Raw genomic sequence first — 72,089 nt, forward strand, 5'->3', positions numbered from 1 at the left:
CATTATTTACTGGTTAAGACAGATAAACTAAATAACAATAGAGAATCTTGTACACGCACAGGGACATATCTGTGTACATTGTCGTAATTGCAATAACATTGTCAAAAGCAATATCATATTTCTTCCAATGACAATTGAGAAGATACAGCGTAGGCAGTTTGCAACATGTGACACAGGCAATATTGATTATTCCAGACGTTGCCCTTGTGGCATTTTCTGCATAAGACATACTACAATGAAAGCCAGAGTTAGATGGAATGAGCACTAATCTTGTGTTAGAACTAATGATCTCAAATCCTCAGTTGCAAGACATTTTAATGAGCATTGAAATACTGTCACTCAGTTATGTTTTCAGATGTTGGGGTGATCAACAGACGTAGTTACTCATGAAAAATCATAGATTTGGATTCATAAATTGAATTCTCTAATTGCTGATGGCATTAAAGATGAGATGAATTTACACTGTTCTATGCAAATTTATTGTCCCATTAATGTGAATTAATGACAGTGATTTGGTTCACTTTGTCCACACAAACTGCAACTAGAATGTATATCTTAAAATATAGACTTCTGTTCAAATGAACAATCTAGGTGATACCTATAAAGTTGTGTCTGTATGTTATTCATTAACATTGTGAAACAATAAGGACAATGTGTTTGATACTTCTTTGACTTCATATTGTGATTGTGTTCAAAACAATGTTCATTTGTTTATATTTATATTATTTGCATTGTGTTTAATATGTTATGTTATGTTAAGATTTCTTATGAAGCGCATATCGCTCCAAAGCATCATGGCGCTGGAGAGGAAAAATCAGAAAAACCTGGGAACTTAGCCATCAACCATCAACCACTAAAGTTAAAAGAGATGGGTTTTAAGGTCCTTCCAAAAGGACAAGTGGTTGGATGTTTTTTTCAATGTTTTGGGCAGCTTGTTCCATACCTGTGCCGCAGCAATAGAGAAGGCCAGGCCCCCAATCCGGGAACTGCAAAAAGGTGGCACACATAGCAGGCTAGCCGACTCAGACCTCAAAGAGTGCTTCGGGAGATAGCGTGAAAATTTAACACAGAGATACTCCGCCCCCTGATCGTGAAGAGCACAATGCACAATACAGAGTGCCTTGAATTCGATACGTTGGGCAACCGGCAGACAATGCAAATATCGCAAATCCGGAGAAATATGCACTGCAAAATTCTAAAGGTGTTGTAGTCGGAGGACCAGGCCCTTAGGCTGTGCAAGATAAAGAGATATGAGCTACCATCACAGCCATGACCAGTGGGTGCAGGGGAGGTGGTATCATATGGAGTACTTTTTTCAGGATTTTCAGGTGGAAGAACCCAGTATGACAGACAGATGATACCTGAGCATCAAGGGACAGGGTGGCTGTCATGATCCCAGATTCTTAACCTTTGCTGTGAGAACTGGAAGAGAGCCCAAAGAAGAAGGCCACAAAGATGCAATCCAAAGTGAGGGATCAGGCGGAGTACCCGCCACCAACACCTCTGTTTTGTCCCCATTCAACTTCAGCGAATTTAGGCCCATCCACTCCCCGACGGCCGTCAGGCACTGATGAAGGCTCAACGACACCTTGTCCCGATCAAGATCTAAACGGATCAGGATCTGGGTGTCATCGGCATACGAATAGCATCTGACGCCGAAGTAGCGGAGGAGGCACACTAAATCCCAGATGTAAATGTTGAAGAGAATAGGGGACAAACCGGAGCCTTGAGGGACACTGCAACTAAGGTGACAAGAATTTGAAGAAAAAGGAGAAAGCCAAAGAGATTGAGATCTATCAACCAGAAAAGAGGAGAACCAGGCTAATAATTGACCAGATAAACCAACTTGGGCCAGGCGGGATAGCAGGGTAGGATGATCCACTGTGTCGAAAGCCTCTGATATGTCCAATATTATCAGGGCTCCGGCACCTGGACGAAAACCAGACTGGGCTGGATGAAGACAATCAGATAGTTTAAGAAAAGAGTACAAGAAAGGAGAAACAAGTGATTCCAAAAGTTTCATAAGAGCAGGAAGAAGTGAAATAGGCCAAAAATGAGATGGTAGGGAAGAGACCAGCAAAGGTTTTTTTTGAAGAGGGATTTAACTGCAGCGGTATGAATCCCAATTGACAGGAGGCATTGCCAGCACCCGTGATCACCCCTAGGAGGTCAGATGAAATCTCCTTCAGGACTCTTAAACGCACCACATCGGCGGGGGAACTAGATTGCTGAATGGCCTTAAAAACCGACTCTTCAGAGAAGAGAGGGAAGGAAGACCAGCCAGTCTGTGTGGTGTACATAGCAGGGTCAGGGGGGCTGCTGCCGGAAATAGATGTAATGGCAGCTGGCACAGTATTCACTTAAATATTTGTACGAATAATCTCAATCCTTCTAGTGAAAAATTGAGATAACAAATCACACAACTCCTGGGTCCGTTTGACAGTGGGTGTATTATTTGCTGTGGAAGATAAGGATTTAAATACTGCAAACAGGTCTTTAGTCTGACACAGAGATGTTTCGATTTTCTGGGCAAAGTAGAATGTATTTGCCTGTGAAATAGCAGCCGGATAGGCCGAAGAACTGGCCTTATACAGGATCTTACAATGCGGGTCGTAATCAGTACAGCATTTGCGTTCCGCTTGTCTGAGTTTCAATCTCGCACACCTCAATTGCTCTGAGAACCACAGCTCTGAGGGAAGCCTGCGAGTTTGAATAAGTCAAAGCAGAGCTACTTCATCAGGGCTTCCAGGAACGAGGCCGATAGAAACGATAAAGAGGGAACTGTAGCATCCGCACATTTGGTTTTCATAGAAGATACCAGGGTTTGTGAGGCAAGCCAAGCCCGTTGCCAAACTTAAGCTGGCCGGATCTTAGGCTGTCTTTGCACAGACAGGAGTGAGCAGGTCACCAAATAGTGATCTGTCCACAGAATAGGCTCTGCCAGTTGGATGGTCAGCAATGTTTTTTTGGCCAGTACTACATCAAGAGTGTTGTCCATATTATGGGCGGGCCCTACGACATGTTGATGGAGGTCCAGATCAGAAAGGCTAGTAAAGAAGGCATCAAGGGCAGAATAGAATTTTAAAATTTCAGTGGCATGTGGTTAACATACTTTGTACTACTATTTTCTGTACATTGTCATGAGTTTTACGATATACACACCATTGATGACTTCCGACCAATATCACATTCTATATCAAAATTGTATATCGATTTGTTTGACTATATCTTCCCTCATGTTCTTATTAGTTTAATCTGATTTTGCATTTTTCCTAATTTCCTTTTTTGATTACCACTTGTAACTTTTTATTTGCAGTCAACCTCCTTTTTTGATTAACACTCGTTTTGTTTTGTGTAACATTGGACACAGTGGCGAGTCCCGTGATGATGTTACTGCATTCTCTCAAATATGTCATGCAGTGATGTCATTTGATGATGTTACCAAACAGCAGCATAGCAAACGCTAGTTTTTGGTGCCTTATACAACTTGATGCAAATAGGTGGGATGTTTCTTACCATTTTCCCACATCATTTCTCACCCCCTAAGCACCAAAGATACTAGGATGGTCCCTTGATGTGAGTGACTACGGCCTCATTTTGTTTCAGACAACGCTGAATTCACTAGTATTTGTATTTGTATTATTAGAATTGTCAGCTACGCCCTCATGTGTATGTGTTTCACTATGCATATACAGACAAGTCACTTTCACAAAGTACGCCCTCTTTTATTTCTATTTTTGTTTTTCCATGATCGTAAAAAAATGTTGGGCTACTTGATTATATTTCATGATTTCTTTACAGGCTTTTGGTTTTCTATGGATTTTTAATTGGCATGACTCTTCTGGCCGTTCTCCAACGCAGGTATGAGGTGCAAACCATTTGTCGTACTGTTATACTTACTAAATTCTTGAAAAATCTTTTTTTTACCATGTTCTAGATTTTTTTTCTTGCACATCACATCTTAGGCTATCATTTTATTAAGTGGTGTACTTGGCTAATCTTCCAGCCCGGCATGATCTAAATATGTTTTTATCTTCCCTTCTGTTCTTTTTCTTACTCACATTCCTTATTATTTCACACTACCTATTGCTGGTGTTGCTGGTGTTTTTTCACTATGCATATAATGCCCTGGTGAAGGACCAGTTTGGTCCGAAATGCATTGTTGGAACACTATCTGCCTGATTTCAAAATTAAAACCTTGAACCGTGTTTTTTCATATTAAATTGTTTGATTATTAGATTATGTGACATTTAACTAGCAATATTTTTGACTGAGCAAATTTGTAGTAGCACCATCACCGTGGATTGTCCTCAGTCAGACTTTCTATGTATCTGTGACCATCCAAGTGCACAGATGGTATGACGGTTTGCACCAAATACCTACATATTATAAATGACATAGCGGTGCCCACTCCTCTCCTCATTCATGCATTTTTCCACACTTTTCCCCTATGCGAGCAGATTTGTTGAGCGAGGCTGATTCTGAGATCTACAGCAGTTAATTGTAATGCATTACAATTTTCTGGTACTTACTATGTCAGAATCAGCACAAATGCAGCATCATATATTTCTGTTGAGCTAGCTAGCCACAGCACCAACCTTTGCGTTGGCAATGTACCGCTGATGATCACTGCCGACATACACCACAGCACCATTTTCAGAGCAAAACAGCCTCTACCATTGTTCACTCTTTGCATAATCTATCCCTACATATCAAATGCTGCTCGGAATGGCATTTAATCCAGGTCCTGAGCCTAAAGTGAGGACGATTTGCATTTACTAAAATGTAATGGTCTTTTGTCTAACTAATTAGACGTCTTTTGTGCTGTCGTGAAGATGCCTGCTTCCACCTTTCTTCCCAAAGGATTAAGTTTGATCTGATGTGACCATAATTAGAACTAAAATAAAAAATAAATATGCATGAGTCTGGCCACGGGCAAATCAATAGATTGTCCTTTCTGATAACAGTCAGTGAGCCACATGGCGCCAGTATTGGAAGGGAATGTTCTTTTTAATGTCCATCACTGAGCTCCCTTCACATGCAGAGGCTAGATGAATGATGCAGAAGCTGATGGTGATGCTCCCGGTGTCAGACCTGATGGCAGTGGATCTTTCACGGATGGTGGAACGCCTTGCATTTCTAGATCAAATTAAACACATGGCTCCACTCTAATCATCTCCCTCACTTTTCTCATTATTTACGGGCGACTCTCTTACTAATAACTGTTTATTTGAATAGCCTGTCATAAAAAAATAAAAAAATCTTATAACATATTATTACATGCATATGCATAGCATGTCCGCAGAAATGGGTGAGACACATGCATTCACAGTGAGAATCCACCTTGCGAGACTAACATATAAAGATGTTATTACTGTATTGCAATTGAAAGTGAGCGTCCCCCAAAAAGGCATTTAAAACTCCACAATGAGAGTCAGCAGGGAATGCGACCAAGACCAAGTGCGGGTGAAGTTATTAAAAATGTATCCAAACCAATCTAGGGCAAGCAGAGAACTCTGCAAACTCTGAGAGCGCTCTGCCAGGCAATTGCAAACATTCACATTTTGTTACAAATCCACATCATGTATGACGTGGGAGTTAGGGATTACATGAATCAATGAGATTGGGCAAAGTAGTATGGCCAGTATGGAATCTGTAGGGTTGGCACTTCTGATTGGTTAGACTCTGCATGGTGTCGTAATGATGCTTCTAGGTCAGCTGGGCTCATCGGGGTGGAGTGTCAGGTCAGGAGCTGTCCGAGTTGATAAATCTTGGCTGTACTAACATTTGCCCTTGTGGCCACACATACCCACACAATAGACACTCTAGTTTATTCTGTCCTGTACAAAATATGGGTTGTTAATCTAACATCTCACAAGAAATATCACATAATTCTAAGTGCTCTCAATTTACTATTATAGAGACGTTATTCTAAAAAGACAATTTTATGAGTTCAGGTGCCTTATCAGGAGGCACGTGTCAGGATACCTTTTTCTTTCTGATGTGTTATATTTAGTAAGAGACCTCATTATAGTATGTTAGTACAAGAGAAAATAAACTGCCACTATGGCCGGTTAAGGTTGCAGTGAACTAGAATACCATTGGGTCAGGGGGGGCACATAGCTGGTACATCAAAAGGCGGCGGGATGTGGGTCCTTGTTGCCCATAATTCTTTTAACCAGAGCATGGAGGTACACAGTGGTTTTATGGTGCCATCGTGTGTCAGGGGGCATGAGTGGGGGCAAATACCTTGTGTGGGTTCAGCAGGAAAGCAAGGAGGTGTATCTGTGTTATTTTAACATCAATAAACCAAGGGCCTTCAATCACCAGCCGAGCCTTGGCGGGAGGAAGGTGGGGACTGAGTACACGGCTTTGTAGGGGAAGGGGGAGATGACCTTGTAGCTTCTTGCGCGTCTACGTTACAGGGTTGCATGCACATCATCATAAATGAGAAACGGAATGATGCCAGTATAATTGCACGCATACATATATATATCTCAATGAGTGTGCGAGCTAATGAATACTACATTTATTACACCTTTTCGTATTTCATGGGTACCATGTTTACAGATTCAATAAAGGTTTTGTTAGCATCACATCATTCACTGGGCTACGGTTTTACATCTGGGTGCGGGGACACATGAAAAAAGCTAACATAAAAACAAGGGGTAGAACCAGGTTGGTGTATACATTAGCATAGACAAGAGTCTGCAACATTCTACTTATAATCAGAAAGGTTAAACAATTACTTAAAACAACATTTCATTAATACGGACAGTACTTATTACTTTAAAAGACCTGTACGTATTGCAACACCTAATTGTCTACTTGTGAACTTGGGTGTTTATGGGAAATCATATTGTGCATAGGGATCTCAAACATTGCTTTTTAAATATTGTGCAGCAATGATAACCCTTGATTAGTAATGGCAAGTTAGAATATACATATATTTGATAACTTTACATGTGGGTGTTCTGGGATGGGCAGAGGTCATCCCATTTTATTATGAGCAATCAGCCTTATGGACTTGAGGCTATTTCATCGTCCTTACAAATGCCTTAGCAGCGTGGGTAAAGCTGGGTGGCATGGCCTTCAGCTGAGCCGCCATGGGGAGGAGGGTGAGGAGGGTGCTGGCTCGCTGTGCGCGGTCGGGTTGGGGAGAGCCACAGCCCTGCAGGCCGCTTGTGCCACTGAGGCCTAGACTGTTGTGCTCAAAATGGAGTCTAGGTGTATCACAAAATGGAGTATGTATCATGCTACAGGGTGAGCTGTGCGGTCCCATGTGTCATCCTGCAGCCATCCCGCATCCCGGGCGCAGGCGCACAGATGGCTGCCGGCGAGTCATAAGCCCACATTGGTGAGAAATGTAGGGGGAGAGGGGTCGTAAAGACCTTTTCTCCCATGTACTATCTTGTCTTGTTGATGTTTAAAAATGCTTCACATGTTTAAATATGGGACACTAAATGGAAAAAAACACACATGTGAAAAAAGCCAACACGTGTTTCGAACAAAGTCTTCATCAAGGCTGTGCATGTGTGGTGATGTGCAAGTGTCTGGTGACATGGTGAGTATACCACACAACAGGTTTGTAACACATTGATGAATCATACAAGCATTGTGATTGGTGAGGTGGGTGGTGGCATGATAAGTAGCAATAACAAGTATACATGCTCATTGATAGAGGATGAAGAGTTCACATGTAGAACCACATAGGTTTATTGCATACAGACATCAATTGTATGCACCAATGAGGAAGAGAGAAAGATGAAAGGGTGGGTTAGCTCAGATCAACTATACTGGATGTTTGTAGTTGCTGATTGCAAATGGTCCTTAACAGGGTACATGGAATGTAGTCGTCCTACCGCCGACCTCGTAATGACCCCCATAGTCTTTTTGATCATATTTCTATACATATGAATCTTCACTTCCATGCATTGTCAATTGTGGCTGAGTTGAAGGCAAAGTTAGTCAAAATGTTAATATAAAGTGTGACTGATAACATTTCACAACGGGGTACATATTGCCACTGCAACTAAAAAGCCTGGCTACCTCTAGCATGAAGCACAATACCATAGCAAAAATTGCATATCAGCAGCAGCATAAAACTTCTGGTTAAAGGTCAACATATGGGTATTATAGCTCAGTGGCAATGCACTTGTCTTTAAAACAAAACATGCAGAGCAACAAAGGTTCGAATCCTGGGTCCACGCTTAGAAACCGCTTCGGTATTAGGCACATTATAAATAATCAATTATACAACATTTGGATTATGTTCACCTTTAGTTGTTATTTTCATGGGATCCAGTTGTGTGATCTTGATATGGATCACAACAACTTTCTGTAGCACACAGGAAGGCCAAGTCAAACACACGATTTCCCTTCCTTCATTTGCAAAAGGTCCATGCAATGTTGTTCTGCACATCCACTCATTCACACACGTAAATTGGCGGAAACACAAGGCTCTACATGCACAGGTTCATCAATTTAAATCAGGGTGCAGGCAGAGTGCCGGAAGGATGCTGAGTGAGGCACTGTGCCGAGCACATTGCTTATTACAAAGGGATTCTCTTACATCTGTAGCAGTCTCTGCACTCACCCCCCTGTGCCAAGTCTTTCCTAGTAGGAATGGGGTGCAGGTGAATACGCAATGCTGCCAGAGACCGTTCAATACACCTGGTTGAATTTTCATGCCCTAAATACAGATGCTTGTACCTGCCAGATGAATAAAAATCCTTCTAGCCATAAACCAATAATTTTGCGCTACTGTATAAAATGCCAAGCTCAATGCTGGCACTTTGCTCTTGTTGTCAATTTCCCACTGCCCTTGAGATAGGCTCCCGACATAAGCACAACATAAGCAATACAGGAAATAAGCTATTCAGTTTCAACTCAAAATTTCACTTTAGGGCCTCCTGTGCCACAATGATTGACATGGAGTGTAGTGATGGAGTATAGCATTTGATACACTCTCACCAAATTCCTGACATTTCCATTTGTTGCTGGCTGTGTGTGATAGATTTACTATTTATTTGTTTATTTATTTATTTACTTATTGCTTAAGTGCCAAACTGGTGTACAGGGTTACACAAAAGGGGTACCAATAAACACATCAACAAGAAAGGGGCAGTCAATATGGTAGTACATTCTTACCAATGGCGACAGAAAGAAAGTGAGATTTGAGGGATCATCGGAATGAAGCAAAAGTAGAGACTGGGCACAAAAAGTAAAGAAGAACAATCCAAAGCCTGGGGTTAAGAAAGCAGAATTAGCTTTAGCACAAGGAAGACATGAGATCGAATTTTCGGCAGCCTGCAGCGGATTACCTAATAATATCCGTGCTTTACTCGATGCAGTTTACTGCCCCCGCTTTAGCAGGATTTGCCCTCTTCCACCAATCTCCCACCATTAGACCCCACGAGGTTTTTACCCCTTCAAAATGGCCGACCACCATTTCTATGACCTCCCATCCGGCCCACAACATCACAATTGATCTGATTGGATACTCGTCTCTATTTGTCAGCCAACCGCAAGCCGGCAGGCTTGGAGCCGGCCCACGAACGAAGGCACTCAACAAAGGCACCTTTCCCCTGTCATGAACCTGTCAGTAGCCGGAGGTGCAGAGTGCCAGGACCCCTGCACCTCTGCTGCGCCGACCGGATAATTCTGAACAAACAACTCCTCCCAGCTGGGTAAGCAGCCCTCCTTACTGCCACTACCTATCGCCATCAACAAGAGCCTTAATTGCAATCTTGGTGCGTTGCCTGACTGTGTCTATCCCATAAGATCTCCATTCACACAGTGGCCCCCGAGTACTCTATAGACATTATCTACCACCTTTGTTTGAAATACTGATTACAAATCTATGTTATTTGCCTGTTCACTTCTATTTTCTGTTCCCCTACCTTTTGATGCGCAAACCACGAAGTGTAACATTTGCATTATATTCAGTGGACCATCCACGACCTCGCACTGTTGCATCACCTGTACTTCACATCGTTTCTGAACACACTGCCAATTGTAATCCTTTGCAATCCTGTATGTACTCACGACCAGCACCGCTATACTCGGCCTGCACAGTGACACCTCTGACCAACCATCTCATACACTTCATTTTACCTGTTCCACCACCTCGAAAGGAAGCTCATTCCTCCTCCTGCGCAGTGTCATGGGTTTTGACCCATGTTGAATCAATAGACTGGGTGGATGTGGGGATGAGCTATCGCCGCCCACATTCACGCCAGAATAGGAGAACTGCGCAGTTGGCACGAGACCACTCCAAAGATACAACCTTCTTGTGGGGGGTTCCACATCACCAGTCTACTGTGAGGATGCCATCAAAACAATGTTAAGCAAGGGTCCTATACTATCAAGCAAAAGACCACTCTATTGAAATGCAGTAGTTCAAGACAACTCAAAAAAATTGCGTGCAGTACCCGCTTTGGACTCAAGGCGGCGCTAGCGGTCTAAACTCTGACAGGAGAACTGCTACTTCAGAAGCTAATCAGCCTTCTGTGACAATTGGGACTTCAAAAGACTGTGGGTTAATTAGAAATCTAACCACCTGCTGTTCCCAGAGACAATCTGATTTGATTAACAGGCCAAAAGGCTGGGAAACCTTCTCACCTCAGAAAGCCCAGGATATCACATGGTCATGCTAACCAAATGCAAAGTGGCCCCCTGGTCTGTTGACCTCAGCTTGCTGGAGCCCACACAAAAGACCTTTTCCCTTGAATAGGATATGGTGATTTTGACTGTTTCCTGTCAACAAAGATCTGCCAGCCAGGAGAGACATGTGATCACTGTCATCCCCAAACTTTGGGGGCGGACTCAAACACTGCAGTACTTTGAAATGAAAGCAAATATATATTTTACAGAAATACTGATAACTCTTGGTAACCAGATGACAGAAATGTGAAATTTGGGGATCCTTAAAATGAAAACTTTGCCCACAATTCAAGCCCAAACTCCAATTTGTGTGATGTTCTGGGGCAAACCCCCGCTATTTATTGATACTACAGACTCTGTGTGTAAGCTAGAGACATGGGAATTTACTGGAGTATGTATGGACAGGCCGTGTATATGTGTATAATTTTTAATGAAAAACCAATGTTGCATATCCCACTAAAATCGAAAATAAGTTGCCATTTCTTTACCCAAGCTCCTAGAAACGCCAGAGTCGGAACAGTGCCTACCTCATTTGATATATGATGTGTGTAGGTGATGTGAAAGCATCTGTGTAGTTGGGAAATATGTATTTGGATCAAATATAGATTTGTGTGTAAAGATGACAGGGGAGGGCCCTCTGGCCATAAAATCTACCTCATCACCCTGACTCACAACTCAGTTCCCCCAATCAAGGGAGAAAGGAAAGCTTGGCCAATGATAAATTGAGAGAGGGGCTGGCTTAGTGATGCTGCGCACACACCCACTTTCTAAACACATAAAAGCAGACAGTGCAGGACAAGTGGAGATCCCTTTTTCACTTTCCGCGGGACGCTCTGCCGGAGACTTCAGACTTCAATCCATCAATCTTCAGAGACCAAGACTTTACTTCAGAATTTGTAAAGAACAGGCCTAACCCACAAGCTGAGTTCTCTTCAGCAGGCCTCAAAATCATTTGCAGACTATTCACAGCCGGGCTGAGCTGTTGATTCTGGCCTGAAACCCTGCGCAGAGCGGAGCTGACCCAGGCGCTGCGCGCAGAGACCGTCCGTGGCGAGGGAACCACAGCCAATCCTGACCCGATCCGTGGCGAGGTCCAGTCCTTTCAAAGCTAGGAGTGAGTACTTAGATCAGATTGTGACAGAAATAAGCTCTTAGTTAAAATAATTTAATCCAACTATTTTAATCTGATTAGAACTGTCTCCTAGAAATCGTGTCACCTGTCATTTTCTAAGATGTCACCTGTCAATTTGAGTTACTTTAAATCCGAAAAACGACCTTTACAAAACCGCTTGTCCTAGGAACTTGGTTTAACTTTCCTCTGAAAGCTTAGAATCTCAGCTTTCCAACGAACCTAGAACCAACTTGCTCCTTATACTTTTGCCATAATCGCGATTCACGCACTCGCAAATTTTGCCGCGATTTGCGATTTGCCCTGATTTCTTTACCTGTAAAAAGATAGCAGCTTTTTGCTTTCCTTTGCTAAACATTTGTTTGCCTATTAATAACCATTCCTGAATCATTGCTAAAGTGAGCCTGAGCTCATCCCAAGTATCTCTCACTCACCCAGAACCTCCTAAAGGGAATTAAAAGCATTTTCAGCATATTTCTCACTTCATTGCCACCCCATTCAAAGCATTTGGGCCTGTGTTTTAACACTCATACCTGTTTTCTCTAAGCTTGCTGGGGTGGGAATTGAATTTCGTATTGTATTTGATTGCATTCCTGAGAACTGAGTGTGTTACTTCCATCTCCTTGCATTGCATATAGGGGGGGGGGGGTGAATTGCCACCAGGGGAAAAGTGAACATATGATATCTTGTGAAACCATATTAGTTAGTTTCTGTACTGCATTTTCATTCAACATTGCATCCATTTGAAACCATAAAAGTATTTTCGCTGCCTTATCCATCCTACACCAACTCCTCATTGATTATAAAGAAGTGTGCTAGTGTCAGATTACCCATTGTTGATTAACATTATATTTATAAGGGCGATATCGATTATTAATTTATTATAAAAGTATGGTATCTATATTTTGTTTTATTTCTCAAATAAACCTTTTAAACTTGCAAAACAGAACTACTTCTTGGCTCAGTGGAGTCAGGGGGATTCTAAGAGAGGGGTGTTATATAGGGGTAGTCATCCAGAACTCATGAACTGGACATAAAGATATATCAATAAGGGTTTCCATTCAGTATCCCAGACTAGGCATTGACTTAGCCGTAGTGTTTAATTGAATCCTCTTACAGCAGTACCTGCCAGCTATTTACCCATCTAACTGCTCCTATGCTGTAAGCCACAAAACAGTCCCTACTATATGCACTGCTGCCCCCACTGCCTGCTATTGGGATTCTGAGTTACTCCCAACATTACAGCTGCTCCCAGTATACAAAACTCACTCTAGGAACACTCCCCTGCAAACCCATACCAGCTTCAGCAACAGAGCCACACTCAGTTTCATGAGCAACTGCCTGTAACCTGCCTACTCCCATCTGCCCCGGCCCACAATAGCAAAACCACATCCAGATTGTGTGCAAAACTGTCTTTGCAACCTGCCTGACTGCCTATCATATTGCCTGTACCAATCCATTCGTGCACACAATAGCAAAGTTGCATTTAGACTACCTCTGATTCTGCCTTATTTATTAGCCTCTGCCATCCGATTTGTGCTTTCAGTACTAAAATTGCATCTAGATTGTGTGAAAATATGTATTAGTGCGAAAACTTGTCTCAGTAACTAGCCACTGCCAATCTTTTTTGCCTACATCAGCAAAGTTGTATTCAGACTGCCTCTGATTCCGCCTTAGTAACTAGCCATTGCCATCTTATTTTTGCTTATAGTGCTAAAACTGCATCTAGATTGTGTGCAAATATGTATTAGTGTGAAAACTTGTCTCAGTAACTAGCCACTGACAATCCTTGCCCGCCTACATCAGGAAAGTTGCATTTAGACTGCCTCTGACTTTGCCTTAGTAACTAGCCATGCCTTAGTACTAGCAACTATGCCCATTGTTGCCTATAGCACTAAAACTGCATCTAGACTGTATGAGAATTTGCTTGAGCAAACCAGCCACTGACAACCTATTCTTGGCCACAGTAGCTAAATTGCACCTAGATTGTGCAAGAACTTGCTCTAGCAACTAGCCACCTCTAACTCTTTCCCGCCCAAGCTGTAAAGTTACACTCAGATTGTGCAAAATAGTACACCTGGTATCTGCCCGGTACCCGCATTCATAGCAACTTTGCCTACCCTTAACTTCCTAGCAGTCCAGCCACCCATACAAACCTACTATGTACCTGCCATCACTTTATACTGTTCTACTCAGAACCATCCTCAACTTGATCACCCTACAAAACATTAACATGTCCCAGTCTCAGAACCAATTAACACATGTAAATGTACCCCTCGAGTCTGCCAGCATGGTCACTAAACTCTGCAGCCTCCAATAGAGAAACCTCAAACTCTGTGCCAGACTCCCAAGAATCTACAATCCCCTAACCAATGCCCACCTCACCTCTAATTGCCCTAGGGACATCCCATCTATCACCAAAGACAACAACGGCCAACACCCACTTCAGCTTAACCATCGACACTTTAGAGATTCTCCTTCCTCCTCGAGCTGCCAACACAAAGAACAGAAGCTATCTGCTCTATCCACTCAAACTGGCATAAAAGGTGCATTAATAAATGCCTGTTACATAGTAGCCCATGCCACAAATATAGCAGACATAATCCTAAATGAAAACATAGACCTCCTAGCCATTACCGAATACTGGCTTCACCCTGCAGCAGGCCCAGCAATTATGTTAGCCACTCCAGACAACTATACTCTTATAAGACTGGATCGCTCCACCTACAGGGGTGGAGGCCTTGCTATAATTATTAAGAATAACCTAACACTAAGACTGTCCACACCCTACAACACAAAGTCCTGTGAATCTCTCACGGCTAAACTTACCATCGCTAATAACCAAACCATCACCATTCATTTGATTTACCGACCACCAGGCCCCCTATGTTCCTTTGAGGAAGAGCTTATGAACGAACTATCTGACAACTTAAAAAAATCTTCACATTGCCTTATCCGAGGTGACCTTGGATTTAGTGACCCACTAGACCCCAATGCCTCACAGATCAATAACTCCCTCGAGGAACTCGGATTCACCAAAAAAATAACGGAACCCATGCATATTAAAGGAAGGACCCTCGACTGGTTTGCTGAACACAGCTGCCCTACCACTATCACTTCTATAATGCCTCAGTCTTGGTCCGATCACCACCTGATATCCTTCACCCTAGAAGCCACACCACCCATGAATACTAGCAATATTGCTCCTGCCACTCCCACCAGAAATAAAAGAAATATTGCTCCTGAAAGTCTCATCCCCCTCATCCTTCCCACACTAAATTCTATCTCAGACCAGACTGACTCAGACACCATGGTAGAAATGTACAACCAAGTAATGCTCGCATCTTTAGACGCCATTGCATCATTGAAGATCAGAAAGAGCAAACCCCGCCAACACCTACACACCTGGTTTACGTCTCAACTGAAAGCTACCAGACAAGAGAAACGCCTAAGCAAAAAAATCTGGAGATCAGACCCCTCAGAACTTAACAAAATTAACTTGAATAATTTAGCCACCTTCTACAAGGAATATCCTACAACTCCCGAATTTCCCAAGCCAAATCAAATTCGAAACAATTGTTCACCATCCTTAAAGAGGTAGAATCCCCCATTCAAGCTCCTGACTCCTGTCTTAAAGATAAGAACTGGTGCACGAGTATACAAAATGCCTTGGCCAATAAGATAACAACGCTCCAGGCAAAGATTAATAATAAAAAAGATACCATCAGTGCCTCCAAGACTGAGATCAATGGTACCACCCTTAAGACTGACACAAACAGCCTAACACCACCGCAATCTACCATAACTCCTCCCATATCACTAACCCCCAACTTCCACTTTCACAAAGTATCCACCAAAGAAGTTGAGAAAGTTATCCTCACCCTCAAACCTTCCAACTGTCAAGGCGACCCATGTCCAGCCCAAATTATAAAAGACGCTGCCTGCAAACTTTCACCTTTCATCACTAAACTTATACACACTTCATTCGCCTCAGGTACCTTTCTTAGTAACCTGAAACATTCCTGGGTCCTCCCCCTTCTCAAAAAACAAACCCTCAACCCCTCTATCCCAACCAATTAACTCCCTATAACCACAGTGCCATTCCTACCTAATATCTTGGATAAAGTAGCATACTTGCAAATTCAGCACCATCTGGAACAAAACCACCTCCTAGGTGCTCGTCAGTCTGGCTTCAGACCTCAGCCTGGTACCAGGACTGCACTCCTAGACCTTAAGGCACAAATAGACACTCTAAGCATCAAAGGTAAGACGGCACTCCTACTACTCCTCGACCTTTCAGCCGCGTTCGATGTGGTCGACCACTCAATAATTTGCAACCACCTGGTCTCCGCGGCCTGCTTCTCTCAGGTGGCAGTCACCTGGATCCAGTCCTTCCTTAACAACAGGACAATGCGAGTATTCTCTCCTCTAGCAGCTGCAGACCCCGTGCCCACATCATGCGGTGTACCCCAAGGCTACTGCGTATCGCCCACCTTGTACATCTTCACAAAGCCCCTATTTGATGATCTAGAGGGTCTAGGTATCACCTACACTAATTATGCCGATGATACACAGATCCTCATCTCATTGACGGGAGATTATGAAAAGGATTTGGCCTTTGTGAATAGAGTTTACCTCATCATTCAGGCATGGATGGCCTCTCACGGTCCATGCCTGAATGATGACAAAACAGAACTCCTCATTCTAGGTACACCATCCAACATTAAAAAAACTAGGTCCTAACTACGCCACACTAATTGATAACAATAACATCACCGTGGCCAAGGTAGTTAAAACTCTTGGCTTTCACAAAGACTGCACGTTCACATTTGGTAAACAAGTTAACGCTATGGCCTAAGCCACATCCTACACTTGCAAGCTAATAAGAGCAGCCAAGCCCTTCCTTTCACCCAATAACTGCATCACTTTAGCGAGAGCCTTAATCTTATCCAAACTGGATTATTGTAATGCCTTATATATAGGCAGCAACAAATACATTACCTCTAAAATTCAGACTCTTCAAAATAATGCCTTGAGAGCAGACTTGAGTCTCCCCAAAAATGCCCATATATCTGATCTTAGAAGATCTGTCAACTGGCTCTCCACAAAAGATAAAATCATCCTCAAAACTGCTTCTTTGACGTGTAAATGCCTTAACCATGCAGCCCCACAATACCTTACAGACAGATTCATTAGACAAACAGCCTCTCGCCCCCTAAGAAAAGCTAACTCAAACCTCCTACTAGTACCTAGATTCAAGCTCTGGCGGGAGTAGCTTCCATGTTAAAGCAGCACAATATTGGAACTCTCTTCCTCCTGCTTTAAGGGAAGATCTACCCTACCTACAATTTAGAACTAGTCTCATTCACTGGCTAAAGGAACATGATGTCTGACCCTACCTGATCTGCATCCTTCTCAGGATCTATTGTTTATACGAGACCTCACTGTTTTGCTATATTTATGTGCCTCACACTTATTCTTGCTACTTACTGTACTTATCTAATCGTTCTATCTGTTGTTTCACGCATACAACATTGTAACCTCAGCTGTATTTTTCCTGTCCAAATGTGTAACTTAAGCTTAATAATCCTCTTTATGCTTTCGCGCCGGAATACCTTTGGGTCTGGTGCGCAATATAAATAATGAAACAAACAAACAAACAATAGAGGCAAACATCCTACAGTGTCATAGACTAAATGTACTTCCCACCATGTTGCATGGTTAGAAATTCCGTCTGAGAAGCGGATTTGCTGCTTATGTTGAAAATAAATAGAGACCCTGCGTTATGTTCTGATCTCTTGTTCAGAGCTAAAATCTCTCTATTTGAGAGGCTATTCACACTTGGTCACAAATATTGAATCTATTGAAACGGATCAATTTTGGTCAAACATTAATGGGGCGAGATCTATGGTCTTAGTCGCTGCAATTCACCATTGGCTGCTCTGTTGTTTTAATTTTCTCAATATAAGATTATGAAAGTACTGATTGACTTTTACTTGCTCTGTACTGCTTTATTCAATTGTTGTTATATAATGTATTGCGCGCACCAAGCCAAGTACCATTCAAGTACCGCTTTGCCGCTGGACTCTGTGGACTACCATACCCAGGATGCTTTGTTACAAAGTTCTCCTAGTGAGGACCTCCCCCTGTGAATGCGTTACTATATATTGGGAGCGCGTGCGCACCTGCGCATTGGCACCAAGCCAAGTACCATTCAAGTACCGTTTTGCTGCTTCACCAAATTCCTCGAGGCGGCTAGGTGATACAATATTCATCTGTCTAAATTACCAGCCCTATAGCTAGCTCAATTATAGAGTGGAATATCAATCTTCTTTCCTCTATTTTCTTCCTTTAAATCTCCCTCAATATGCAACGAGGCATACTCTCACTCAAAACAGGCATGCCTCCTCAGGTACCATTGGATGCTAATGTCGACGTAATCCGCGTAAATGTAATGGATCAAAACAAACAATGGACTTGCTCCACACCGTTAATCAGGAACAAACGCAATGGTGGACAGTTGAACTGTGTCTGCGCATGGGGATATTCAGACATTTTGCAAAGGAATTAACAACGCAGGCTCACCAGTGGCAGGGGTTAGAACGCCCATAGTGTATATGCACCTGCAAAAATCCACATGTAGATTCTGCTGTACAAGGCATTCCTTCGGTGAACGAAGACACAAGTAAAAATCTGTCATCATTAGTAGCTGGTAAGATGGATGTAAATGTGAATGTCGAGAAACCAATTGTAATTGTAAATAACATTTCTTTATCTGACAGTGTTTTGTTGTGTAATGCCCTAACAGCCTCAACAGCTCCTGATCATCTCAAGTCTGATGTTAATAGATCGTTAGAAGCTGTAGTCATTGATTTAAATCTAAATGATTTATATTTTTGTACACATGATTTGTCAGAAAATCTATCACGTTACCCGGACCTTTTTCTAAACTATAGTTGTGCAATATCGGAGTTAAATGTCTCTTATGTTGCACCAATCCCGCGAAAGCAGCTGTCTTCAAACCAAGAAGTTAACATTTCCAATGATATAGAACCAGCTAAAAAGTTATTGGAAATTTCTCTAAGCTCGATGAATCTTATTATACAAACTATGGCTAGGCTTTTTGGGACATGGATGAAAAACTGAATGCACAAACATACCACATTGACCAAATACTAAAATGGCAAAATAGTTTCATTGAAACTTTCTGCTAAAAGAAAAGGGAACCGGGCAGACAATTAATTTTAAATAATTGTAAACTGCCGGAGATACACATAACAAATATGACCTTGTGTGCAACTCAAACAGTGCCTGAAACAATCAATGTGATGAGTGTGGGGGAGCGTAGAACTTCTGATCAAACTAATCCACCTAAAGATGTAGTTAACCCAATATATACTATCTTTGCCAATGCTGTGGTCGATAATCACAAAAATAAAAACAAAAGCAGGTCAAAGCGATCACAAATGAAAAAATAAAAAAATAAAAATGTGAAAAATGCTAAAAGTGTTCCCTCGTCACAAACAAAGCAATTTATCAAAACCTTGCAACGAACTAGCACAACAACAATACAGGCCTCCAGGGCAATTTCCAAAAAATATCTTCAACAGACATTGAATAAAAAAAAAACATAGTCTTGAAACCGAGCCCTATGGTTCTGACCTATAAGCCCCTGGATGATCTTGTGGAAGTGGTAACCATAGCAGGAAACCAAGAAAGTACTGATAAAATACCTAAAGGGAATGTTTTTAAATACACATTGTGTGTCATTACGAGTTTGGAGGCAGCCATGGTGCTACTATAGCACCATGGCTGCCGCCAAACCCGTGTCCGGGTCCGTGGTGTCGGAATGGGGACTAACCGGGACACTACGACCTTTGCAGACCCGGTAAATCCCCATTTCTAAAACCATTCCCCATTCCCATTCAAGCCCCCATAGGGCTCAATGGGAATGGGGAAGGAACTAATAACAGGCCCGCCAATTGCAGGCCTGTTATTAGCTCCCTGGTCCCTTAACGGGTCCCGCTAAGGGCAGCTGGTAAAACCAGCCGGCCCTAATGGGACCCGCTAAGGGACCTCAGAATGCAACAGTAGGGGGTTAACGGCACCGGCATCCTTATCGGTGGCGTTAACCCCCTACCGCCGTACTCATAATGACTCCCATTGTCAAATTGGGATGTTGATGAGTATATGGTTGCACAACCTGTCCAACCCACTCTAAAACACCACCCATTGATCCAGCATACCCAAAAAACCCAATCTGGAGCTGTATCAATGGACAGGGAAATTTCCAATTTGTCATTAATACATCAAGAGTCATCTAAGACATTGCAAGCTGGGAGTGGCCAGAAAATACCATCTCCCTCAAAAATAGATTCTGAAACTGGAATTGGATGGTGCAATTCTAATAGTTCCAGCGTAAAGATACCTCTTCATGTTGACATCATGCAAATAATAAACACGGCTGTAAGTCAAGCAGTTCAGGTCAGACAACAAGAATTGGGTTCATTGAATAAATTGAAATCACAAAACCCTAAGGTGAAAACACAGACCAATGTAAAAAGTAAGAGACCAGGGGCCTCATTACGAATCAGGCGTTAAGGGGTTAACTGCGCCGTAAACAGCGCCGACCCTTAACGCCTGATTCCGAGGTCCCTTTGCGCCATGGTGAGTTTAACGCCTGCTTTTTGCAGGCGTTCAAATCCATGGCGCTGAGGGACCATGGTGCTAATTACGCCACCGTAATTTACGGTGGCGTAATTAGCGCCTTCCCCACTCCCATTATGCCCTATGGGGCAAAAATGGGAATGGGGGAGGGTAAAATGGGAAATGGGGATTTACCGCCCCACTCACCTTGGAATGGGGCAGTAAATCCGCCATCCACCATGGTGTAAACGTAGTTCACACCATGGTGGTAAGGGTACGACCCAGGCAGTAACTTACCGCCTGGGTCATAATGAGGCCCCAGGTGTCCATTCTCTAATGATAGCATGTCGCCCACTATCAGCGATTCAATCTAATTTGAACCGTAAGTCTGTGCTGACAATTTTTTCTGGCATTTCTGCTCTAGATGATATATCCTCTGTGGATATAGAATTAGTTGAACTTGACCGCAATAGCAGGAAACAAACATCAGCAAATCTATGGATTAACTCACAAGTAGTCCTAAACACACTATGGGCAACAAAGTCCCAATTATATGACTTGGGTTTCAATATATTCACAGAAATTACAGACACATCAACTGAGGATAAAGTGTGAAATCTGTGTGAACTATCTGAAGTAATAATCAACAATGGGACCTTAATCCTATATGGCTGTCAATGCAATCAAAATCATAAACAAAATTAACTAGAGAGTAGAATATTGGCAACTCATTCTCTGGTTAGCTGGAACACAATGGGCCATGCACAATTATTTAGTAAAAGAACCTTGGGTCTTGAAAATGTTGATGTTGTAGTATTGCAGGAAACGTGGTTAACTGCTGTACCCATGTGGGATAATTATGATATACATTTGGTTCCAGCAATTAGGGCAACTCGTGGATGATCCATGTCAGGTTTATTAGTAGCAGTTAAACAGAGCTCCATATTACGATCAGAAAGTTGCCTCTCTCCTAATTCATATATGCAATTGATCAAGATATATGACACTAAAAAAAACTACACTTTAATCAACCTATACTGGAACCCAGAAGGGTTAACTAACAAATGATTTATAAGTAGCATGGGCTGTCTATTAGATGCAATTGCTGGAGATCAAAATGTACAATAAACAATTGTGGCTGGTGATTTCAATTTACATTTTGCTAGACCAAAAAAAGCTCTCTGAACAAGGACGATTGACCAGCTGGTTACATAGGGCCACAACTCGGAACTTTTTTGTATTGAATGGTTCTTTTGCCTCTTATATTCCACCAGCTTTTAGTTGGCATAGGCAAAATAGTGTTGCCATCATTGAATATATGCATGTTGCTGCCTCACTACTGTCACAAGTGTCTACCTTCTATTTACAAAAGACTACAATAAGTGATCATAACATGTTAATAATGCAATGGGAAACAGAGGAACCTATGGTCGAACAGGAGAAATTTGATACAGTCGGTATAATTACAGTTAACCCAGGCCGTAACAAGGTGCAATGGTCCAAGACAACCTTAGTAAATTTCAAAGAGCAATTTGTAAGAGAAATAGGGCAAAGTAATATTGACAGCATGGAAGGATCTTTGGTATATCCTGAGTTAATGCAACGTTTTCAAGCAACCTCTAACACTCATAGGAAAAAACAAACACCTACATTGCATTGTTATAGGCAGGATGTACACTTAATGAAAACAATGGTACAAACCTTAAAGAGACAATCAATGCAACTACCCCTGTCACAGAGAGTGCCCACTCTATTCAGGATTAAGACCAAGTATAAAAATTGGCTAAGCCACCAAAAATCAACACTACATCATAATGATGGTGCATATATGTTGAAAGAACTATACAACAAGAACACCTCCCAAATATGGCAAGTGATAAATCAAATAACAGCTGGCCAGCAGATTGCTATACAATCTAATGCTATAAAAGAGAAAGAGTGGATTGAATACTACTCAAAAATATACTCTTTGGAGGAGGATCACAATAACCCTCAAATCAAAGAAACCATTGACCACTTCCACCTAAAAATTGATAGGGAAGATATATTGGGCCTCATTAGGACTCTGGCGGTAAACCATGGTGCTATTAGCACCATGGTCCATGCCGGAGTCCGCCATGGCGGAATGGGGAATTACCACCCCATTCGGAGGTTGGTGGGGCAGTAATTCCCCATGCCGCCATGGCCCTTCCCCATTCCCATTTTTGCCCCATAGTGCTCAATGGAAATGGGGAAGGCGCTAATATTACAGTACCGCAAATTGCGGTACCGTAATTAGCATCAAGGTCCCTTTGCGGGTCCCTACTTTAACGGCTGGTAAAACCAGCCGTTAAGGTCGCGTCCCGCAAAGGGACCTCGTAATTAGGCACTAGGTGTTTAACGGCGCCGCAGCCTCTTAGGGCACCGTTAAACACTTAGCACCTGGGTCATAATGAGGCCCATTGTATTAAATCAATAAAATCAGTAGGTCAAGAGCAGCCGGCCCAGACGGATTAAGAAATTTAAAACTCAAGCAGCATCCTGAAGTCTGGACCGATATTCTATGGAATATATTTGAAAACATCAATAAAACTCAAACCCTACTGCAATCATGGAAAAAATCCATAATTATACCAGTATATAAAAAAGATGATCGGTGTAATCCATCAAGCTACAGACCTATAACACTCTTGGATGCCCCAGGCAAAATATTCAGCCATATAATATTGAAGGAACTGAATGATTGGTCTCAAACAAGGCTTAAAAGAGACCCGTTTCAATCTGGATTTGTAGTAGGCATAGGTATAATTCCAATTATTATCATCTTAAACATGTTGAAGTCACAAAGTGCCATCCGGGAACAGCCATTATATATGGCATTTGTGGATTTCTGGATGGCCTTTGATTCCATCGACCGAAGGTTATTGTATGATAATCTCTTACATTATGGTTGTTCAGCCTCACTAATAGCCCTAATAAAACATCTGGATATGAATACATCAATGCAAGTAAGACTGACAATGAAGGGCTTACTCTCTGCCTCATTTTCCACAAGGCGAGGTTTGAAACAAGGCTGAATATTGGCCTCCATCCTATTCAAGTTATTCATTTTGGACATGGGCGCCTCATTCATGTCGGTTTTGAATGATGCCCCTAAACTGAATGGTCAGCGTATAGCGTGGTTACTACGCTGATGATCTCATCCTTTTTTCTAAAAACCCTTAGGTTTGCAGAATCTGTTGAATGGATTGGAGAGATATGTGCAAGATAACAAGCTTACAGTCAACATTGAAAAAACACAAATACTTAGATGCTTGGGCTCAAGTAGAACACAAGCCAAAAAATGAAGATGGACCTTGCAAAACAGAGAACTGCTCATTACAACTGAGTATAAATATTTAGGCATGTTAGTTCATAATACCGTGTGGGGCATTATGACCCTGGAGGTAGCCATGCTGCTATTTGCGGCACGGCTACTCCCATTCCGGGTACCAGGTCCGGGTTCCTGGCATGGGGAAATATCAGGCCATTCCGACCTTGAAAGGCCCGGTATTTCCCCTTTCCAGGAACCCATCCCCATTCCCATTCGAGCCCCCATAGGGCTCAATTGGAATGGGGAGGATGCAAACAACAAACTCGTTAATAACGGGTTTGTTGTTTGAATCCTGGTCTGCTCGGGGGACCCACTAACGACGCCTGGTTTTACCAGGCTTCCTTACCATGTTCCATGAGCAAACCTTGTAATGCAGTGGTAGGAGGTTAGCGGGGCCGGCTTCTCTAGTGGCCCCGTTAACCCCCTACCACCAGGGTCGTAATGACCCCCCATGTCTGATATTATCTATGAGCAGAATCTACATAATAACATAACAACTCTAATATCACAAGCTAAGATTCTGCTGTATAGATATGGGAAATGTTCTTGCAAACATACAATGTTGTTTTATCAACAAAAAGTTATACCAATTTTAACATATGGTGTTGAAACAACATTGTATAATTCAGCACATAAGTGGGATATACTGGAATGATTCTGGAAAGGCATTTTTAATCTGCCAAAATGTACCCCATGTCCATTTTCCGCTTCAAACTTGGCTTGTTGTCTGTGACAGCCCACATAGTGTGGAAAATGTGTAAGCTCTTCCGGAAATGCCTGCTTAGCTTTAGTCAACCAAATGTGCTTAGCATAATGGCTTTTTACTTAGTCTCATCTGAGGATGAATTCCCAAAGAAATGGAGAAACCATACATTGAATAATTTGGCAGATGCAGACATTACTGGAAAATCCCAATAGAGCAAAATTGAAATTGTATCAATACGATTTGATCCAAAATAAATGTACGATGCTTAAAGATTTTGACGGCACACTTTTTGGTCATAAGAAATGAGATGTATGTCAGATTATCTAGAAAAATTCCCTTCACCTAAGATAAGAATGTCCTATTTATGTTTTAGATTAAACCTGTGGCATACTAGAGACATTCTTGCCAGAAGAGGTTTAATAACTAAGGAATCGATTCTGTCGAGAACCATTCCAGCAGGAAACTTTGAAACATATGATTGTCGTTTGTCCCACCTTGATACAACAAAGCAATACACACTTTTGTGGAACACTTAAAATGCGCTGGTCAGCTAATACAGATGAAATCTGGCAAAAACTGTTCTCTAGTAGGCAACTAGCAGTGAGAATTGCCATAGTATATTTTCTTGAATGTGTAATTCCAAAAGAGGGAAATGAAGAAAATAAGTCATAGTCCACACAGGACAATGTTGACTCATGGAAATGATGTGATGAAGAAAATACTGTAATGAGTATATCAGATTGAACAATGTTTTAATGTTGGTGTTAAATGTATGTAAAATGTTTTTATGTTGTTAAATTAATTTGATTTGATACTAAAATATGTATGTAAATTTGAAAGGTTAATTTTATTAGCCAGTCACATAAATATGTATTCTATGCATTTTATGTATTAAAAAAAATCTGCTTAACATAACTTAACTAAATGCACAATAATAATACTAAAATAATAAAAATTAAAAAAATAAAAAAAACATAGGAATACACGCAGCGCGTCCCACATTATCATACACATGCACTCAATAACCACAGGAGGTCTCGATGATTGTTATCAGCTGCCAACATATGTGTGTTATGAGTATGCAGCTAGCCAACCTGTTATTCTATAGAATCTTATAGGTACATGCCTCATAACACTCCTCCTTTATCATATAAATACCCGATAAAAAAGTAATACTTTAGCTGGGTGTCCATACCACCTCCACTACTAAACCAGATGTCTAGGGGTACAACCATGCCACTTGCACACTAATTGTCATCGAGACAATTGTCTTCCCTAGCGCTTCTGTGTTCCAGCCCCTATCCCCAGCATCATCTTGAGATTTACGGTGGACTCCAGTACCTGCCATCAATTTCCTGAAAACATTTGAGTTCCGTGTCACAACCTCACCACCATCCCAGACCGTCATCATGGATCCTTTCTTGTCGACATCACTAAATGGGAGTGGTTTGTAGGGAAGATTCCTCTTTGCTTCTGGTCTCAGAGTCTTCACTAAAAAAAGGTCACCAAGTTCATGATTACGTAGCCCTCACAAAGCTCATTTTCTATCATTGGCTTTTGACCTTTGTTTGTTCACTATTTAGTTGTCAATTTGTTGTGACACAGGAGATGTATGGCGCAAAATGAGATTACAAGGGCATCGACCAAATAATTCCTCCACCGGTGCAACCTTGGTCATTGAATGTGCAGTCAGTCTGTGCTAAAACAAAAATTGATAGAGTTCCTGTTTTTTGTTCGCTCCTTAGCTGTCTGTAATTCTTAATATTTTATTGAATGTGCGCATAAAGCATTGCACGTCCCCATTGGTTCTTGGCCACAACAGGATAACCTTCCATTGATGGATTTCCCTCAAGTCCATACATCATGCAGCAAATATCTTTCTTAGGGTCGGGAGCATATCCCCAGTGGCCGTTGTGACGAATCCCAGGATGTCGTCACTGTTTCCTCTTCCCCAAGAAACACTGAGACAAGGAAGAACATTGAGTACAGGGATGACTTTAGCACTGGGACATGGAAGAGCAACAACAAACTAGAGAGGAGTGAAGACCTCACTACTAAGATGAGGAAGGACAACAACTTATTGAGGAGTAAAAACCTCATTACTGGGATGAGGAAGAACAACAACAACCCAATATGGAGCAAAGACCTCCCCACTGAGACGAGTAAGAGACACCGATCCATGTGGTAGGTTACGCAGAAACAAGGTGTGCGGTCTAGATGTCCTATAATGGCCAATACCGCTCATGTCATAAAAAACGAAGAAGCATTGGGAACAGAGAAAGGCCCGCCCAGCAGGAAGCAGGAGATACGAATCCTTGTAGCAGTAGAGGAGACGGGACGCCAACAGTACTGTGAACACGATGCTTACCCACTGGTAGAGGCGTTCCCAAAAGTTCTGTCACAGACAAACACCAGAGAAGAGCAAAAGCCTGAGCCCATACAGACGGTAAGCATGGAATGCAAAGAGAAGCCGAGATGCCATAACTCAGTCACGGTACAGATGGTTAGCTCAGAACCCAGGAGTCAGTGCAGAGCCACTGCAATTCCTGGAAGCAGCCGAGGGATGCAGAGAAAGCTGAAGCATCCGTGAATAACTTAAGATCACCAGTAAGCTCTCCAGATTGGGGAGAACAGGGTGGTTGGCTGGATGGCTAAGAGAAGGGAAGATCATGAAAGCATGTCTGGGACCAGCACCCACATACCTAATCAGGGCCTCAAAACCAATCCTCATAGTCACAGTACCTGGCAAGATAGTATACTAGGTTGGCTGTGACCAACACAGTGGTAGTAGTAGCAAAGAAAGAAGACCACAATGAAAGAAAATGCAAGTCTTGGATTTCCACCCATATGAAGAGAGAGCCTAATCAATCTTCATACTCACAGTACATGGCGGGAGAGTATAACAGGTTGGCTGTGTCCAACAATGTAGTACTAGTCAAGCAATAGAAAAACATAATTTCAAAGTACAGAAAAGGTGAACAATGGGACTTATTCACATATGAAGAGAGAGCTAAATCAATCTTTAAAGTCACAGTACCTGACAGGATAGTGTAGCAGGTTGGCAGTGAAACCAAGGAGAAGGCAAAAGGAAATAAGACATTAGCCTCGGAAATGAAGTACAGAACGCAGTCATTGTAATTGCAGTGCCTGAGAGAAACGAGAGTCAGGTTGACTGTGAAATATAGTGGGACGACACTAGGGCAAGGGAAGTGTTGTCTCTAGTAATTTGTACAGACAATATTAAGGGCATTTTCAGAACAGTAAAAGAGGAACGTTCAACATTGGACATTCAAAGGGTGCGACAATCTCTGAGAAAGGCTGTAGACCCACATTGAATATTGGGAGAACATGACAACCTGGGAGTAAGGTTGCCCTTACTTTTGAAGTTTATCTGTTGCACCATTTTGTAACATAGTTTTGTGAGTTGCAAAAAAACTTTGAGACTAAAGACGATACCCTTTTCACATTAGTTTAAGTTCTTAGTGTGAGGGCTGAAAATAGGTTTTGACACAACAGTGGACTTATTTCTTTGGACTATCCAGACTACTTAGAATATTATTTCGAGGCAGGGAAACCACTCTTAGTATTAGAGTCAAGAATGTATTTCTTCAACCCTCATTTGTTTAATGAAAGTCTTTGACAACAATCATGCCAGTTGTGTGTCAATCTCCTCCTTCCACACCCGTACACCACTGACTTAACTAGAACAACCTCTGGGTACCTCGACCACTGGTCCATCACCACCAGGAAATGGTCCTGATCATTTATCTACCCAGAATCCACACTGTTCTTGTCCTCTGGTTTACAGATTGGATTGGATCGGAGTTGGCCTGATTCCTGAAGGATCTGCCTGCCAAAGGCAATCCTTTACATACCCTGCAACTCACTCTTCAAAACCAGGGAACAACACTTTCAGCCTCACTTGGGCCTCTGTCTTGGCCTCTATTTAGTGTCCCTGATGTGCAAGACCAACAAGCTTCATCTGGAACACTCTCCAGGAATCTCGAAGATTAAGGCCCTCTGGTATCATGATCAGTTCATGCTTTACCTTCCAGTCTTGTAGCAAGGACTATGCCTCTGCATTCTTTTTTTCCGAAGAAGCTGATGCAACAGTTTGTTCCACTCTCGTTCATTAGGGCACTCCCGGTGTTCTGGAAGCACTCATCTTCTTTGGACGCAGCTGTAATTTCCCCCATGGATATGGATTTTGATGGTAATGATGGCACGCCCAAAGGACTGCCATCACATCTCTCTCGATTTGAGGGTAGTGTTGCTCCATGGCAGACAGTGCTCTGCTTGCATACTCTACTGGGCACATCTCCTCTCTCTGAGTAACATACTGTAGCAGTATGGCACCCAACCCGAATTGGCTGGCAATCACCGCCAGTTCTGAGGGTTGGTGCAGATCAAAAAACACCATCGTCACCTCAGAAGTGAGAGCTGCTTTGATCTCATAAAAGGCGTTCTCCTCCAGTCGTGTCCATTGCCATAGAACATCCTTTTTTGTTAATTTCCTGAGGGATTCAGACAGGGTAGTCAGATTCTCGGCCACAGTACATGACCATTCCTAAACAACTCTACATTTATGATGCATTCCTGGGAGGCTGGGCTTCCTATATGTCCCGCACATTATTTGGGTCTACCGAGATGCCACTTTCCTGAAAAATGTAGCGAAAATCTCCAGCTTTGTCTGCAGATATACACACTTCTGCTTGTGGAGTGTTAGTCTGTCAAACACCATCTCCAGCCTCTGTATGTGCTCTTCTTCAGACTTTTCAAATACTAAAATGTCATCACTGATATTGATAGTGCAGGCAGACCTGCCAACACACTGTTGAAGTTGGTGGCTGATGAGAGATTGGGCCTCATCCTGAATTGGGTGGAGTGGTAAAATGTGGCGGCAATGCTACTACCACCTTATTTACCACTCTGCCCAATCTCAAGTCCATTTTTGTTGCTATTAGTGTAGCTCTAATTGCGCTGATGCTAATTGCGGCAAGAAACCCCAAAGGGGGATTTACCTCCCCACTGAAACTCGGGATACAGCGCAAATTGCACCAGACCAAGTTGTGTTAATTCTAATAGTATTGGGTGATATCCCAAGACAATTAGCACTAGGGTACCGCCCAGCTCAGGGTGAGGCCCATCAACACTTAATTGTTTATACTGACACAGGCTTTTTTTGAGTGGCAAATATCATTATGTACATTGACAACGGATGAAGGCATAGTTGATGATAGCTGGCTCGTAAGTCTAGCTTTGAGAAAAAGGCTGCCCCTTGCAGATCTGACATTGCATCATTGATGATTGATGTTATGTCCTATTCCCTTTTGATAGCCTTATTTTGGAGCCTCATATCTACACAAATGCATACTGAGTCAGGCAGTCTGGGCTTCAGGGCAACAAGTATCATTGATACCCACAGAGTAGGACCCTCGACCCATTTGATAATGTCTATCTCCACTAATTTGTCCAGCTCATCCACCACTTGGTGTCATAAGTGGAACGGGATACGCAGTGTTTCAGAGTGACAGGTTGCATTGTCTTGTCGATAGGCAGACTCAATTTCCCATCAATGAGATGACATCCTCTTTATACACACTGAACGTGAACTTTACGATGCTCAGGGCTTATGCCATTGCACAACCATATGAGGTGTCTCTGCTGATTGGGGTATAATAGAACCTAGCCATTCTTTTCTGTGATCCATGCTGTACCAACACAATGAACATACCATCAACTGGAATCGGCTTCATTCTCCCAAATGTGAAAATATGTACAATGGTCTTGTACAGTGGCGTCATCGTTTTTTGTAATGCCACAAACCTTTTCCTCCTCATTCTGTGAGACACAGGTGAATTCCAGTTAACACAGCCATGCATTGAACGCGTCCAGCGACTCACCATCCTTTTGCTTGGCATCATGCAGTAGGAACTGTTCATAGTTCATGTTTACAATGGGATTGAAGAAATTGCTTAAGGCCACAGGAGCCGAATCATATGAGTTGTCTGTAGTGTTGAGATTCTTAAATATTGTTTGCACAGCCGGGCCTGTAAAATAGAGCTGACTGGACTTCTTGGCACTGTCACTTATTTCACAAGTTGCATCAAAGTACATTTGTAGATGCTCTACCACAGGGCCCATTGGGGACCCTGAATGGATGGGGCAGCCATCATGTCAAACTCTGTCAGTGGAGCAAATGTACCCTATTGTCTCAGGCACATGTTCAATGCAGGCTCGCATCCAGCTTCAACAGTCATTGATGGACTGAGTGTGTGTGTGGCTGTATCTCACATGATCACCTGATCCTGCATGTTGTACAACATTCTGCCACCAAATGTCCTCAGGGCCAGAATTATCCTCATGCGTGGAGAACAGTCACAGAAATGTTCTTCTTCTATGAGAATAGTTTGCATACCCCCACCTCCGAAGTGGAGGTCCTTCCTTAACACTCAACACATGGCAGGGTTCCCAGGAGAAGCACACAAGCACTCTGTAGGAGCTGCATACTCTCTATGTGACTCACACCATCTAATGCCACTGATTAGCAGTGTTCACCAGCAGCTCTTCCGGGAACTGCGTATCAACAGGTCACACATTCCTCGGCAGCATTGGCACCTGGATCACTCTTATCATGGCCGCACTGACTCTTCCCACAGCTGTATGCCAGGTCCATTGTCAGAATGTGCTCTGGAAAGTAGCTAATGTTATTTAGTAGGACCTTGCATGGCCTGCCGTCATTTGGGTATAACGAGGGTGTCCCTCATTATCATACACATGCACTCAATAACCAAAGGAGCCCTGGATAATTGTTGTAGCTTGCCCGTTCGAGCGTGTTTTTAGTTCAAAACCAGCAAACCTTTTATTCTATAGATGGGATGGCATCATCCCTTCTTAAAGGTGCATGACTCATAACACCTTAGTGGTAACCAAAGTTCCTATAGGAAGTGGTGAACTCAGGCACCAATATCTCACCATGGGTCAAATGTTAGCCACCTGAGACAACCAATCATCTTTTTCTGCTTCTCCCCCTATTATTGGTGATAATAATTCTTTGTTTTTGAGGCATGTGATTTTTACTGGCTCCTTTATAGTAACTCCACCATGCTTTTAGTTGAATTGCCTTTCATGCCTATGGCTGTAAGTTGTGAGATAGGGGGATGTTGCTTTGATTGGCTCCTCTACAGTTACTATGCAAATCTCAACATATTCTTCCTTCCTTTTCCCACCCCTAGCAGAAAATGGTATTGAAACTGAATTGGAAACCCCTAGCCCGTCCAAACCTTAGTACTGTAAAAACAGTCAATGAGTCGATGTTAAACATAAAGGATAACGATATAACATCAATTGATACAGAGAATCCTTAGGAAGAAGGATCATTTCAAAATATAAGCATGTTCATAGTTCATTGAAGAGTCTTAATAGCCATTTTTCTCAAAAGGTTTCTTTTTTCATTCTGAAAAAGAAATACCCAATGGATTTTGGGAATCAACTTCTCTTCATTGGGGGTTCACTGCAAGTATTAATCAAACATTAGATGAGTCAAAATACCACTCACCGGCATACGGAAACAACATTGTTCACTTTACTTTAAAACTGTTCCATGCAATATAATGTACTCAATTAAAAGAAACAACGAAATGCTATCCATATACTATAATAATATTTGTATAATACCAAATACATTAATTACAACATAGTATTGCAAACTAAACTCCTTGTGAAACCATAACGAAATTCCTTATGTAAGTTAGAAAGATGTTGTAAGAAAGCATAAAAAAGAGCAAAAAAAGTACCCGAAAGCAGACTTGGATGTCAACTACCACAATTTGAATAATATAAAATCAAAGGTTTCTGGACAGCCTCAATTAGGAAGGTCCCAATAATTTAAATATTCTTAGAACTGCATCCATCTAAGAAATGTAACCAAAATAACCAATGTTTGTACTAGATTCACAAAGGACAAAGAGATACTCAATACGAGTCATAAATAGAATAGAGGAGCAAGGAGAGATGACTCAAGTATTACAAAAGAAGAGTCTCATACATCCCAGCGGTCATTGAAAGGCCAACATAAAATGAAGGTCCGACCTTTCACCAAGCCAAATGCAAAAGACACCTGTAAGTAAAGAAATGTCAGAAAACATATGACCGTCATAGTAACATAAATGATACACTGTGTGTAGACAACTAGGGTGAGTGAAGATGTCTACCGAAATCTCCCAACATCAAAGTAATCCAAAAGTCTGCAGACATAGAAAACAAGCAAGGATCACTCACCCATGCCAAGTTGAGAAGTAAAGTAAAAGGCTTGTAAGCACAGAGGGCTCTGATTCCCAAAAGCATGAATATATACAAAGAAGTGTAAACAATCACATGACTCTTCAGGTGAGTGTGACAACGGACAACTTTTCTTCAAAGACCACAGGACAAAATATATACAGAGCATTTATAAATGCAGTGAAAGTCCTTAGGGTAAGCAAACATTCTAGGATACTCAAACGATATGGGATACATTAATAAAGGGAAGTCTTAGCTTAACGGCAACGTGCGCGCCTTGGAAACAAGACGACACGAAGCAACACAGGTTCGATCCCTGGGTCTGTGCTTAGAAACCTCTGGGTGTTTAACCACGTTTTAAATACCCAACTAAGACAAAAAAAAAACAATTACGCAACTGAAGAAATGAACAATTCCTGTAACAGCGCCTCGATGGCCACAGGCTGTGTGAGCGTTTTAAAAATGCAAATAAATAAATTAACCAGAAAGTTTTTAATCCACCTATGTACCTGCGATTCCACATAACCAAAAAACATATTGGCAAGGAAAAAAATAAATTTTGGAATGACTTAGGAGGGCGAACTAATCCCAACAAAAGCTCAAATAATATAGGGCATGAAGGTAATACTACACAATTGTTAAAGAACAGAAAAAGAATCATGCACAATGGAAAAAAAGTGAAATGTCCAATGGAAAAGTTTAAATGTGACAACATTACTATACCTTAGATGTTCAAAGTACACTCATCTTTCTTGTAAAAGAAACCCCAGCTGTCAAGTTGTATTTGTGCAGATGTGACTGAACACTAGTTACAGTACGTTATCACTTATTGCACTTAATGTAAAATGTGAAACAAGGACAACCCCTCATAAAAATAATAAAAAAACAGTGTTTTACATATACACAGAGAAGGATGCCTTATCACAATTGTATTTCAACAATTGTCATTGGTAAAAGCTCTGCAGGTACGTCCAATCAGTGATTGTGCATTCAATCCCATGATTAACAACACTGCAATGAATATGTTTGAGTCTAATGTCTTGAAACATATACATTATCTGACAAAGTCATCCTGCAATATTAAACATAAGCAATTCCTGACATGTATTATTTATCTAGGGATTTAGACCTGCCATCAGCCCCACAGATAAAGGGGGAGTGATAGTAGTAATGGATAATTCCTTTTATAGGGAAGGGTGTGTGTTGCTCTTGAACGATGAATCTACATAAGTAAAAATGGATCAAGATCCTAATAAAGACATTTCAGACATCATTGATGGAACACTGGAAGATGCATTAAATAGGCACTGGATATCAGTACATACAATGGGGGTAATTCCTAGAATTTAGCGCACAAGTGGCGCACGCGGCTGGTGCACAGTGTGCACGTGCGAATCTCTGCGCCAGCCGCGTGCGCTAAAATCCATTTCCGTGCACAGCGTATTGATGGATTTTAGCTACCAAAATCAGCCGTGGTGCACAGTGGCGCAGCGACCCTGCAGCAGCGCCAGTTACGCCCCCAAGAACGCTCCTCGCACAGGGAAAAGCCATCAAAATCCCCAATCCAGCGCAAAGGGCTGCGCTAACCCTGTAACAGCACGGCAAGCGGGGAACGTGTATTACTGGGGTTCGCAGGAAGTTTCACACGCGATTTCAGCAGGGTACGTGTATTTTGGGGGTGCATGGGAAGTTTCACACGCGATAGGCCCTGTGCAAGCGGGGCACGTGTATTACGGGGGTTCGCGGGAAGTTTCACACATGATTTCAGCAGGGTACGTGTATTTCGGGGGTGTGCGGGAAGTTTCACACGTGATAGGCCCTGTGCGAGCAGGGTACGTGTATTACTGGGGTTCGCAGGAAGTTTCACACGCAATTTCAGCAGGGTATGTGTATTTCGGGGGTGCACGGGAAGTTTCACACGTGAAATGGCCTGTGCAAGTGGGGTATGTGTATTACTGGGGTTCGCGGGAAGTTTTCCAAGCGATAGGCCCTGTGCGAGTGGCGTACATGTATTACTGGGGTTCGCGTGAAGTTTCACATGCAATTTCAGCAGGGTACATGTATTTCGGGGGTGCGCGGGAAGTTTCACACGCAATAGGCCTTGTGCGAGCGGGGTACGTGTATTACTGGGGTTCGCGAGAAGTTTCACACGCGATTTCAGCAGGGTATGTGTATTTCGGGGGTGCGCGGGAAGTTTCACACGCGAAAGGGCCTGAGCGAGTGGGGTACGTGTATTACTGGAGTTCGCAGGAAGTTTCACATGCAATTTCAGCAGGGTACGTGTATTTCGGGGGTGCGCTGGAAGTTTCACACGTGAAATGGCCTGTGCGAGTGGGGTATGTGTATTACTGGGGATCGCGGGAAGTTTCACACGCGATAGGCCCTGTGCGAGTGGGGTACATGTATTACTGGGGTTCGCGGGAAGTTTCACATGCAATTTCAGCAGGGTACATGTATTTCGGGGGTGCGCGGAAGTTTCACACACGATAGGCCTTGTGCGAGTGGGGAACGTGTATTACTGGGGTTCGCGGGAAGTTTCACACACGATAGGCCCTGTGCGAGTGGGGTACGTGTATTACTGGGGTTCGCTGGAAGTTTCACACGCGATTTCAGCAGGGTACGTGTATTTCGGGGGTGCGCAGGTAGTTTCACACGCGAAAGGGCCTGTGCGAGTGTGGTATGTGTATTACTGGGGTTCGCGGGAAGTTTCACACGTGATAGGCCCTGTGTGAGCGGGGTACGTGTATTACTGGGATTTGCGGGAAGTTTCACATGCAATTTCAGTAGGGTATGTGTATTTCGGGTGTGCGCGGGAAGTTTCACACGCGAAAGGGCCTGTGCGAGTGGAGTACGTGTATTACTGGGGTTTGCTGGAACTCTCACATGCGATTTCAGCAGGGTACATGTATTTTGGCGATGCGCGGGGAGTCCTACACGTGAATTTGCAGTGTGGGTCCTCCCAGGTGCCTTGTGCGAGTGGGGTACGTGTATTACTGGGGTTTGCGGGAAGTTTCACACGCGATAGGCCCTGTGCGAGTGGGGTACGTGTATTACTGGGGTTTGCTGGAAGTTTCACACGCAATTTCAGCAGGGTACGTGTATTTTGGGGGTGCGCAGGTAGTTTCACACGCGAAAGGGCCTGTGCGAGTGTGGTATGTGTATTACTGGGGTTCGCGGGAAGTTTCACACGCGATAGGCCCTGTGCGAGTGGGGTACGTGTATTACTGGGGTTTGCGGGAAGTTTCACATGCAATAGGCCCTGTGTGAGCGGGGTACGTGTATTACTGGGGTTTGTGGGAAGTTTCACATGCAATTTCAGCAGGGTATGTGTATTTCGGGTGTGCGCGGGACGTTTCACACGCGAAAGGGCCTGTGCGAGTGGAGTACGTGTATTACTGGGATTTGCTAGAAGTCTCACATGTGATTTCAGCAGGGTACGTGTATTTCGGCAATGCGCGGGGAGTCCTACACGTGAATTTGCAGTGTGAGTCCTCCCAGGTGTTCCCTCTACACCCTCCACGGCCCCTGCAGGCAGCCCACACCACAGGGGACTACCCTGCACCCCTGGTCATGTCCCGCAGGCAGCCCATCCACCATGGGCATGCCCCCCAGCCAAGCCACATGTCAGCTTGCACTACTGATCACCAACTCATGTCCCCCTGCACCCCCACCCCCCAGCAGTAAAGGGCACCTGCCAGCAGGCCCCCACTCATGTCCCCTTGCACCCCCACCCCCCAGCTGTACAGGGCACCTGCCAGCAGGCCCCCACGCATGTCCCACTCATGTCCCCCTGCACCCCCAACCCCCAGCAGTACAGGGCACCTGCCAGCAGGCCCCCACTCATGTCCCCCTGCACCCCCACCCCCCAGCAGTGCTGGTCATCTGCCAGCATGCCCCCACTCATGTCCCCTTGCACCCCCACCCCCCAGCAGTGCAGGGCACCTGCCAGCAGGCCCCCACTCAGGTCCTACTCATGTCCCCCTGCATCCCCACCCCCCAGCAGTGCAGGGCATCTGCCAGCAGGCCCCCACTCATGTCCCCTTTCACCCCCACCCCCCAGCAGTGCAGGGCACCTGCCAGCAGGCCCCCACTCATGTCCCACTCATGTCCCCCTGCACCCCCACCCCCCAGCGGTGCAAGGCCCCTGCCAGCAGGCCCCCACTCAGGTCCCACTCATGTCCCCCTGCACCCCCACCCCCCAGCAGTGCAGGGCACCTGCCAGCAGGCCCCCACTCATGTCCCACACATGTACCTCTGCACCCCCACCCCCCAGCAGTGCAGGGCACCTGCCAGCAGGCCCCCACTCATGCCCCCCCTACATGAAAAAAAGATGCACAGTCATGGCCCACTTCTACACCAAAAAATACCACATCACACCACCCCATTCTTGAGACGCAATGATTTCCCAATCCACCCCACACTGACATGCCTATCTCAAGACACAAACCAAAACTCAACTATGTACATCAACACATGTCCATCACACACATACACTGGTTGGCATTGCTTGTGCAAACCCACATTTCACATGCATCAACCCAATGAGCAAATCCCACACATGGAACTAAAATATGAAAATGTATTATGTACATAAATAAATAAACGAAATGAAAGCATAACAAAATATCAAACAGGAAATGAAAAGCATGTGAAAAAGATGAGTGAATGAAAATGATAAGCAATGCAAACAAATTTGAAAGAAAAACAGTCCAAACTCTCCCTCCACCAACGCAAATCCAAAAAAAGGTAAAAAAAAGATATCTATTGTTTCATGTTCATAATGATAAATAAACATGCGAAATCAATCCATAGTCCAACTATTTACAATACATTGTCCTGAAAAAAAAAACATTACTCCATGTCCATAATGAAAAAAAAATCCAAATGAATCCATGATGTAACTATATACAATCCATTGTCCAAAATAAAAATCCATTAATCCATGTGCAAAAATCCCAAAAATAAATCAATCCATTGTCCAACGATGTAAAGGGTCCATGAGTCCATCTAAAAAAATGAAACCTACCTAAGAAACTACCTAAAAATATAACTATATACAAATGTGTGTGGCATTGTCCATTGACCACAAATAATAGGAAAACGAAAAGGAAACCTAATGTCCTGGAGGCGGTCCTCTTCCATGGCCCCGAGGGTTCGCAGGGACGACGACATGTTCTCCTCCAATTGCATGACCCGTCATCTTCCCCCAGGAGTCACAGACAGCCTTGTTAGAGCACCAGGGTACGAATTCCATCTAGTATCCTACCCCTTTGACCCCCAATTGCCCAGGACAATAGTTTACTGCAACTCCCATACGCACAACAGCATCAGTGCCATGGTTGGGAGGTGACCAAACGGTAAGGGAGGTAAAGGTGGCTGGCCTTCAAAAGGTGGGCGTGGTGGGCACAGTAGGGGATGTGGCCGGGATTTGCAGGGTGTCCCTATACCCCCTGTTAAGCGGAAAACCTGTGCAGTTCCCTCTGGGACCACTGCAAAAGATTTAGGCTTACAGGTGTTGGCAGTAAACCCACTTGGTAGCTGTCTCTACCACACAGATTCACCTGGTAGCTGTGGCTGAGCAGTCAGACCTCTCTCAAGAAAAGTTAGGCAGTATGTGGAGTATACAAAATAGGGCAATCTTCACAGTAGAACAAGCAAACACGGAACAGAGCTTGGGTGTAAAGATATATGGGTATTTATTTATAACAACACATCTATAGAAAACACTCTGGCACTAATACGGCAAACAACTTCAATCACAATTACTATAAGTAAATCAATCCCCCTAACAATAGTTCGACAAGTCTAGGTTCAACGGCACCACTTATTTGCAGACAGAGGTGAATGCTTTAATCTAGATGGCACTCTAGTATTCGTTAGGATGGGAGAGAAAAGGCAGGGTATGAAATCAACTCAGTACCAACACTTTTACAAACAAATGCAAGGCAAGTAAGGCAGGGTCTACTGTGGATCGCAAAGTTCAGAGGCCAGACCCACTCGGAGAGAGGCAAGGCAAAATGTCCCCAAAAGTATCACAGTGGAAATGCACTTCGAGTCTTTGGCGCAAATTGTCACAGAAAGATTGGACCAGTTTAGAACAGAAAGTTAAGAAGGCTTGGAGGCGACCCAATGGAGAGGCGAGGATTAAGACACCTCACGCTAACTGACACAAGGGAAGCCAGGCGGACATGGTACCTTGTGTGTGGAGAGACATCTCCGGCGGGGGCAGTTGTTTCTGGTGGTGGATACAAGTCGGGGCTTTGCCAAGAGAAGAGATGCTCTTGTTGTCGAATTTAAAGTTGAAGATCGTTGCACCACCAGGGAAGAGACCAGCCGCGGAGTGCTCCGTCACAAGGCACCACCTTTTGGTCGCGGTACGGGATAGTGGCTATCCGGTTGCCGGGGTGCTCAGCACGGGCAATTCAACCACTACGCCCTGGAAGAGAAGAAAAAGCAAAGGGGACTGGTTGTTCCCACCAGTCAGGGGAAGAAGACTCTCCAGCCGGGAGATCTCCTCTGTTGTCGGGAAGTGGTGAGTCGGTTCAGCAGGGCTCCACCAGAGGTGTCGTTGTTGCAGGTTCGCTCAGCTTTACCCTACTCGGATTCTTAGGTCCTGTGGCTTCTTCTCAAGATCCAGTCCCAAAAGACCTGCTTTTATGCAGAAAACCCCCATTCATTCAGCCTAGCTGTCAATCAAAACAAGCTTAGTGGTGAGCTGGGTGGCTCACCACTTGGGCCAATCACACCAGAGTGCGACTTGAGTTGGCAAGGCAACTCAGTCCAGGGTGCCTAAACCCCCTCCCACACCCCCTGTGGTACCCGGACAGAATGCCACCACTGTGGAGGGCCTCTGTGCAGAAGCCCGCCAAAAGTGGAACAAAGGGCTCAACCTTTGGTTTAGTAGTCACAGAGACGAACACAGACGCCATTTTAAAAACCGAGTTCTGGCAGAAAATACCAACCGATAGTTTTATTTAGGATAAATAAACCGGTGGTATGTTAGAGATTAACGAGAAAAAGTATTAACCTCCAACAATGGGAAGAATCCCATAGGGCTATATTCGGGGTTGAATATAACAAGTAGTTTCCACTGCCACCAGCCAAAACTTGACGAGGGGGGACGGGACAGTGCCCCCTCGAATAACAGACACAGGGGTAATCGAATTACCCCTACTAGTACGTCCACAATAGGATGGTTTGTGCTAGTTCTGTTAGTAAATTTAGGTCTAGTAAAGACAATGGTGACTTTACATGCCCGGGGAGACAGTAGTCAGTCCCCGGGTATGGAGTCTATGGTGGGGATCCTCTAGGACACCCCAGTGTTACGGCACGGAGGGTGCGGTGTAACACACATAGAAAAACTTATGAGACCCTATGGAGTAAAAGACCCCATATCCCATAGAACACATTGACATTCAAAGAAATTAACCACATTCATGTCCAAGAGTGGGAGAAAAGAGTCTCACTCTTGGCAGGATAGAAAAAAACAAACTCCAGAAATCCAGCAAAGCTGCTGGGGGACTCACTAGGTTAGGAAATACAGCCTAAACAGAGAATTCTCCCTAACACCCCCATGTGTGGAGGAACAATCAGGGACACCTATGCTCCCCCCTCATGGTTGAGGGACACATGGCTGACACCATCCCAGCTCAGCCGCTGTTGGACCAGCCCATTGTGGCACCTGACCTTGCAAAGGATGACTCCCAGGCTGACTTCCAGGTCAGTAAGTCTAGGCCACGTGTGGCGGTGAAAGTTGTTGTCACCAAGCCACATGGATCTGGGGCAGCTATGTCATCTGCTGCCCCAAGTATGCAGGGTGGGGAGGCTGCAGGGGCAGCTACAGATCCATCCGCCCCAGCTCTGACTCTCCCAGCCAGGACAGTGTCAGTCCAGGTCCATCAAACGGACGTTCCCCCTGCCAACATTACCCTGCAACCAATGCCTGCATCAAGACCTATGGTCATTGTGCATTCCCACACTCCTACTACCCAGTCCACCGTTGATTCTGCCCCTACTGACCAGAGCGGCATAAGCCACTCTGGCTCCGCTCCACCTTTAAAGAAGAGGAAGAATGGTGCTCTGGCACGACAGACTGAGGCCCCAGACACGGCTACACACTCCGGCACGTCGAGGAAGCCTAGCTTTAATGACATGGAACTTGATGCACTTGTGTCCTATGTGTCGGCACATAGCCACAAAATGGTGGTGACTGCAGGGTCCAAGACCACAACTGGTCAACGTAAGGCACACTGACAGATCATCACCGACCGTATAAGTGCCCTTGGATTTGTGAGGCGCACAGCTGATGATTGCTACAAGCGGTGGAATGACCTGAAACGCAGAGCAAAGAACAAGCTGGCCTCAAATCATGCCGCTACTCTGGTGACTGGCTGTGGGTCTCCACAAGAGGACAACAAACTCACTGATTATGAGTCTGTTGCTGGGGCCTTCGTCACAGAGGAATAGATCCAAGGTGTGGGAGAACTACCTGATTATGATGCATTGTCCGGTGAGTGCCCATGCATGTGTGTGTAATGCATGTGTATGTTGTTTGGGTGACGGGTTCTGATTGAGTGCCAGGTGAGGGTGTGTGTGCCTGAGTGGTATGGGTCACCCATGTGCTTCATCCAAAACATTCAGCGGACTTGGATTTGGGTGTGACAGTATCTCTTCTGCCCACAGTAGTAATTTAGCGCGACATTACGGCAGTTGCCCTTGAAGTTGCATCTTGCAACAACATTGTTTGTATTTTTCAGTTTTTTTTCTGGCTGATTGTTTCAATTCTCCCACGTTTGCTACGCATTCCTCAGCCCTATTGTTACATTTTTTACATGCTTCTGTCATTGATGAACCCCACATTGGCCCACATGTGTTACCTTGTTAGGTGAATGATTTGACCATTCAGGCTGATTGAGTATTGGCCTGATCACATACATTTTTGGGGCCTGTTTCAATGTGGAACATGATAGTTGTTTCCTGTCATGTTGAAGTACACAACCATCGATGTGTACATCGGCCTGCAATCAATGTATTTGTGTACACTGGATGTGTTGCAGTGTGTGGCACATGCGTATTTTTGCACACTTTGTAGCATTTTTCATCTCATCATGTCCATCTCACATGGATGGCTGACAGTACTCATTCACTGACATATGGATGTACTTGTGGAATGTACCATGGCTATGGTACAAGCCATCTGTGTGATGGCATTTGTCATGTATGTGTATTGGACATGACAATCACAGGCCAATGTGTGATGGCAGTGCTACCCAGCATGCAGCAAATGTGTTGCTCTTCCATCTTGGTGTCATCAGTGTCTGCCTTTTGCCTCCCCTTCCAACTCAGTGACAGTGGATGCATGGGGTTATAGTCATGTGGGACATGTGTAAATCTTGTACTGGTTCTGTAGCTTTTCAGGCCTATTTGTGTGCTATGGTGCTAATGCCTGTTTCCATTTTTTGTCTTTCATGTTTTTTCAGGGGATGACGCACTTGATGCTGTAGAGGTTGAGGAGATGGTGCAGACCCAGGAGGAATCTCAAGCACGACTGGGCACCAGTGGGGGAGGTGGTGTGGTGGTGGGTGAGAACCTAATCTTGCTGCAGAGCATTCTGTCCAGGGGTGTCTCTGGGTGCACCTCCCCAGAATCTATTCAGGTGCTGATTCGGATGATGAGACCTATGTGCCGTCGCAGGTAAATGGCAGTGATTCTGTTCTGTCCAACCCACCTGCACCAGGGGTAGACCCTCTATGGGGATGTCAGTGTTGGTAAATCCGCCTTTGGCGGTTACGGATGCAGGGTCACACTCCACAACATCTGATCCTGTTCCTGGGCCAGCAGATCAGAGGGGGAATGCAGTCCTGCAGCCTCAGGCAGTGCCGGCACAGCAAGGCACAGATCGCCTTGCCCCAAACAGGTGTGGTGCCCGCCAACGCAGTGGCCGTACGCCACAAGGCAATACCGTATGGGAACAATCCATGTACGGTATGGCAACCCAACAGGCAGCATCAGTTGAAATGATGGCTCAAGCAATGGAGAGGGTGGCCACTTCCATTGTCCCCCGAAAGGCAGATGGAGCAACTATAGCAAGCAACAGACTCCATTTGCCAATCACACAGGGAAGACATGTTGGCGTCCAACAGGGACCGACGGGCGGCACTGGAGACTCTACGCCAATCGATATCAATAGAGTCCCAGGGCCCCAGGGAAGCCCTGAGGGTAGAACTCCATCACCTCAGGGAGACTCTTGTTGACCTTGAGGCTTCCACTAACTTGAGGACAGAACAGCAGCTGGAGCGGCTCACACGTTCACTCTCAGCTGAGATGCAGGCAACTCGGGAGGAGATCCGGGCATGGGGTTCTTGGCACTATAATCCTCCAGAACGAGATCTTCCACACCTGCATGCTTGCTGCCATGTAGGACCATACCAGGGCTTTGCGTGGGCTGCCTCCCATAGCACCACCATCTCCTGATGCAGCAGCAGAGGGTGATGAGAGTGACAGCAGCAGTTCTCCCACGATGGCATAGCCGTGCAGGCCATGAGCCCATGGAGGTGTTTTTTTTTCACAACATCCACACAGGTGGCTGTTGGTGCGCACCCTGTCCTCGGACCTCCTGGGTGCCCCCCCACCGGCCCCCACATGGCCATTTTTGATTTTTGATTTTTGATTATTTTTTACAGTATGTTGCCTTGTGTGGCTCCCGTGGGCATCCACTGTATTCCGGCTGGGCACATGCAGGCTTGTCCTGAGTTTGGGTTAGATGCTTCGGTTCGTGAGACACACGCCCCTCCTGCTTCCCGTTTCCATGGGCTTGCAAAGGATGTGCCCAAGTGACAGTGAATTACACAGTGACGTTGGACTCCCATGAGCAGTGTGGGCAGTCTGTAGTAAATACTGTGTATACATTCCTAGTGGATATTGTTGTTGTATTGTACACTGCATGGTGTATTGATATGTGTTTGTGCATCCATGTCTTCCTCCTAATTTGCAGGTTAATTCCTCATGTCTTCACAAGGCTGTCTACTTTGGGGATGGAGTTCATATTGTATGCAGTGCAATTACACATTTGCGTGGCAGCAACAATGTACAGTTGGAAGGGGTCGATGTGCTGGCATAATCAGGTTGTAAGGCTACTACTACTTTAACTTAGTACTGTCATGTTTATGCTATGTTTGAAGTTGTGTAGCTGCATTGTATTGTTGGTAAGTATTTGGTCATGTGTGTTGTTCTACATTACTGCGAGCATATTGTGTGTGGCCAGTTTCCATTAGGGACACTGTACTTTGTGACACTTGTGTCAGGTTTTGGGGATTGCTTTGTTTGCTCTCACATAGCATGACATGCCATGGTGTGTTGGGTGGCGGTGCTGGGGAGGGGTTGGGTGACATGGCACTGTTGTCATGTTGTATTTTGCAAGGGGGTAATTAATTTAGCAGCATAGAAGTGTGTCTTTTGATGACACAGCATTGGTGGTGTTTGTGTAGGTAGGGATGCACGCAATGTAACACTTCCAGGTGACCAATCTCAGGCTGGTATGGTTGTGACAGTTGACTTTCCCTTATGTCATCATCATTGATTGTCAGCTGGTATGTGCCAGGGCTGTGTGTACTCCACAGGGGTTTGATTTTAGGTGAAGTAATTAGCCACCAGCTGCGTACGGGCTGCCTCACCCCGTGCCCTTTCCCCTCCCATGCGCAGCGGCCGTGCATGTGGTTGGGGATGTGGGGGGCACCACCATGTACACCGGCAGGCCCCGGCGTTTTATAACGTTGTGCAGGACACATGCTGCCACTATGATCCTGCACACTACTGGGGGAGCGTATAACAGCTGCCCGCCAGAACGGTCAAGGGAACGAAAGCGTGACTTGAGCACTCCGAATGTGCGCTCCACTATGCCCTGGGTTGCAATGTGGGCTGTGTTGTATCTTACCTCGGGTGGCGTGGTGGGGTTCCGAATTGGCGTCATCATGAGGGTGCTCAGAGGGTAGGCACTGTCCCATGGGGAGGAGGTGATGGGTATCATTAGTGGGGTTGTGACATTACTCAGTATGTGACATGCATGCATGTGCTATGGCATTTATACTCATCGAGCAGCCATGTATCGCCATGCTGCCCAGCTTCTAGGTCCCTGTTTAGGGTTGACATTCTGTAAATAAAACTGTCGTGGGTGGACCCTGGATAGTTGGCATATACTGAGGTGATGATTCTCTTGGCATCACATACTACCTGCACGTTGATGGAATTCCAGTGCTTGCGGTTTCTATAGATGTGCTCTGATGCCCTGGGGGGACGTAGAGCCACATGGGTGCAATCAATGGCATCTAAGACTTTGGGGAATTGTGCCACCCCGTAGAAATCCTGGACGGAAGCCTGCCTTTCTGCAGGTGTACTGGGCAGGTATATGTGCCTGTGGACTGATGGGCATGCAGTCATGATGGCCACGACCTGGTGTAGGCAGCGTGACTGCGTGGCCTGTGACACCCCCCAACTATAGCACTTGTCCGCTGAAATGATCCAGTGGCCAAGAAGTGCAGTACATTGAGGACCTTCTCCAGGGGGCTGAGTGCTTGGGAGCACAGGGTGGGTGATATGAAGTCATCCTCCCACTCACTCACCAGGTCGAGTATTATGTGAGGTGGAAACCTGTACCTCCCATACACCTGGTCATCAGGCATCCCGAAAAGGCTGGTTCTGGGTGTGAAAATTCTGGGCCTGACTATCCTCCTCCTCCTGCGGTATCCACGACCACTGCTGCTTGGAACGGTATATTCATCTTGGTGTCTGAGCTTGTTTGTTGTTTGTGCGCACTTTTATGCTGCGCGGGTCCACGTATGCCGGCTTCCTGCTGGTATACCTGTTTCCGGATTAGCGCGTCTTTTTTGGCGCACACGTTAGCCCCGTTCAATTCCATGAATACGTGTTTTGAACGTGCGTGTGGACGTTCTGGGCATTTGCCTCCTGTACTTCCCCTGTGACGCCCACATTTTCACACGTTGTTCCCCATTCCGCGAGTCACGCCCCCTGTTCCTCCTACTTTTGTTGTGTGTGCCGCGCTAGGTGTGATTTCGCTGTGCGCGTAGCGCACGCTGTTTGGAGACGTGTGCGCCAGCGTGCGCCACGCAGAGTTTTGGTGTACATCCTGGGATTTACACGCGCACGGACTTCCATGAATCACTGTGCACAGGTTTCGCTACGATTTTCGCACTGGCACTGCGATTTGCCCGCTTTCGCACGTTTTCGCACGCTTGCGCTGAAAATTTCAGCCCACATTAATTCCTTGAATCGGCCTGACAGTTTGTTACATGGCAGGTAATACGATAAATAACTCCGCTCGTTCTACAGTCAGTAAAGTGTTGTAGTATCCATGTTTGATCTCGTGCCTTCAAGGAAGAAGTTTGAAATGTACATTCACATACTGCACAACTACCTCACTTAAAACATCCCTTTACAAATGCAAGTTCCAATAATACGCGGGTATCATTTTGATCTGTGTTAACCTTTTTTTACTGCATGCTGGCATAGGTTGACACCCATTTTGGAACAGGTGCTTATCTAGTTTTGGGTCAGCCACTTGCAAGACATGCCAATTAAATAGCAATATATTGTCGCACGAAGCCTAGTGTTGGGGATCTTCTCCTAAGGTTTTAATAGTTTTTCCCTTGGATAGAAACAAGCATGTTTAATTGGCTTTAAGTAAAGTTCTTTGGTATCCACATTCCATTGGGCATCCTCTCATTTGCCGCAAGGGCAGAGCCGAGGAGGCTGTCTGAAATCACAAAATGGATGCCCCCTAGTCCTTCCAATTTTAAAGTTTGAGCTTCATTTGCACAATACTCTCCATAGGGACTTTAAAGAAATGTATGTTTTAGATATTTGTTTTATTATTGGCCATCTTTTCGGCCAATAATATTTCTGACCGAACCATTCCTTTAATCCACACCTTCAAGGTAAACCCCCATAGTTTGCTGTCACTGGAGGAATATCTTTCGTAATCACTGCTTCAAAACACGTTGCCATTCATCTTCTGCTCCCCTTCCTCACACCATAGCCCAGAGATTTGTGTACTGTGGCATTAAGGATACGTTATCCCTGAATGTCATCCCAAATTAACTGGAATGCCATCCTTGCAGAGTGTTACATGCATGCCCTCATGGTGGACCCACCACAGCATGACAGCACTGCAAGAGACTCTTGGATGTGACCACATTCATGCAATATGTCTGATTGTGTTGTTTGTAGTAGGAATGGGCTCTTCATTGATTATTTGTGTCCAGTCACTTATCTTCCTGCTACTTTTTTTCCATGGCCTCTGGTTAGGGGTTTATCCCACCCCATCCTAGTCAGCACCTCTGCCCTGGTCTTACAACCTGCTCAATCAATGCTCCCTCCACTAGCGCAAGGGATCAAGGGTGAGCTATGTGCATACGCATCATGCATTCAAAGCAAGGGCTAGCCTTCATCTTTCCATTTGGGTTGTGTGTGCCCAACATCCCTCCATGGTACTGCACTCTATGGTCTTCCCACACCATGACACTCAACAGGTATTGCTTTTCCTTGGGCTAAGTTAATGAGGTTGTCTGCAAGGTGGATGCCTCTTCTTGAGCAGCTAAGTGCAATCCAGGGGTATTGATTCTTGGGGTCGAATCATGTTGTCTTTCTGGTTGCCTTTTTCCATGCCCAGGATCAATCTGCTCCTATGCACTCAGTGATCAGGATGTGAACATTTGTTCAATGACATCTACTCTCACCACTTGTTGGTCATACCCCTGCACAATGTATACCATTAAAATATGTGTATTACATAGAGAAATCTGCTCCATGTTCATGTACCGGTATTAAGATCTCAGCGCCTCAAGATAAGGGGTAATGGCAGTGACCATCACTGTGGAGTGTGAAGGGGAGATGACGCTTGCATTTGTATTCTGACCATGACGACTGCGCATTAGCAAGGATCAAGAGGTTCAGCAGAATAAATACCTAACATGTGCCGTAATTAACCGACTCTGGATGAACTTGTGGTCCTCATGGAACAGCGCCGTGAAGGTACCGGAGATGCTCTACCAGCATTGCAAGCACTCCATTCTGCTACTTTAAAAATAAGATGATCATGGAAAATCACTCCTCCATTTCAACGTCAAATCGAAGCAGCTTTAATGTGCAATTTATGCTAGCACATGTTCATGTTTAAATTAGTAAAGTTGGAATGAACATTGGCATCTGGATGGAGATTACATTGGAAATGGACTGGAAAGTGGAATGCTAAAATAGAAGCATGAGAGGTTGCGTAACATGTGAAAACGTCACTCTTATTTTACATTGCCAATGAAAAAGGTGTTTTATTTCTCCCACTCTACCACTCCTAGAACATGTTAGGAGGGATATATAGTGAGCTAGCCACTGGTTACATTTGGAGATGTGAGGAACGCAGACCCTATGAATGAAGTATTGGACAGGGGCACGAAGAACAATGAAAGAAAATGGTGGGGCTGAGAGATTTTCTTTTTCAGGTAAAAAATCAACATCCCTATTATGACATCATCTCATGTGCATAACATTAGTATGTATTATTTGTCTTTACCGTGTAATGGGCTTTGGTTAGAAGTCACCTTTCCCCTCTATGTGTACGTTATGAACTCGAATGCGCATGCGCACCATTTCGCAGACTCTGAGCTTTGCTCCCTGCAAAGGGTAAAGGGAGAAGGCCATTGAACTGAGGTCAGTGGATCCACGCATGCAGACCAGCTGTCACAATAAGCCCTTTAACGAAACAGGAAGGTGTCATGGTGGTGGAACCCTATGCCCCTTGCCTGGGGAGGTTGAGATCAAAAGCCAACCTGAGCTGCCATATTTACCCAGAAGAGGGTCATCATGGGGTGTTGTTCTGCATGAACATCGTTGACAGACTGTATTTTAGGACAAAGGATTGCATTATTTTAGACAGGAGGTGGGACTAGCATGCCAGAAGGCTTGGTAAGTGTTTCTAAAAATTATGAGGGTCATATTCCCCGATAAATTTTAAAGTGGCAGATCTGGAGACTGTGGTGGGTTAGTCAATTGGCAACAGGTTATCAGCTAGCATGCTGTTTGTTTGTCTTGAAATAAAAATAATACATCCTTTTGTTTAACGAGCTCCAAAAACACGAAAGTGACACGGAAAACGAGATTCGGTTTGATTGCGTATATGAATTCTTGACCCATCTGTGCCACAACAGACATTGCTAAATGACAATTGCCAGGCCTTAGAATGGTCACAGCATTGCCGAAGATGAAGCTAGGTGTGATTCTTGGAACACAACCATGCTAAGCATAAAGGCGAGCTCTATGCAGGTCACACACAATTGAATGGTGCATTTAGCTGTGCTCTCTTTCACATGTGCAGTGCCCACCATGTCTTCCGTGTAGCCTGCATTTCGTACACAAATGATTGTGCCCACCCCTGAAGGCAAATCCCGAGAGACGCAAAGATGAGTTGACCTTAATTTGGACACAAAATATGTTCTATTTTCGGTATGCATTCATTTGTTTTCTTGTGATTTATTAATCAGCCACACATACACCCAATGTTTACGTCTTTATAAAAATGATTTAACACCTATGCTAAAATGTCAATGTATATTAGTTCTTAGCCTAGTAGGAAGCACTGCTGTAGTGAAACACCCACATCTGCAATCATAGTGAGTGCCGCAGGTATGTAGCGCCCTGCATTCCGCGCAATGTATAGTGCTTGCCAAGGACGTGAACAGCCGCATATTGGGCAGGTAGCTGGTGAACAATGGGGGTTGGAGGGAGAGGGGGGGCGGGCTCATGTAAGCTCAGGGTGCAATTGTGGCTCTTTGTGTGGACACCTTCGGACCACTGCTCCCTCATGTCATCATGAGATGTTTTACAGACACTGTCCAATGTGACATTTTGGACGAGACAGGTGTTACAATAAGCCAATGCCAGTCAGCTTCCACTAGAGCAATGGAAAAAGAGATGCAGACTCTCTCATGATGCACGAACGATTGTCTCTGTGAATACCCTTTATTTTCTTTATTCTTTATTGTTGCCATCCCTGATCGATCTTAAGAGAAACTAACTGCACCTTTCCACGCTCTCCATGGTGTGGGTGAGACAGGAACTGAACTGCCCATGTTCAAAGGTTTGGCAAGTGAGCGCATGGTGACATATGAGGATGTGTTAAGGTTCATGTATCCTTCCAGGAAGTTCATGCACAGAGGGTTGAATATTACGTGTTTACAGCACTAGCCTCCAAATGAGAAGTTGTGAGAGCTGGGTGAAAAGACCCCCACGATCTCTTTGAATCAGCCTTGTGCTTTTTTATTTTATTGTGTTGCTTTTGTTTACACTGACTAATAGAAGAAAAAAAAAACATTAATTCAGTTGCTAACGTGAGATTAGTTAAACTTGGAGCAGAACTAACCTTGTGCTGTGGATGGCCCAGTGGTTCTGACCGTGAGCTTGCTATAATCCATCCAGTGATCAAACGGGGTTTGGGACTCATTAACACCCAATAATATATTTTTTTATTTGACAAACAATTAATAATGAGATGAATTGAAAACCAGGAGCTGGGCCAGTGTCAATCCACAGACATTTCTCACCATTCTCTGTCCATTCACTGGCAGGCACCCTACTGTGCTTGATGGACAGTTTCTTTGATGCTTAGTAGTATAGATTTGGAGTGCCTGAATGATATTTTAGGGAGTCTTGACTCAGAAGCTACAAAGCTCTGGCCTTTTGTCTTATTGTGCCCCGCAGGAGTGTGGAACTGCATATTTTCAGTCTGTCTACCCAGTGTGCAATGTGCTTTTGTGAGTTATAGAGCACTATTGCAGCCATGGCCATGAATGCAGAGCAATTCATTAGGGCACACATTCACTGTGTTGCCCCCCCCCCACGCCCTGCTTGAAAAATGAAACCATGTTGTAGATCCCTCTCACCAGGCTATCCGCAGCCACTTTACAGCAGCATTATTGTGCCGCTGGAACATTTGCACATTAAAAAAAACACAAATAGCCTTGTTGCATATTGTACTACTGTAATATGTAGAACACCACACATTTTAAGGGTTCAGGTTTCAGTGCCTCTGATATCAGGTATGTGCTAAACCATATTAATAAACATTCAGGTATGCGCTACACAGCTTTAAGAAGATTTTTTCAAATGTTCTATTTGAACACCAATGTTGTTATGCTCTCCAAGCCATTCAGCAAACCTGTCTAGGATAAAACATTGTGTTACAACACATTAGGTGAAGCATAATGCATAGACCCAATGTGGGGTTTCCCCCTCATTGCTCAGAAATGTGTTGCCAATCTGCTTATGTTGCAGAATTATTGCAATGCTTGCAGACAAAACTATTTTACTCTTCCAACTATCAATGGAAGGCACATTTGTCTCGCTGCCCACAAACAAAACTCATTCTCTACTGCATTGTAATGTCGGTTTGTAGTGATTGTCTTAGCTAAACAGTCTCATGGTTTTGACTTTATTCTCATCTCCTCTCAACTCACTGCCTCTAATATCTCTAATATCTCCACTGCCCCTTCTCCCTCTGATTATTCCATCGTCTTTTCCTCAATCTCCACTCCTACTTCCACTCCTCTCTCACCATCTAATACTACTAATTCCCTAACGGCCTCTCTGACCTAGACCACTCTCTCTGCTCCAATGTAATACTTATTGTTCCATCCACTGGCAAAGCCTTCACTAACTTTAACGCTGCTCTTAACGCTCTCTTTGCTTCTCACTTCCCTCTTACTGCATTCACTTCTAAACCGTCCCCTCCACGCCATTGAATTACACCTACCATTTGCACGGTGAAAACAACAATGAGGAAAACCTTTGCACATGGGAAGGATGTGGAGACACCACGGATCCCCAACTCCACATGACTGCTCTTCAAAACTATTCCTCTTCTCTCAACTCAACCTAGGCCCTCCAAAATTCCTCTACTCTACTCTTTTTGCTAACAATCCTGCGACAATATCTTCCTTTGTCCCCACTAATCCTGATGATATTCTTGAACTTGTCCTCAGGACAATCCCTTCATGTGCCCCCATCGACCCTCTATGCACACACAGAGTGAAACTCATATCTCCCAATGTTTCTCCATATCTTACTACCCTCTTCAACTCCTCTCTCGACAGTTCCACTTTCCCATCATCCTACAAGTCGGCTACTGTCATCCCTATGATTAATAAACCTGGCCTACATCCTAACTCTCCCAACTCTCCTACCAACTTTCATCCTGTCTTTCTTCTACCTCACCAGCCCAAAATACTAGCACATGTAGTTTCCAACCGACTCACTGAGTTCCTTGACACACACAACCTCCTGGATCCACTTCAATCTGGCTTCTGAAATCTGCACTCTACTGAGTCAGCTCTCCACAATTTCAGCAGCTACATCTCTTCCACTCATTATACTAACTGTTCATCTATTCTTATTCTTCTTAACCTCTCTGCTGCCTTTGAAACCGTCAACCATTCTGACCTTTTCTCAACAAAATCTCTCCTTGCCATTATGTGCAAGCCCCTCGCTTGGTTTGCTTCATATCTCACCCCCAGACACTTACACACTAACCCCCTCTTACTATTGTTGTTCCCAAAGGGTCAGTCTTAGGTCTGCCTCTCTTCATGCTCTATATCTATGCTCCTGGCACCTTAATCCACTCCTATTGTTTCTCTTATCAACTTTTTGCTGATGACACGCAGATCATCTTCCCCTTTCCCTACTTATCTGATGAGCTATGGTAGAAAATACATAATGACATCTCACTCGCTCAGGCTCAACTCCACTAAGACTGAAGTTCTCTACTTCACATACAAAGAGGCCATCTCCTCCTCTGCCCCTCTTCTATTCTTCTCTCCTGAATACCTTCCCCACTCTGCTTCTGCTCACAAGCTTGGTGTCACATTCGACCCACCTCACAACTTCTAGTTCTTCATCTCCAAATCTGCCATTGCAGCCAGGCTTAATCTCCTGAACATCAGAAAAGTAAGACATCTTCTTCACTTCAACGCTGCTAAGCACCTAATCTTCTCTTTAATACTCTCTTGACCTGACTACTATGCCAGACTGTGCATGGCCTTCTGGACTATGCTTTTAACCACCAAATAAAAGTACTCAATGATGCTGTCCGCACACACTTCAACCTTTCTCGCTTCACCTCCACCTACCCAGCCCATTGTCAGTTAGGCTATTTATGTTTATCTATGAGACAGAAGGCAAAGTATAAACTGATTCTCATCATCCTCAAAACTATACATGTACTTGCCTCATCCTACCTATCGGTCCATCTTAATCACTACTCCCCCCTCAATCCATACGATCATCGGCTCACCTCCTTGCTACCTCCGGTGTCCCTTTGCGCTCCCTCTCATTTCTACTCTTGTCCTCTCCTAGCTCCTGTACTCTGGAATGCTCTTCTTCTTACTCGCCGCACTATTCCCACTCTCTCTATTTAAATCCAACCTCCTAGCTCTCCTCCTTTCTAAAGTACCACTTGCATAGCATTCTACGCCACCACATCTTCACGATCTCCACTCCTACTACCTTTCTACGACAACCCCATGGCACTTATCCCTCACCTCTACTTCCTAAACCTTAGCAGTTCCTCTAATACCCCTTTCCTCAATCATGCTCAACTGTCCTCTTCCCTGGATCATGTTTCTACCTCTCCTGAATGCACTTGTTTTATATCAACATCCTCCTACCCGTTTTTAAGGACATTGCTCCTCTGCAAATAGATGTTAAAATGTTTTCTAAGCATTTTTGTGCCAAAATTGCATTGTTTTCTCTGCAATATTTATTAAATAAATAAATAACTGTTTCAGAAAACAACTCAGTGGGTTAAACTTCAGACATATGTTTGCAACCCATACTGTAGCTCATCGAATCACAGTTTCTCAGTGATGACTCAGCCTGTCACTTTTCTGAAGTTGTTGTAATAATCCTTGGTATTATATTACACATTGTAATGGATGTGACCTTTTTAATTTCCAGGAGAAGGCTAATGATGATGAAATACATTGAAAGCTGTAGGTAATATCGTCACACCCTGTTTAATAATGTCACCATAAGTAACTTTTTTCATTTTAACAGCGGTCTACCTCCATTGAAATGTATTGCCATGCATACACAAACATTTTCCTTATTTTAAAATATTAATTGATAAATATATTGCAGGTATTACATTTCTTTTCTTTTTTTCATTTCATTGTATAGTTCTATTGTGCACTGAACAGACTTACCTGCATCTAGGCGTTCTGAAAGAAGAACACTTATGACCCGTTATTGACCTTGAAACAATTCACATAGACATCTACTCAGGAGGGGGTCTTCGTGATTTCAGAAAGCATTCTCCACATAAGTAAAATATGAGTTTTTAAACCCTCAAGTGAGGTCAAGATTTGCATATATATATATATATATATATATATATTCAGTGAAAAAACTTTGTTAAAGGGACGTTATGGTTAAGTTGCGCTACTAAAAACATATGAAATTCAGTAAAAAAAACTTTGTTAAAGGGAAGTTATGGTTAAGTTGCGCTACTAAAAACCTATGAAATTCAGTAAAAAAAAAACTTTGTTACAGGGATGTTATGGTTAAGTTGCGCTACTAAAAACCTATGAAATTCAGTGAAAAAACTTTGTTAAAGGGACGTTATGCTTCAAAGTAAAACCGAAAAACCCCTGAAATTTGGCAGTTATGGTAACATAAGCAACCATAACTCGCGCCACGGTGCACTGCTAACACTAACACCCAGGACATCAAAGATGACATCACAAATGTCATTGATGACATCAATGATAACATCACATGGCTGGCTCTCCCTTTTTATCCTTTACTGACATATCGAAGCCACATAGTTTTCTTCAGTAACAGTCAGGAAGTAAAAATTGAAAAGGTACTATATTTGTTTGCAAGCAAACAGGATACACGCAGCCCAGGGCAGCCGTGCTTGAAAACAGCGTCCGTGTGTATATTTGGCACGCGAACAGAATACACGCAGCTCAGGACCGCCGCGCTTGCAGACAGCGTCCGCGTGGAGATTTGGCACACGAACAGGATACACGCAGCTCAGGACAGCTGCGCTTGCAGACAGCGTCCGCGTGGAGATTTGGCAAGCGAACAGGATACACGCAGCTCAGGACAGCCGCGCTTGCAGACAGCGTCCGCGTGGAGATTTGGCACGCGAACAGGATACACGCAGCTCAGGACAGCCGCCCTTGCAGACAGCGTCCGCGTGGAGATTTGGCACGCAAACAGGATACACGCAGCCCAGGACAGCCGCGCTTGCAGATAGCGTCCGTGTAGAGATTTGGCACACAAACAGGATACACGCAGCCCAGGACAGCCGTGCTTGCAGACAGCGTCCGCGTGGAGATTTGGCACGCGAACAGGATACACGGCTCCAGGAATTAGCGTGTGGAGGAAAACACGCTCAAAAAAGGCCAAAGAAGTTGCTGAAGAAAATGCGAGAACGCAGGTCAGGAGTTCAGCTACAAAACGCCAAAATTGACTTAATCAGAAGCAGCGATCAGCGTTTCCACGCTGCTTATGTACGCACTGCCGTGATACACGTGACGGAACTAAGTCACGTGAATTTTAATGACGTGAAAAATGCAGACTTCGTTTTCCGGGCAATGCATCGAACAACCTCCATTTCGAGTAGAATGGTCTAGTGGTTCTATGGGCGTAACTCATTTTGTATGGAGAGGTCGTTCCTGGTCCAGCGATATGTCCAGCAGGCATGACAACAAATCCACAACCTCGATATCTGATTGGCTGATCCGTACAGTCTTCTTTCCATGTCGGATTTCCTGGAAAAACCCGCATGTAGCACGCCCTGTCCACGAACAGCCGCGGTGTCCGCGGACGGCGTTCACTTTAATCTCTGTGCCATTCCCTCATTGCATACAGTTAAGCAATCACACAATACGAATAACGTCCTCAGAAAACCCCCATTTTGTGAATTTCTAACATTTCAGGACAATTATCATTTCATAATTCAACATATTAACATGACAATATTACACTTTCATCTTGTACTTTGCACACAATGCTATGTTTCTCCATTAATAGCTCAGTATACTAGATAGAATCCCATAATACAATGCTATTTATATCAATGCATCGTTCAAAGCACTAATAACGGTAAGATATTTATTGTAATATCCTTGACACTTTTTTCGCAACATTATAATAAAAATCCCTAGTACACAAATTCCATGAAAAGTACACACACATGTGATGTCATCAGTGATTTCATCAATGACATTTGCAATGTCATCTTTGATGTCCTGGGTGTTAGTCTTAACAGTGCACGGTGGTGGCGCGAGTTGTTTTTCATAGCTTACCATAACTTGCGATTTTCAGGGGTCTTTCGGCTGTACTTAGAACCATAACGTCCCTTAAACAAACTTTTTTTAATATCACACAAACAATATACAAACATGGTGTGCAAAAACCTTCTACAGATGGCTTTACACAGAATGTTGCAAAGTAAGAATTTATGCTTGTTCACAGTGAAGGTCAGCTGCTTCCATTTTTGCTTCCATTCCATGCCCTCCTATTTGCCCCACGCATTCATTGTCTGTCCCATGCTCTACTCATCCATTCTACTCATCAGTATTGGACGCAATCAGTGCTCGTTCGTTCTACGTACTCGTCCTCTCTACGCAACACGTGCGCTCACTCTGGGCACTCGTTCACTCCAGCACTCATCCGCTTTATGTCTCACACGTACTATGCATTCACCTGTTTTACGCACTCATCTCCTCTACGCACTCATCCCCTTCTAGGCACTCATCCCCTCTAGGCACTCATCCCCTCTAGGCATTCATCCTCCTCTAGGCATTCATCCATCTCTATGCACTCACCCATCCCCCTCTACGCACTCATCCACCCCCCTCTACGCACTCATCCATCCCACTCTACGCACTCATCCATCCCCCTCTATGCACTCATCCATCCCCCTCTAGGCACACGTCCCCCCCTATGCACTCGTCCCCCTCTACGCACTCGTCCCCCTCTACGCACTCATCCCCGTCTACGCACTCATCCCCTTCTGTGCACTCACCCCCCTGTACGCGCTTATCCCCCTCTACGCGCTCATCCTCCTCTACGTGCTCATCCCGCTCTCCAAGCTCATCCGCTCTCCATGCTCATCCGCTCCCCGCCCTCATCTGCTCCCCGCACTCATCGGCTCCCCACAGTCATCCGCTCTCCACCCTCATCCGCTCCCCACACTCATCCGCTCCCCACACTCATCCGCTCCCCACACTCATCCGCTCCCCACATTCATCTGCTCCCCACGCTCGTCTGCTCCCCGCCATCATCGGCTCCCACCCTCATCCGCTCCCCACCCTCATCCGCTCCCCACACTCATCTGCTCCCCACCCTCATCCGCTCCCCACACTCATCGCTCCCCACACTCATCCGCTTTAAGCATTCGTGCTTTTCACGTGTTCAACAACAATATCCTGTTCTATCTAATTATCTCTTCACTCATCATCTTTGTACACTCATCCACTTCATACACTGATCCGTTTCATACACTCATCCGCTTCGTACACTCGTCCGCTCCATACACACGTCCGCTACATACACTCGTCCGCTCCAAACACTCGTCCGCTCCAAACACTTTTTTGTTAATTATATATACATATTTATATATTACACAGCCTGCGGTAGCAGCTCTGTAGTTATGGTTAAGTTGCTCAAACCATAGGAAGAGCACTTTTTGGGTGGCTTATAACTTCGCCCCGACCCCTGGAGAAATCCTCACCAAAATTTGCAAAAAAAGTATATGGCCCCGTCAGATCAGTCCTGCTAAGGTTGGTGAGGTTTTGTCAAGAGGGGGTAAAATTATAGGTGGGTTCCCAAAATGAGTGTTTTTTCCCATAGATGCAACGTAAAAAAGAATTTGCTCTTGCCAACAGCCCAAACTGCTGGACGGACTTTCACCAAATTTTCAGCAGGAGTGGCGGCTTGTAAATTTGGTGTAAATCTGTCCAGTATTTTTTTTTAAATGACCAAAAATGTCTGGGTCCGGGTCACAGATATACTTCCCTGATCGGTCTGCGGGCAGGCCTCCAATAGGCCTAGAGGTGGTGTGTGATGTCCGTGGACCTGGGATGCGCTCGCCGATTGGATGGTGAAGTGCATGCGGTGCATCACATTTTTGGGAAACGCCTGCCATGTTGGATCAGCGGATACCACGTTTGCAAAAAAGTCTGAAAAACATATTATGGGTTATTTGATGGTGGAAAGAGGGTTTGGAAGTGTGTGGGAGTGGAAAAAAGATGATATGGGTCTCTTTTTGTAGGTTGAAAAAGGTCAGGCATGTGCTGTAGTTGTCCGCAGATACCGCTGTAGTTCGCGGGTGGCGTGGTGAATGGACAGCTTGCGAAAGACATTTGTGGTTATTTGAGGTTTGGAACAGGGTGTAGAAATGGTAGGGAAGTGGAATAAAGGCAATGTAGAGCTGCTTTCATAGGTGAAAATAGGGTTTGGAAATATCGCCGGGCCCGCAGTCAATTTGGTGGTCGGCAGATATTATTTTGATTGTAGGGGTTAGGGGTGAGTTTTATTGGTTGACCTTGTGTCATACATTCTTGTTATAGTTAATTGTGTTGTGGTCAGTGGCCAGATTCTAGGCCATGCCCCCCAGAATGTGTGCACTTTGTAAAATCACCAAAGTAGTAATATGTGTATTGTAATTATAGGTAATGTAATGGGCGGGTGGCCAGAATTATGATAGTAGGAATATGTGCACAGTAATTGTACATAATGTAGTGGGAGTACAACTTGTTTGTAATATGGCGAAATTAGGCAATTGGATTGTATATGGTACTTATGATTGTGGGATAGTGCTCACAGAATATGCAGTCTATTAAGATTGCTGTGTCTACTTAGTGTTGTAGAATCATGTAGCTGTTTTCTGTGGGAAAAAAATTCCATTGGTTAAGCATGATAGTTCAAAAGCCGCACTGATATACAGTTTTTAATATACATTTTCTTTATTAGACCCTCATAAACAGTAGATTTTAAGTTCTGTGTTTGCTACAACATCAGTGTATGACACACTGCAGTTGGGTTTACTCTATATAATCATTGGGTCATTGGGGAAAATAATCCATTCTGGATGAAAAAAACATGATTACATTTACGTGAGTGTAAGCGTGATAGTATGTTTCTTTGAAGTATGGTGTAATGGAGGGAATGCATCAAATAGTTGCCTTTCTAACTACATTACAGGTTAGAAGATGTTTTGTTAAATAGCAATTCAGACAGCATATTTGAAGTGCTTTGCAATGAGGGGTGGTTTTGAAATAGTTAGATACCTGTTGGTGTAGTCTAACTAGATTCAGTTTGAGTTTTAAAGGTGTCCTTGCAGTATTATGGATGTGTTAGATACCTGCTGGCATATTCTAACTGTTAATTGTACTATAGTTTAGTGACTACATTTTGGTTGACGGAATATTAAGAAAGCATTTTTTAAATTTGCTGGTAACCTATGTTTTGGGGTAACAGTGGTATCATTACATTCAAACCAACCCTTTTTTTCACATATGCAGTGTAGTGGCACCAGCGTGGTACATTACGTCTACTGTAGTGACGGTTTTCTTTCCAAGAGATGCTTGGCCGTGTGTGCAGCCTGTAAGCTTACAGTTATTTTTGTTACCATCTGCATTGTACCTTAGTAGCATTGGTATGCCATATTGGCTATGTGAGTTAATTTGTTTGGTGGAATGATTGTTTGAATTGCAAACAGGGCATAATATGCCATGATGTGCATTCTGAAGAAGCTGGTGAAATGGAATGGATTCACAATTTGTGATGTCATCTTTGAAGTCATGGGTGTTAGTCTTAGCAGTGCACCGTGGTGGCGCGAGTTATGGTTGCTTAGCTTACCATAAATGGTATTTCTGTGGGTTTTCGGTTTTACTTGTGACCATAATATGGATAGGTTGTTATTAGTGCAAAGTAATTATAATGTCCCTTTAACAAGGTTTTTTCACTTCATTTGGCGCAACTTAACCATAATGTCCCTTTAACAACGTGTTTTCACTGAATTTCATAGGTTCTTACCATGATACCCCTAATTTGTATAGATGAATCATACGACAAACTGAACCCACTAGCCCAATGCTGATAACCACAGGGTCCGCAGACCGTGTGACTGTTCGATCAGGGGTTCAGTTACATTGTTGTAGCATGCAGCAAAGACACTGAACATGTTGAAAAAGCAACACGTAAGTGAATTAGAAGGACAAATATGTAATAATAATGATTTTACGGTACAATGCAGATGGTACCAAAAACAACTGCAAGCTTACTAGCTTCACACATGGGCAAGTATCACTTGGCAAGAAAACCTTCGCAACAGTAGGCATAATCTACCACATGGGCATCACAACCAGTGCAGGTTGCTATACTGCGTACATTAAAAAGAAATGTTGATGGTTTGAATGCAATGATACTTCCATTACTCTAAAGCGGCGATGACCAGCAAATCTTGCAAAGGCTTACTTAATATTTTTTAAACCAAAATGTAATCACTGATCTGAGTATGCGCGTGTACAAACTGACCTCAATAACCTTTGAAACCACCAACTGGTAGAATAATGAAACAGCTGTCTAACAATGCCTATACCAATGCAAGAAATACAATTCACAAGAGTAGAACATGTAAAGCCACCAACAAGAATGAACGTGCTTGAAGAGATACCCTGCAAAACTGAGAAACTGTAAACAGTTAGAATACACCAACTGGTATCTAACTGAAACCATAATACTACAATATTACTTTCCATTACTACACAATTTGAAATCCACCAGCAAAAATGAAAGTTCTTCTGAGGAAACCCTTCAACACAAATTAAGTATAAACAACCAGCATACACCAACTGGTATCTTACTGCTCCCGCACTACCACAATATTACTTTCAGCGGTCAAATGCCAAAATTAACCTTTAGCCATCACAGTGCTACAAGCATACCTTCAACAACTTTCAAACTACAAACAGTTAGAATATGCCAGCAGGTATCTAACTGCCCCGACAATCCTCCAATATCAGTGTGCAATACCACAGTACTTAGAAAACATCAACATCAAGCAAACGCATAAACAAATACTGCTAAAAAGAGGAAACAGATAAACAGTTAGAATGGGCCAACTGGTATCTAATTGCAACCATAGTACCACCGCTTCCAAAAGGAAAATCATTCACAATTCCTCCTACTGCAACAGTGCTTATAACCAGAATACCACATAGCTATGAACCTTAAACATTGCTGTAATTAGTGAATAAGTCACTGAAACAGAGTGTGCCACATAACAACAAATGAACGTAGACTTTTTTTTATTTTTTTATCCTGCACAGATTTTATTTTACCACAGACCCAATTATAATGCGAAGAAATAAAGCATGGTACCTGTCAAGTACTAATTATGAGGGTCCACAAACTACACACATATCTGCAATGCAATGCAATGCAACATTACGAAGTACCTACCCTAACATGTTATGTTTTCTTTTATCACAGAGAATGAAACTTCTCCTGCATTTCCACATACCACAATATTCAAATCTGCTATTGCCACTTGAACAGTATTCTGCACTCCATGCAAGAAAGGTGCACAAGGCCTCAACAATACATACAGTGAGTATTCCATTATTGGTGTCCTACTTCTTTGTAATCTGCAAATTACATTCTACACACATATTTGTGCAATCCATATGTCAGTGTCACAATGTTGAGTGCATGGCTGTATTATGCTGCAGTGGTTGTGGCCAGGTCCTAGACTCTTGGGTATATGGCCTACGGCCTACGGCCTCCGGCCATGCACCTGAGTCTAGGGCCTGGACCCAACCATTGCAGCATAACACAGTCATGCATGCAAACATCTGCCTACTGACCACAACCCACTCACATAACAGAGCCGCCTGAGGCCCTATCCACTTCACTTGATATGCTATTACAGTACTTCCAGCCAGGGAAGACACTCTTGGGTGCATGGCCTCCGGTCAAGACTCTACTGATTGCCCACAACCAATACAGCAAAATACAGTAAAGTACCCAAGAATTTACAATGTGCAAATTTGCACATAGCAAAACAGACTCATTTACTGGCACCAACAACAGACCCTTGAACATTTTACAATCCATCAATTGCAGGTCAAATCACGTAGTTTATGGAATCATATGTGTTTGCAATCTGGTCTACATTGGCAGTACCATCAGAGAATTAAGGATTCAGATCAGAGAATACGTAGCCAAAATCGGAAGCCAGCATGCCATTGGCAGGAAAAACATCAAATGGACAATAAAGCGGATATACGACTTATTGGCCTCCAGAAGATCACATTAGGCAAAAGATGTGGGAATAAGGAAAATAAATTGAGACAAGCTGAAGCGAGAACAATTTGCAAACTTAATTCTACAGTTCTCGGATTGAACACGGACAATGAAATTGTGTCCTTCCTATAAAGGGACCTCATTTCTGTTTCAGATCTAAATGTAACTCATCGTACAATATTGATTTTTGTGTACCTAACTAATGAAGTGAACCAACATGATTTTAATATGTTTATATTCTATAGTCTGGATAGGACGTAGGATGTATCTAACCTTATCAAGTTCTCATAAGGATTATTATTTTTGAATGGTGCTCACTATCTCTATTGAAATACTCATGACTTTGCAACGTTAACCTTTGCTCCCTAGAAAATAATGAATATCAATAGCATAGAATATCACTTGTATTTCACCCCATTACGAATGCACCGGACGACTATCAGAAACTATATTAGGCACTACGGACGAAGCGTGATTTTATACCATATAAAATGTCGTTCCGCACTAGCATACGTTAAAGTTTGACACCTATAAGATTTCTTAACACTTAAGTGCGTATAAAGTGCAAGTACCAAGATTCAAATACGCTTTGAACTATAGAGAATGGTTAATTACACCTCCTAAAAATGGCCGCTCTATTATTACAATGGAGGAGTCGCCTTTACGATGGAAAACGGAGTAGTGCTCGTGTCTGTTGCCATGGCAACGGAAACACAATAATGAGGGAGAGGACGCCTACTGACGCCCCCTCTGGACATTCGGCAGCACGCGATTGTACGCGAGACCACTGTTACTAGGTAAGAGACCGTCTCTGAAGTGCGGCGCACTGTTTTCTCTGTATACATTTCTGCCGAGAGTCCGTGTGCGCGTTTAAGAAGGCTTTGGGCATTACCACTATTTTGCCCAGCATGGCGTTCCCGCACACACAAACACAATACCCTTATAAAACATTACCAATTCGAAGCTCTTCCAGAACCCATAGTATTGTAAACAGGAATGAGCACTTATTTTTGAATGCATTTAAGAAAGGAAAAATAATGATTAAAAGATCTTAACAATATGCTTTTAGAATTACATGCATTCATTTCGCCGGTTAATAGTGAAAACTGCATGCCTGCCAAAAAGGAAGGCTTATTATTGTACAGTAAAGAACATTTTTCAAACTTTAATGGATACTGAGCACCATGTTTTAGGATCTAATGTTAGAGTATATGCATCAAAGATATCGGTACCAATCCAATCAAACTGATGGACCCTTGGATAAGGATGAAATGCGATTTACCACCAAATAATATGAGACTTTTAAGTGACTCCGTAAAAATGCTAAAGGTGATACCATGATTGATTTATTTTCTTAAAGGGATCTAACCCGAGATTTGAAGAGCGGATACTGTCTGCTTAACCCAATAAGGGGCATTAGGGGAAATCAAGGTAAAACAGAAACATTTACTCTTATATTTGTAATAAGAATGTGACAATATATTTGGCACTGAATAATTAAGGTGTTTCTGTCTATCTCTTAACCCTCTTTATCCTTCCCTATCCCCAACCCCATTTTTGTCTGGCACTTAGGTTTTTTGATTTAATAATTATCATTTTCTGTCAACAAAACATATATCATTATGTCACTGGCATTTCTTTTGTTAATATGTGAATGAACATACCATATTTTGTTAATGTTGGAATATATTTAAAAGATTTTCAGTAATATGCTTGATCAGCCCTGATTTGAAGAAGGTCCTAAAGGGGACCGAAACACATGTCATCTGAAGGGGCACTTACATATTAAACCATGTTTTGAAAAACTGGGCGCAGTCTCATCCTGGGTTTTCCTTCTTGTTCTATATTATTACACTACTTGCAGCCAGTGGGCAGATTCTTGGGTGCATGGCCTATGGCACCCAAAAGTCTAGTAGCTGGTCATAATCACCACAGCATAATACATCCATCAATTCAGCTATCACCCAACAATCTGTACACTGGCCACAACCCGCACACATATGCCAGCCACCTGAGGCCCTGTCCACTTCTGTACACATATTATTCCAGTACATGCAACCAGTCAGCACACTCTTGAGTACAGTAAGCCAGCCTCATGGGCCCTGTTCACTTCTCTACACATACTATTACAATACTTCAACCAGGGGGCAGACCCTTGAACTCTTGTGTGCATGGCCTTTGGCCATACAGCCAAGACTGTAGTAGCTGGCCACAATTACCTCCCACTGCATAGACTATCATACACACAATAAACTCAAGGCAGTCCGACAAGCGCCCTGTCACACAACCTGTCCACTTCTGCACCCATAATGGGTGCAAGACTCAAGTAGCATGCCACAATCACCACAGCATAATACAGCCATGCACCCAACAATTTGTACACTGGCCACAACCCACACACATAAGCCAGTCGCCTGAAGCCCTGTCCACTTCTGTACACATACTATTGCAGTACTGCAGCAGACTCTTTAGTGCAATACATATTCCACTGTCACATTCTTGAGTGCATGGCCATATTATGCTGCGGGGGTTGTGGTCAGGCCCTAGACTCTTGGGTGCATGGCCTACGGCCCCCGGGCATGCACCCAAGAGTCTAGGGCCTGGCCACAACCACTGCAGCATAATGCGAACAGCTGCCACACACCCTATGCACTTCTCCACACATTCTATTACAGTACTTCAACCAATGGGAAGACTCCTCATATCATCTGCATTCCTCTCCCCTACCCTAATAAAGCCTGCCTACAGTCACCACATAAGTTGCTCACCTGAGGACCTACCCGCGAACTGCTGCAGTGTCTGCGGACACCCTGGGCACAACACTGTCTTCTTACACCAAAACAAATACATCATATGAACCATCTTTCACTCCCCCACTGATTGCAGCCCCCCTACCCAACACCAGATACCCCAAAACATGTTTTCCAACTGTTTTCATCACTGCGTTATCTGCGGATATCCGCAGATACAATACGGCGGGCGTTTCAGAAAAATGTGATGCACAACATGCTTCCCTGCAACCAATCAGCAGGCACGTTGGGTGTCCGTGGGCATGACATGGCCCTCCGGCCCAATAAGAGTCTGGTCTGTGGAACGAACCGGGAAATGGGTAAGCGGAGCGGAGCCAGATAGCACATTTTTTTTTAAACCTACATTTTGCCTGTTTAAAAAAAATATATACTTGACAGATTTTCACCAAATTTACAAAAGCACGCTTTTGGGACCAAGCCGATGCTCCTGCAGCACATTGGGCGAAAATCCGTCCAGCTCTCTGAGCTGCAGGCGTGAGCAAAGTTGTTTTCCATTCAGTCTATGGAAGAAAAAAACATTTTGGGGACCCCCTATAAATTTGTCCCCACTGGACAAAGCTTGACCAAACTTGGTTCCTTTAAGGGAAAACAAAAGCAAAAACAAATAAATAAAAAGGTGTTTGTTTACAACCCCTCCCCCCAAAAAAAGGTTCTTTTCAGAACCACCACTAAAGATTCAGGGGCTGATTCATGGAATTTGTGCGCCGAAAAACGGGGATTTGTGCTCCATTCTGCTCGCAAATCCCCATTTGTTAAACAGGGATTTGCGGGCAGAATGGCGCACAAATCCCATGAATCAGCCCCTAAATAGCTTACATTGTGCTTACTTTCCCTCCCCGCCACATTCAATTGGATGATCTGTCTGTGGACCCCGCAGTAGACCGTGGGCAGCACGTGCCACATCCGGGTCTTTTGGCCTCAGACAGTCGGAGTGAGAGGGTAAGCCAATCAGGTATACTGGGTGTGGTGTACAGGAAGAGAAGATAGCGGGAGTTGTGTTAGTAGGAGTCGTGAGAGGATTTAAAATGGCCATGACAATGCCTTTCAGCAGGCAGACTGTTTGGATTTTGAGGGACTCTTGGGTCCACTGGGAGAAGGTGTATGTCGAGAGCTGTGGAATAGACACAAATCTTGGATTTCCTGAATTGCAAGTCTTCTGGTACGGAGTGCGTGACATGAAGTCAGTGGACTTGCTCCCATTTCGTGCAAATATGGTTCAATTGAAGCATCCTAAAAAATGAAGCGCCAAACAAATCCCCAATAAATACAGAAAATCTGGGCATTATTATTATTCATTGTGGTGGGAACAGTTTGGGGAATGTGACTGGAATCTCATTGCATTTTGCAATGAAGAACACGTTGGGAAAGTTGAAGGAAAAGTTCCCTAATTCCAAAATAATTTTTCTAGAATTGCCCAGAGACAGATATGGATGCATTCCAGTTAATTTGGCCCGTGAATGGAAAAGGCGAGGCGCTACGTTAATAAATCCGTGTGTGCTTTAGTTTGAGATGTTGCCATGACATTGTTCCATAATGAGAACATTACATTTGATAGGGCTTACATTTTTCGGTGAGATGGAGTCCATCTAATTGATGTGGGTAATTTTTGTGGAAAACATTCAAAATGCTTTAAAACAGTTTTTGAGAAAGTGAGAAGAAATAATAAAAATCAGTGAAATGTTTTCTTACCTTTAGTTTGTAATCTAAAAATGCAAAAAAAGTATAAACGCCCAAAAAAAACAGTTCTTTTAAGAGCCAGCCTTTTTGAACATAAAACAATTACAATGTTTCCAATTCCCCCAGGCGGAAATGTTCAAATCCCTGTGGACTACCGTGCTGTCCGGAGACTTAGCGTGATGCACAGGATACTGTTACTTTTTTTCACACTACTATTTTTTAACTATGAAAGGTGGTTTCTAAAGGAACCTCATTTTATTTTTTCAATTTTGTATTTATTTTACCACTTTTTCTCAGGAGGGGCAAGGTAGGGGAGTGAAGGGGCACCAACCACAGGGACAAAGGGGCATGTGGAGAGAAGAAGAGAAGAAGGTGTTGGGCAGGACTTAATCAGGTAGGTGGCAGTGTTTCTCATGCTCATTGACCACAGCCTTGAAAGCACTCCGAATTACTCCCCCCTTCAAATAGGAGCTTCACAGTACATGCATAGCACTGTGACCCTTGAAAGGTGAGGGTTGACAGCGTTTTGTATGGCCACTGAAGTCACTGCTCGGCTCCTCTGCCCCAAAGGAGTATCCTTTGTGGTGACAGGAGCAGATGAGGATGATGGGGTGGAGGAAGTCAACCTGCTCTTACCTGAGATATTGCCTTTCTCAGAGCACTCTGGTGGGCCGGTTTGGTGTGGCACCTCATGGAAGTAGTCCCGTAGGAATACAAGCCAGGTTTCCTGCAACTGAGTACAACTTTGCACTGAGTGCTTCGAACCTTGTTTGCATATGCCTAATGGTAGTGAAAAATCGCCACACCTAGGACTCACTCTGAGTACTGGTGACAGGGACTTCTTCCACTTCATCCTCTCATTCTTCTTGATCCGCCTCTGTATCACCATGACTGTTCCCCTCTTCAGGCTCTGCAGGTTGTTGAGGTGTTGGTGGTGGTGGGGGTGGTTGGGAAGCAAAGGTGCCCATAGGAGATGCCATTGCAGCAGGTTTTTGGAGATTTGAAAGCGGGTGTTTTCCAGATGCTCTCTCCTGGACAGCCAGATTGAGGATGAGGAAAAGTAATGGGTGGATCCCTTTAGAGGAACCGTCCGTGGACAGTTGTGCTGTTTGGGGACTACCGAGTCAGAAATATGCGTTGGAAAGTTGTGAAAAGCTGCCAGATGAACGTAACTCATGTACCCGCAATAGAGCCTATGTTAGAGAAAGAATGTGGGCCAATCACTACTACTTCACAATTACCATTTACTTTGGAGAACTTATCAAAGTCACCCGATTTGGAGAAAATAGCAGAAAGCATTTATGCTTCCTCACCAGCACATTGTACCTCTTTTTCCTCATCAGAGTCTTTTGATGATGAACAATATCCTGACTTGGAAATGCGCATTAAATTAATAACACTGCGGTCACTGTGTTAAACCCTTCATAGAGAACAACAAATAATAAATGAAGGTTTGTTGTGTTTGGTGGACACAGTGCTAGAGGGGGAGGCCTCAACAGAGCTTTGCACTATGGGGAAAAGTGCAAAGGATAAGAGTGCAACAAATATGATTGAAGAGAAGTCAATCATAAGCATTCACGCTACGGGCTCTCCTCAGAATGCAGAGGGTGATCCATCCATCGATGCAGACTGGGATGGGTCGAATCAAGAAACAAATGTTATGGTGGCTGAAAAAACTCATAAATTGACAAGCAGCATGCAGTTAAAACAAAAAAAGGAAGGAATATAAGTAATAATAATATTACAACAGCGTTGCAGCGGTGATAACACTATCACCTACAATTACAAGTGCCTCTAGTGAGGTCATCTGCAGGGAAACAGCAGCAGCATACTAATATGTATCAGTAGTGGTACCTGAGGCACCCACATGAACTTCATCTAAAGCAGCACAGAGTAAGCCACTAGATTTGTGGTTAAGTAAGAAAAAAGAAACATCCATATCGTCAATTGAGCAGGAGGAATCTGTGCTAATTTATGTAGCACAACAAGATGAAAAAAACATTGCAAGGGCCAATGCATGGGATAACGAAACAAGGAATAGGCAATGGAATGCTTCCCCATTGAAAAGAACTGAAAGTAACTCCCTACAGAAGACATTGGAACTAAATATCTAGTAAAATTGATAAAATGGACAGATATCTATGCAACTGTGGTAGCCAATACTTACATCGTAAGGATGTTTTGGCACTTTTACACCGATGCAATCAACTACAAGTTATAACTATGAAGGATATTATATTGGTGAAGATCCCACAGATGCCCCGTGAAGCTAGATGGACAACTATACATTTGGTTCCCCTATAATTGTGGAGTTAATTATGTCACATACTACAAAAATATATGATATTGAATTCAGGACATAACGATAGATAGAAGGAAAACATAGAAGGAAAACATGAGATAAAGGCAAAGAGGAAGACTCTGAAGCAAACTCATTCCATGGAAACAAGGTCAAATTTGATGCTGTATGATACTGAGACATTAGCAAAACAATGGGCCTCATTACGACCCTGCCGGTCCGGAAAGAACGGTGGTGGTAAATCCGCCACCACCGTTCTTTCCGGACCGGTTGATTAAGAGTCCTGCAGGTGGGAGATGTGACTCCCGCCAGGTCTGACCTGGCGGGTTTAACACCACCCGCGTGCAGGCGGACATGGAAACACCGGCACCATTACAGCATGGTGCTGGAGTTTCCACTTCCCTATTCCCACGGAGTCCTAAATCCTAAGGGACTCCATGGGAATGGGGATTAACAGAATTCCGCCTCCAGAATTACTGAGTCACCAGGGTTGTAATGCCCCGGTGATTCTGGCAATCACGTAGGCGGAATGGTAATACGAGTCCGGCGGCAACCTGCCGGAATTTCCGGCATGGTTACCTCTGGACTCGTAATGAGGCTCAATTATTTAGACACACAAACAGTTCATTTAGGAACATGGATATTACAGAGAGTCGTGACAAGTACAGGTTAAAAGCAAGTTTATGAGGATCACGTCTTGGAACACAAGAGGGTATAATTAATTCACTAGTAATCCGGAGGGCCAGTTATTCTTGACAACATCTGATTTGTTTCCATTACAAGGAACATGGATGACACATTTATATTACCTACATGGTTATAACATCATACAGAAGAGGGCAACTGGTTGCAAAGTAGGACGCCCATCTGGAGGCCTTATAATAGGGACACAAAATAATCTGCTAATGAAACAATATAAATTAACTAACAATCAAAATATATTTGTAGTGATAATAACCATAGGGTTAGGAAAAAAAACAACATGCAATATTTTGATGCTTAATTTTTATCACTGTCCTGGTAGTATTTCTTTGACTGAAATAATAATGGTAATGGAGGAATGGCTATCTAATAATCCAAGTGGCTACTTTATACTGGCAGGTTTTTTAAATAACCCATGTGGTATACCTCAACAGAAGAAAAATAAAAGGCCACTGGAAAATTTGGTGAGCAAAGGGTATGGTATCAAAGCGGTAGAAGCTGCAAATGATTGGGAGTTTGAAGACAATAGTTAAGAGTCAATTAATTGATTGTTAAACACCTACTGGTAGAAGGGGCACCTATCTTTGGGGAAGTAAAATGATATGAGATGTCTGTAGAAAGGGTCCCTGACAACATCAGTAAAGTACAAGGGAAATACTATGACATAAGGCCTGAGAGTCATCGAGTTAACAATGTAATAATCGGGAATAGAAAAGAGCAAATGAAAAAGGTGATTAAGTAGGTCATGAAATTGCATACATGTAGTAGGGAAATTAAGAGCATTACTGCCCACTTAAAATGCAACGCAAGAATTGGCTAAGAATATATAACGGTTCAACAATAACAGCACAAGGACAGCTTTTTTTTAAAGCTGTAAGCCATACTGATTCTAAAATATTGTGATCCATAATAAAAGTCCATTTGAATTCTCGTGTTATCAAGAATGAGGTTAAACCACAAATGCTGAAGCCAATTTGGCAAAATATATAAGGATTATCTGCACAAAAAGTACTTTTTACCCTTTACCTAAGACAACATATGGATGTGTAGTGGATAGAAATATTTTTCATATCTCTATAGAGGATTTTGGAGAAGTAATTAACCAGCTAAAGTCCTCAAGAGTCCCAGGCCCAGGTGGGTTAGCCAATATGTAATTAGAAGTGACCCTTGGGGCTGGTCATTGATTACACATAAGATGCTCAGAATTGTTTTTGCTGCTCGGGAGATACTCCATAGTTTGTCTAGGTCAATACTTATTCCTGTTTGTAAAAAGTGATGCCAAGAATATCCAGGAAATTACTGTCTTTTCGCCATGATTGATAATATGGCCAAGAACTTCTGCAGTTTTTTGCTTGATAAGGTTAATTCCTGGATAGACGAGAGGGGACACCTCAGAAAACAGCAAACGGAATTCAGGAAATGCATAGGCAATTTAGCAAATCTCTGGACCCTAACATTCCTATTTCGAAATACTTTATTATCTAAGGAAAAACTGCTATACATCTGTTTTGTACATTACAGCTGCGCATTTGATACTGTAAATAGGGACATTTTATGGGTGAAATTGATGGGGAAGGTCTCAATCCCATGATTATATACTTCAGTAAATCCCTCTTTATAGACACCACAGTACAGATTAAGTTAAACCAAGAAGGTGTGTTTAGCCACAAGATGAAAACAAATCACGTCTTAAAGCAAGGTTGTACCATGGCGCCTGTATTATTCAACCTACCTGTTGCCAGTTTGGGTGAAATACTGACTAAATGCAAAACTGTTGCCACTCACATGGGTGTCTAGTCAATGGTTTGGTTATCATATGTTGACAATATTGTTATATTTCACTGCACCAAGATTAGATTCCAACACAGTCTTAACATGTTAAAACAACTTGCAGATATGAATGGCCTCCTCATGAACTGCAGAACGACAAAGATTATGTTCAACTACATATGGAAACTGAATGTGGAACCTATAGAGATTGTAAAGAAATATACCTAATTAGGCCTTCCCATTATGACTATGCTAAACACAGATATACTTGCTTGTACAATAATGGGGAAAATGCAAAAAAGATTCCATACATTGAAAAGATATGTTTCCAATCGATATAGCCATTCCACTGAAGGTCTGCTTAGCACTTTATGGCCAACAAAGAGACAACATTGTTGACCAAATTAAAAGGCAAACTTTGGCAAGCAACATTAACTTTACACAGTCTACCCCTATCGAGGCAATTCGATGTGATTTGGTTTGACATTGATGATTTTACAGAGGAAAATAGTGGCTGGAATTTTTATGTTAAAATTACTCTCTGGACAGGGGGAGGAGCTATCATTATCCTAGATTTTTGGCAAATTATTGGACAATGAAATCACTCCTAAAGCTCTCAGAAAATGGATACATGAAAGTAAAACCATTTCAAAGATATCAATTTTTAGTAAGCT

This window comes from Ambystoma mexicanum, chromosome 8, assembly GCF_040938575.1.
Source record: "Ambystoma mexicanum isolate Mex_15411 chromosome 8, UKY_AmexF1_1, whole genome shotgun sequence".
Classification (NCBI taxonomy): domain Eukaryota; kingdom Metazoa; phylum Chordata; class Amphibia; order Caudata; family Ambystomatidae; genus Ambystoma; species Ambystoma mexicanum.